The 72,089-nt window shown below is 34.9% G+C and overlaps 1 protein-coding gene across 1 annotated transcript; it reads left to right on the plus strand.

The window, feature by feature from the left end:
• Window positions 1-24,911: 24,911 nt before the first annotated feature.
• LOC145104592 (uncharacterized) lies at window positions 24,912-25,598 on the plus strand. The gene has a single exon (XM_079041812.1). The coding sequence runs from the start codon at window positions 24,912-24,914 to the stop codon at window positions 25,596-25,598; it is 687 nt and encodes a 228-aa protein (XP_078897938.1).
• Window positions 25,599-72,089: the final 46,491 nt, after the last annotated feature.

Genomic DNA, 72,089 nt, shown 5'->3' on the forward strand with positions numbered 1-72,089 from the left:
GACGAGTGTAGTGTAGGGAGTGGATTGTAGTGATAATTTATTATAGAGCGTGAGAGATTGTTGTAGCGATGTTTTGTGTTGTAAGTTCTTAAAAACCAACTGATTCTTCGTTCATAATAAAAGAATTGTTGATATTGTAAAATTCTTTGCATGTTTTAGACCTTCTGTAATTTTTAATTTATGTTTTCTGTTTTCTACAATGTATATTGGTATGAAATGTATAGGTAGGACTTCGAATGTTTATTGGTATGAGATGCATAGATATGACTTTGAATGTGTATTGGTATGAAATGCGTATGTACATAGAGAATTTTGTATGAATTGATTTATCCAAAGTTAGACTCAAAAGTGTGGGAAAAACATTCCTTATATAGATAATTAGAATTTCTTTGAAGGCAACAAACATCTACAGCATAACATGCCGATGTTCACACTAGATCCATCTCTATCGATCTCGCAGTTGTGATCGTATCCACACCAAGTTGAGAATAATCAAAAGACCATGGACACTTTTTGTATTTTCATGTAATACTCAGTGCTCACAATCAAATATTACAGAAAATTAGATTTACTAGAAAATTTTAAAATATGCAACAAAAATAAAAGGCATTTTGTCTAACGTGTTTTTGGCTTTTCCCACTTTGTATCTAACATTGTTAATATAATCTTTCAAAGATGTTTAATTTCTATTTTATAAAAATAAAAGTTGATTTGATATGGCTATCCAATATAGAATATAGACATCGATTAAGCCATATTTACCAATTAATATTTCAATTTTGACGATATAAATTCCATAACGTGCTTGAATTTATTTTTAATTAATTTGTTTATTTGATTCTTTGTGATAAACACATCCCCATACAAAATTTTAGAAATGCTCCGTTTTTTTGCTCCTTCTAAGGCCTAAGCCAATGATAGTAGAAAATATATAAAAAAAACTATTATTTATATACAAAATTGTCGTCTTAAGTTACATCTTTCAAACGACGAGACTCATCATGACCTGTAAAAGCTTTAAGTTTGACATTGCCGTCAAAGTTACGTCTAACGTTATCTATAACCTTGGTTGCAAATGTTTTTAATAAATTTGTCACATAATCATTTTTATGGTGTAACGTAAAGTAAAAAAAAACTATTAACGAGTTTGGATGACTTCAAAACTCTCGGCTAGCTGTTACTTGATGTTTGCTTTTGGCTAGCTTCTTGCTAATATATTTTTCTTTTCAATAAAATCCATCGTTCTAGATAAAAAACATTTGATTTCGGAATTTAACGGTTAGATAACAAAATGATTCCAAGTATTTTGTTTATCAAATATCAAAACAAACAAGATTGACATGAATAAAAAATATTTAAAAAGATAACATTTTTATTTACACGATCACTTCCATCAACGTTATGAATATCCTCAACTAATAAGTAGGAATTTCCATAAATTTGTCTCTTAAATCACAATGGAGTGAAATGTAGGATCGGACCAAACATATTTTTGACAATCGGTGAGAGGAATAAATGGGACCTTTCAAGATATAAATATAGCCAAACAATTTATAAAAATCTACTAATTTAATATATATATATATATATATATATATATATATATATATATATATATATATATATATATATATATATATATATATATATATATATATATATATATATATATTCTAGCATTAGCATTTATAGATGCAAAATCAAGAATAAAAGACTCAAATACACAAATATAGTCAAATAATTTATAAAAATTGATTAATTTAAAGAAAAAAAAATTTTGTACCTTTTTTAGACACAAAATAATTAATAAGAGTATCGAGATCAATTTTATCAAGCATATCTTTATATCTTTATATATACATAAAGTAGTCAAACCATTTAAATTTTCTTATGACATTAATAACCTTAAATAACTCTTTGATAGCTTAAATTATGAAAATCTTTTTTCTACGAATGCTAGAGTAGGAAGAATGGCAAATAAGATTTCATATGCAACGCAATTATAACCATTAAGACTTATGAGTTGATACGACCTAATCGACTAATCCATTGTATCATTGCTTGATTGCTTTATAGTTCGTCAGTTTGTATAATTTGTCGATTCGATATCCTATATTTTTTGTTACACCAACTCATCTTCTTTATGAACAACAATAAATAAATGCATATTGTTGTTTCATCCCGTTTCCAGCAATATATCAAATTTTGGCCTTTGAATTTGGCTTATTTGCACTTCACGTAATTTATCTTAATTTTTTTTTCTTAAAAATAAACTGATGATTACATAAACTATGAAATTTTTGGACTCTTCAAATAATAAGCCCTTGACAGTCGTCCCTATGTCCCACCGTCTAGACCGGGACCGGTGAGATGCCATACTAATTAAATTTGTGGAATGTATCATGTATGACTTATTTGTGTATTGTTTGTAATGTGGGAGTCTAAAAGTGGATTGGGCATAAACAGGGGTATAAGTGGGATTTACTAAATTATATGCACATGAAGTCCTATATGCCGTAAATTAATCAAAGCTTAGCACTAAATGTTAGAGTTTTTGACCAAGATGGTGTTTTTGAAAAAAATATTTACCAAATAGGTGTATTTTTAAATTTTTTTATTTTTCTTAAAATTTCAGTTTTTTTAATCATTTTGCTGATTTTTTTATCATATATTTTTTATTTTATTTTTTACTTTTTGCTATAAAAAAGGTGTTTCTTTTGTTTATATACATCAAACAAGAGAAAAAAATGGTTTGTACACTGCTCAACGGTTTAGAAAACAAAAAAATGAGAATGTTTTTTTTTCTAATTTATTATTATTATAGTATCTACATAAGAAATAAAAATCATTTTCTTATTGTTTTGTATTATTCGTTGAGTTTTTTTTTTCTTGTTGCATCTAAATTCTAGATATACAAAAAGAAAAGAATTGTGTATTTTTTGCTAATATATACCAAATCAATTGAAAAAAAAATTGTTTGCTGGTCTTGTTGGTTTAAATTAAAAAAATTATTGGTACAATGTTTTAAGTACAAACCAACAAAAATTTTAACAAATACAAAACAAAATAAAAAAATATCTGAAATAGCTTGGTTCGATAACCATTATTTGAAAAAAAATTAAAAGAATAAGACATAAAGTCGAATAAACCAAACAAAATATACGAAAACATATTCAATATTTTTTTGTTTGGTTCATTCGACCCTTTTTTTCTTTTCAGATAGTGGTTATCGAAATAAGCTATTTCGAAATTATTTATTTTGTAAGAAGCAATTGTTGGTTTTGTAAACATTATACCAACACTTTTTTAATCTAAACCAACAAAGACTTTTTATAAAAACTAACAAACAATTTTTTTTTTTCAATATGAACCGATAAATATCATTTTAAGTAAAAACCATCTGAATAATTAATATACTAATAAACTGGAACATGGGAAAACAATTCTAAAATTAAACAATTGATTTGGTATATATTATTTTTAAATATATACATGTCGTAACAAAAAAATAAGAAAAAAAAAACCATTCACTTTTTTTTGTGTTCTAATCCTTGGAGCAATGTACAAACCATTTTTTTTTCTTTTTTCTCTTATTTGATGTATATAAATAAAAGAAACACATTTTTTATTGCAAAAAGTAAAAAAGAAAATAAAAAAAAGTATGCTAAAAAACAGCAAAATGATTAAAAAAACTGAAATTTTAAGAAAAAATAAAAAAATTTAAAAATACACCTATTTGATAAATATTTTTAAAACTACACCTATTTGATAAATATTTTTTTCAAAAACACCATTTTAGTCAAAAACTCCTAAATGTTAAGTACCTACCCCTATATAGTAAGGCTGTGAGGGTACTACTTTTAAATGCATGTGGCACTCTTTAATACATGAGAGCAGCTTAGAAACTATAAACTTTAATCACACAACTTTCAAATTAGTACAACCATTATTACCTCAAGTACATCATCACCAATAGCTATCTATACATCCTTTATTGTTGGTAATTAAGTAGAACTTAAATCATTCCACAAAAGAGTTATGACCTTTCAAAAAATCAAAAGAGTATTTATGTAAATATCTTTCGTATATTGTTTTAATATTAAGATCAACGTGTTAATATTTTGTCATAATGCATTCATAATTGGGTCGTAAAATACTCAACTAACAGTTTCGATATCTGAATCTTCCTATTTTCCATAACATAATCTGACTTAGTTAAAATTATATATATAATTGGTAAGAAGGTAAGAAAGTTTTTTTTTATATATTCTTTTGACGAACCAAAATGATAAATAATTAGATGAATAAAAAAATAACACGATTCACAAAAAAGTTCCCGAAAAAAACATCTCGATAAATCATTTTTACGATGATTTTGTTGTTATTAATTAAAATCGTCATAAAAATGATTTTTTGCTTAATTACATAAAAATGAAACATGAACGTGTTTTTTTTGAGAAATGTTTATGTCAATCATCTTACTTTTGATTCACCTAATGATAAATTTGTTGATTCGCAATAAAAATATGTATATAAAAAATTTCTTACATTCCTACAAAAAATTAATTCTTATATTGATCTTGATTATATATATATATATATATATATATATATATATATATATATATATATATATATATATATATATATATATAAAGAGAGAGAGAGGGGTAAATTATTTTGATAACCAATATTTGTGTGAGAACTTAAGAACTCTTAATTCATTCAACCTTTTTTTTTCTGAATCCAACACCACCATTGGATTCCAAATATTGTATCTAAGCTATATCAAGGCTAAAAAAAAATCGATCATCTTAATGTGCATACATGCATCTTTTTTATTTTATTTTTTTTCATTTTTTTTTTCAAAACGAACACAACCACCGGACTTTAAGGCCATCGTTTAAAACAATTACATCTTGAAAACGCCAAAAAAAAAAACTATAAATGTGCAAATATGCACATTTGATGCATATTTAGATGTGCATATATGTACATTTCAACAAATAAAAAGTTCATCAAACATTTTTTAGCCTAGATCTTGCTTAGACACAACATTAGAATCCAATAGCGGTGTTGGTTTCAAAAAGTATTGATCAAATTAGGAATTCTTAAGTTTGGAGGCAAATATTGGTTCTCAAAATTATATATATATATATATATATATATATATATATATATATATATATATATATATATATATATATATGCACACACACACTAGGTTAAAGGCCCATGTATTACATGAATTGACACAAAGAAAATTAAACTATATATAAAATTTAAGAGATTCAATCATCAGAGATGTTGATTTGTTTTATTTTTTGCTTTTCAACTAATTTGTGTACTTCAAGGTAAATTTGAAAGAATTATAGTCTATCATCACCCCAGGTAAAGTATACATGTTTTATAAGTTTATATTTATTGACAATTCAGTTTTTAAGTCCTTAATTATTTTTGTTGATTTTCTAACAATTTATTTGAGTTGTAGATTGAATATCCCTAAAACAAAAATTCTAATAGGTAGATTTGTGTTGGTTTTATATAGTGTTACGAGTAATAAATTGATTCGTGTTGACTAGTTATTTTATGTTTAATTTAGTAGGTAGAATGATGTTGATTTTTTTTATTTAGATTTAAATGTTTGTAAATCTTCCCGTAATTGTAATAATATATCAAATTGGTAATAAAAAAGGAAATTCACAAGAAATAGCATCATACTTTATTCAGTTGACCAATATTAGCAATGTACTAATACAACTTAGTGTATTGTCTAAACTATAACACACGAATAAAGAAACTTTTGTAAGTGTAATGTTTTGTTTGGTGTTTTAGAAAAAGTAAGATGATAAAAAGTATAAATTTTTAAAAAGTAGGATGCTAAAGTTTGATTTACGTAACATAAAGAAACACAAATAGAAAGCTATAATAAATTATGAATTACAATTAGTTGTTATTCCTTGTATTTGCAATAAAAGTTACAAAATTGTCCCTGTTAAAAGTATTTCAGAAATTGTCAGCGTATGTACTATAAAAAGGTAAGAAAAAACATCATAAATGGTCCCTGTGGATTCCCAAAATCTGAAGTTTAGTCCCCATGGTTTAAAAACGTCATAGATGGTCCCTATGCTTTCAAAACTTTTGACGATGGGTCCTTATTGCTAACTCCGTTAACTTTTGTCCGTTAACTAAAGGACATTTTCGTCATTTCACTACCACAGGGACCATTTATGATGCTTTTTCTTATTTAAAAAAAAGAAAATTTTTCTTATTTAAAAAAAAGAAAATAATTAAATAAAAGGTCTCTCTCTCTCATCGTGCTCTTCCTAAAAAAACACACTGAGATTACTCCTCCAACCCCATCCTTGCGAGCCTTCTTTCATGTTTCATGCTGGTAAAACATTTGATGATCAAAGGAACTCGATTTCTACTTTCTGCTGCATGTGTTTGTGTTTATATTGGAGGAGGTATCTCGATTTCTCTTCTCTGCTGCATAATAACTTGAAATGGGTGGTGTTACCCAATTCGTGAGCTACCGGGTCTGATGTTTTCTTTCAACTTTGAATGCATCAGGTGTGAAATTAGACACTTTCAGTTTTGTGAAGGTACTTTTCTTTCAGGTGTTTCATTGAGCACTTGGAGTGCATTGTTCTCCTCCTTCATTTTCTGATTTATTTGTTAAGATTTATCACCATTGGAAGCATACACTTCCAATTTTATTTCCAGAGACATCCAATTCAGCAAATAGATAAACATGTATAGAGATAGGAATATGAAATTAAGGAGTTGGAATTAAAATAAGCGAAAATTGTAAGAGATATGGATATAGACATAAGGAATCGGAAGTGCTCTGCCTATCCATTATTGTTCCCTTTACCTGATTCCACTCCTTACATTTTTGTGTGTCTAAGTCCTCTACCTATCCTCCCACGATCCTTCCAGAAAAGGTGATTTTACATTGTAAATCGATTGAAGACATTGCTAATTATAAGTGTATTCTAACTTCTCTCGATATTTCTATATCTACCATTGATTTTACACTTCAGATTTAGCTCCGTTCAGTGGATTCACAACACGTTCATTGAAGATTTTAATCAGAAACATTTCCTCTCAAAGTTTGATAAGGTGAATTATGTTTTCTCTGTAAAGTAGAATCAATTGACAGGGGATTTCTTGAGATCGAAAAGAAGGATGTATTGGTGATCCGAAGCATGAGGAACTTGCAACAACAAGAAGGAGGACATCGTCTCCATCAGAAATTCGGACAAGGAGGACACCAAAACCCATATCAGTGAGGGAAGCCTAGATGAAGAAAAACATCGATATGGGTTTTCCATCGATCCATTGTGGTGCTTCCGGTGGTTGTTTATCCGACGATAAAACAAAGATGAGGGCAGTGATCGGTGATTATCAAGCTTCGTTGATTGGAGCTTTGAAGTGAAATTTTTTGTGGTGGGTGTTCTTTAAGTGCAGGTTTGATGAAAGAGAGAGAGAGAGAGAGAGACATTTTATTTAATTATTTTTTTTTAAATAATAAAAAGTATCATAAATGGTCCCTATGGTAGTGAAATGACGAAAATGCCATGCAGTTAACGGACAAAAGTTAACGGAGTTAGCAATAAGGACCAATCGTCAAAAGTTTTGAAAGCATAAGGACCATCTATGACGTTTTTAAACCACAGGGACTAAACTTCATATTTTAGGAATCCACAGGGACCATTTATGATGTTTTTTCAAAAGGTAATAATAATTTTACATGACTAGTTCATGTTAAAAAAAAATTATAGAGTTTGACCCTCAATGGTCCTTGCATGCTAAGTTTTAATTGATACGTTCATATCTATTAAAAGTAATATAGTTAAAGTACATTGCTCTTTAAACCATTTTTTATAAACTACATTGCTATTAAAATCATCTTAAATTAAAATAATACAAATTTAATATATATTGACTAAAAATCTAGATTTTTAATTTTTTAAATGAAAATTAAATACTTTTCTTTAGTCATTTGAATATGAAAAAAATAGAGGATCATAATCAATCATTAAAGGATTATCGACTATTTAAATTGAACACATGAATGAACTTATTTGAAATTTAAAATTAAATAGATAACTAAAAAAATATTCAGATTCTAAAAAGTTGGATCTTAATCAATCAATAAAAGGATTACCGACTATTTAAATGGAATATGTTAGTTAACTTATTTGAATTTTAAAAGTTAATAGATAAATTTTTGATTTAAAAAGAATATTATTTAAAAAATTTAAAATTTAAAAAACAAAATTATTAGAATACACTACTATTGATTATTAGAGCAATAACTAATTTAAAATAATAAAAAATTAAATGTATATTGTCTAAAACTGGATTTTTAATGATTTTTAAATGAAATTTGAAGGCTTTCTTTAGTCATTTGAATATGAAAAAAATAAAAAACAAGATTCTAAAAAATTGGAGAAAAATCAATAGAAGGATTATCGACTATTTAAATAGAATGTATCAATTAATTTATTTAAAATTTAAAATTTAATAGATGATTAAAATACTAGATCACAAAAAGTGGGATCCTACCAAATGGTCTTTGGCCTATCCGTAAGGAGTGAATCTTTTATAATATATTAGAATTTTAACCGAATTAATAGATTACATTATTATAGATTATTATATAATTTCCTTAAATTAAAATAATACAAAATTTAATGTATATTGACAAAAAATTAGGATAATGAAAAACGACTTATTTTTTAGCCATTTGAATATGAAAAAATGACATTTGACACGTGTGTGTATATATAGGAGGGTACAATTGAAAAAAAAAAGGTTGACAATGAGAGAATCATTATCAACCACACATTTGTTTTGCCGCAAAAAGCTTAGGCATACCGACGGAAATTGATAATGGATTCACATGCGTTTCCAACGAAAGATGTTTCCTAAAACTATAATAATCATTACCTTAATATACACAAAACATATATATTTTTTATTAATTTTTTTATTATTTTTTTATTTTTAGAAAGCTATTTTTATCAAAAATTTATTTTAAATATATCAAAATTCATAATTCTTTATTTTCTATAAATAGACATTCATATTGATATAGTTTTAAGATAGAATAAAAAATTTATTTTTTTTAAAGTTTCAGCTCCCGTTATTCATAAGTGAATAAAAATCGATCAGATTTTATTACAGTATATTTGTTATTCATTTATGAAAAAAAACGTATGCTTAACTTTTTTACAGTTTAAGTATCATTCATATATAAATATAACACGTAATAAAACTTTTTTTAGCTAAAATATATTTTTTACATCATCTTTCGTCATACGTTATATTTATATATGAATAAAATGTGTATTAATGATCGTCATATGTTATATTCATATATAAATAAAAAATTTATCAGATTTTTGTTATAGTTCATTTGTTATTCGAATATGAACAAGTAGTATGCTAATAAAAGACAACATATTTTAAAATTTTAAACTACTTATTCATATATGATTAACAAATGAACGGTAACAAAATTATGATAAATGTGTTTTTCATATATGAATATATACCTTGTGAGGAAGACTAATACACGTTTTATTCATATGTGATTATAGCATGTGACGAAAGCTGATGTAAACTGTAAAGAGTTTATATATGTTATATTTATATATGAATGATATTTAAACTCTAAAAAAATAAATCATATTTTTTATTCATAAGTGAATAACAAATTATAGTAGTAAAAATCTGATGCATTTTTTATTTACTTATGAATAACAAGAGCTGAAACTATAAAAAGAAAATTATCTTAAAACTATATCAATATGGATGTCTATTTATAGAGAATGAAAAATTATGAATTTTGTTGTATTTAAAATCATTTTTCGATAAAAATAGTTCCTTAAAAATAAAAAAAACAATGGTTTTGTATATATTAAGATAATGATTAGCATAGTTTAAGGAAACATGTTTTGTTGGAAAACACATGTGTATTCCTTTTCTATTTGCGCTAGTACTTTTGAGCTTTTGCGGCAAAAATAAATGAGTGACTGAGAATGATCCCCTAATTGTCAACCTTTTTTATTCTCTCAATTGAATTTACTTATATATATATATATATATATATATATATATATATATATATATATATATATATATATATATATATATATAGAGGGAGAGAGAGAGAGAGAGAGAGAGTAACCATTATTAATTAAGAAACCAAAAAACTAATCCAAAGTGTCAAAATATAGAACGATCCACAACCAATAGAAAAATTGTAGATTTATACACCGGACGATCATGCTCAAAATTATACCAAAAACCTAATTTCATTTTTTAGTTTTACCTTTTAAGGTCATGTTTTTTATCGAAAAAAACCCGAATATACCACTGTTCATATTTTTTCGTCATCTTTAAATAGAGATCCATATTTATATATAAAAATGAACTATTTTTTGAAAAAAAAAAACACTTTGTTTTATTTGGGTTTTTTTTGAAAAGTTAAGTTTTATTTTTTATCAAAAAAAATTAATAAATATATCAAAATTCATATTTTTGATACTTTTTTAATATATATTCATATTGATGTAAAGGACATTTTTTTTTGAAATTATAGTTAAAATTCACGTCGTGAATGTTGAAAACTGAATTATATACAATTTAGATTACAATGTGAATAATAGTATGTCAGATTAATATTGTGAATCCTGAAATTGAATTATATATAGTTCTTATTCACAATGTGAATTAATTTACTAGTGAATTTTACCAAACTATTTTTTCAAAAAACTCACTTTGTTTTGTTGTATTTTTTAATATTCAGGTTTATTTTTTTGTATAAAAAAAATAAAATAAATATCTTAAAATTCATAGTTTTTTTGTACTCATTAAAAAACATTCATATTAATGTATAAAAACAATTTTTTTCTCAAAATTTTAGCTCATATTCACGTTTTAAATTCTGAAAACTGAATTATATTCGGTTTACATTTACAATGTGAATAATAGTAAGTCAAATTCACGTTGTGAATTTTGACAACAAAATTTTACACCGTTCAGCTTCACAATGTGAATAAATTCACTTGTGAATTTTACAAAACTAATTTGTAATCAATCAAGACGTTTAAATATTATAAAATTAAATGAAAATATATTTCGATATACATTGAAATTTCACTAAATTAATTTGTGAATGATCAAAAAGTTGAAATGGTAATGGGTTGTTTGATTTGCCTTCTAACTGGGTCCAAAACCGGGTCTTGGTCCTATCTACCCAATCTATGAGTTACTTTTTGGTTGTTGACTTTCTGATTTCGGTCCTTACTTTGGACCGAGTCTTTCACTTTGCTTTGGACCGGATCCTCATTTCAAAGCCATTAGACCCAATTTATTCTTCATAAAGCATCTGATCAGCCCTTCCCTTGGACTCGGTCCTTAGTCCACACATTTGGTGTTCTGTTTTGCTTCTAACCCGGTCCAAACCTTTAACCTAGTCAGTTCTAATCCAGCTAGCAATTATCAAACACCCCTAAGTCAAATTTGATAGGTTTTCTAGGTTACATTAAACTTAATTGTACAACGAAAAACATCATAAAATCTAATTATGGGCACATGCAACTTAGAGATTTATGTATTTTCTCATTATGACAACATACTATTAAAACAATCATAAACCCTAGGTATAATCGAAATTGATAGACTGGAATACATACCTTTGTGTTACAATCATATATAAAACTCTTGAATCCTAAGGTCTACTTCAGAAAGCTAGCACCGAAGGTATGTCTGCCTCTAATGACTCACATATAAAACCCTAGAATACTAGAAATCAAGAGAAAGAAGAGAGATGATAAGAAAATCGTATTTCACATTGTGTAAAGTGAGAACCACTAAGTTTAGGAGCCAAGGGGTCATATTTATAGCCACGAGATCTCTACAATAAACCCTGATTTGACTAATAAAATAATCATATTTTATATATTCAAGTCAGTTATCCTTATCAACTATAGGAGACTTCCACCCCCTAAAACCGTCCATACCATGGATGATTCTAGAATTGCATTTCCCTGCTCAATTATGAACAATTACAATTCAGTCATGGCACATTTAATTAATTCCAATTAATCTCGAATTAATTCTAGATTAATTCTGATTAATAATTAATTAATTCCAATAATTTTTATTTAATCTATTAATCATATAATAAATTAAAAAAATCATTTTATCTCTCTCCTAAAGTCATTTATAGTTATTTCTTGCTTTTGAGGGCAACCCCAAAAGGACTTACTTTTATTCGATAAAGTTATACCAATTTAGTTCTGACTTTGACCAATTTAGTTATGACCTTGGACAAATCATTAACTAATATTGCTAATATAGACTTTCAATAACAAGTAAAGTGTGTTTTCCAAAGCCACTGACATACTATGATATATATATATATAAGGGATAATATTCCTTTGTTCTACAAGATATCGTTTAGACACAAGACACGAATATAAATCAATCTCATAGTCCAAGATTCTGTTTCTTGATTTCAGATTTTTGATAACTAAATTCAAAATACAAATCAAACTCATCAATTTAGTCCGGGCTAGGGCTAGCACATGAATGTTAACATCAAATCGCCGAGGGACCCAAAGATATCACTTTTCCTTTAATGGGAAAAAGGAACGAATAAAATTCGACTACATAATTAAAACCTTTACTCTACATTCAATACATGGAACTATGTTTTATAACATCAAGTGATGGATGCATTTACATAGAACCAATGCACAACAGACTTGCAAACTATAACTTATGCATCTCCGCTTGAAGAATAGAAGATATTATCGTCTTAGAATTACTCGTGATTGAATCCATGAAGTAATCTCTAAACGCGAGTTTAACTAATACTTAAAATCTCGATTTAAGCACTCATGAGTATAGTAGCAATCTATATGCCATGTCCAATCACTATGAATAATCTGTAACGCCCGGTTCCTGGTATGTATTTAATTAAAGTTTATTTGTTTTTGTATAGAAACGCGACGAATTGAAGGCCCCAAACTCGTCGAGTTGGGATGAAAATTGGACGCGGGCTTGGAAGTCTACTTGGCGATTTGAAAGACTCAACTCGACGAGTAGGACTGGCAGAATGAAACCCTAATTTTCAGGGTTTTGCACCCTATTTAAACACCTTAACCTCCAAAGTCTGGCCTCATTTGAAGCCTCCATCGTCCCAAGCCCTAGCCACGAAACCCTATTACAATTTTGTGATTTTGTGAGCCATCCTTGAGAGAGTTTTGTGTGTTTAAAGCTTATGGAAGAAGAAGAAGCTTGAGGACTCAAGGAGCTTGTAGATCCAGAAACTTCACCTTATCCTCGCCACTTTTTGGTAAGCAAGTCTCAAACTTGCTAAATGATTGCTTAGATCTCCTTCTTAACACTTTTATTGGGTTTTTGGTCCAAATATCTTGATCCTTGGGGAATGGACGTCCCAAGTGAATTCCATTTCAGATCTAAGGTCTTGAAGGGCTTTCATGGCATAAAGGTGCAAACTTTATGGCCATATAAACCCCATGCAACCTTTAGACTACCATTTTGGCCTTTTGAGCTCCAAAGGGCCATGCATGAAGAGAAAGTTGAAGGCTTTACGTGTTCATCTAGTCTCTAAGGTCTAGATCACTGTTTGTACACCCTATCTTGAAGTATTGATGACTTTTGGATCAAGATCTAGATCTTTTAGAGTTAGGGTTTGAGCTAAATACCTTGAGGAAGGGTATTAACGGGTAAAGTTGGAAAGTTTACCCTTCTAAGGACATTTCCAGTCTATATATGTAAGTATGGAGCTTAGATCTGAGGATTAGTGACTTAATCCAATAAGAAAGCCTAACAGACTGAAGAACTCGACGAGTTGGGTCAGAGTATCCTGATTCTGTAAAAGAAGGACTCGACGAGTTCAAGGATGGACTCGACAAGCTGAATGAAGAAGTCCCGATTCTATTGATAGGAAGAACTCGATGAGTTCGTGAAAGAACTCGACGAGTTGGATCGTGATTTCAGGGTTTTATGATTTATGAAACTTGGCGAGTTGATGAGCCAACTCAGCGAGTTAAGTCAACCCAGAATGTTGACTTTGACCAGGATGTTGACTTTGACTTTGACTTTGAACAAAGTTGACCCTTAAGGGGTCATGAGTATGAAAGGATAACTAAGGAAATCTTTTATGTATAGGAGCTTGAGTTTGGTGGATTGTCGGAGCCGAGGAGTTTCAGCTACTTTCTGATATTCGAGGTGAGTTACCTTTCTAGTAGCAGTGGGTCTAAGGCACTAAGGCCGACCCACTAGTAGGAGTTGTAGTCAGATGATTGTCTTTGTGATAATTATCTGGTATGCCACTATCTGTTATGATTTATGTGCTAGTATGCTATGATATAGTGGTAGGGGTGAAATAGTCCCCGTATCCGGTCGATAAGACCGAAGGGGTAGGTCGGGCACCCAAATATGCCTGGCAGTATGATTATGTATGCTATTATGTGGTAGTGGTAGGGGTGAAATAGTCCCCATTTATCGGTTGAAAGAGACCGAAGGGGTAGGCCAGCACCCTGATATGCTAGGCAGTTACCGGTTAAAAGAGACCGAAGGGGTAGGCCAGCACCCTGATATGCTAGGCAGTTACTGGTTGAAAGAGACCGAAGGGGTAGGCCAGCACTCAGATATGATAGGCGGTATGTTATTGTATGGTATGTGGTATGATGGGGGAACTCACTAAGCTTTCTGCTTACGGTTTTTAGTTTTGGTTTCAGGTACTTCTTCAAAAGGAAAGGAGCAGGCATGATTGCAGCGCATCACACCATGATTTCCACACATGAGATTCTCGGGAGTTATACTCTGATGTTGTTTTATCATTACATGATTTGACTATTGATACATTGGTTTTGGATATGAGTTGTTTCTATAATATTTTCAGACAAATGGTTTATAATTATTAAATTAAAAATGAAATTTTTGGTCTTGAATTTTTGGATGTTACAAGTTGGTATCAGAGCCTTGGTTTGAGGGATTCGGACACACCTTCGGGGGTGTCTGAACTCAAATCGAGGGTTTGAAGGATTTTTGCAAGAAAAAAATAATTTTTTCTAAAATTTAAAATAAGGGTTTTGAATAAAGAACAAGGTGTGTGATGCGTGCAATCGGCCGAGCTCAAGTAAGTTTTCCCCAAGATACCCATACATATATGTTATGTTATATGATATGATTACGAGAACTGCATGCTAGATTAGGGCTGAGGATCTAGGAAGGATGCCTTATATGCCTATTGTATGTGTATGAGAACTGCATACTAGATTAGGGCTGAGGATCTAGGAAGATGCCTTATGTGCCTGTTGTATGTGCTTATGGAACTGCATGATAGTAATGACTAGTCAGTGGTATGATGGCCTGATTAGGATATACTTGGTTTTGGTTACTCAATGCTCGAATGCTGCTTGCTTTGTGCTTTTAGGAGTTCTAGTTATCTTTAATTAACTAGTAAACGAATACGTTAAGTTACATATTACGATGACTAAATAATTTCAGAAGTTTATGTCTAGCCCTATTTCGCAGCTCTTGTCTGAGGCCAACCGTTGTAGGGTAGGACCTCTCATTCAAAGAATTATATGGTCTTAGTAATATGCAGACACGAGCTAGTTAGGGAAAGGTAGCAGGGACTTCTTATGCAACTGATGGCGGAGAGTGGGTCAGAGATTGCCCTAGGGTAAGTCTAGGATGAGATTATCATGGAGAGAAAAAGTAGTAGAAGGGACTTGGTGAAGTCAAGGAAATCCTTGAGGAAAGTGCGAATAGACATGGAAGGTAGTATGTGCCCGTACTACTGAAAGCAGAAGATCCGTACTCGAGTCAAAGAGGGCTGAGATAGAACTGGGGAACTTGCAGTGTGTGTGAGACCTCTCGAGGTTATGTATGACCCTGACGATTATGTGTTTTGTTTCAGAATGGTGGTGACACGTCACAGAGCAGGAGGTTCAGGGTCTGGGTCAGGTTCGGGTATAGGTGATGATCCAGTTGATGACGGATTGCGCGAGTTTATTGCATCTGAGATTACGAGAAGCGTCCTTGAGGCGACCCCGGTGATTTTCGAGTCGATCAAGGAAGGTATCATTGAGCTGATGGAGGATCACCTTAGGTCATTCAGGAGAGACATGTCACTGCGCCAGTCAGCGACTCACATGCTCTCCTTCAAGGATTTGAGGGGATGTGGTGCGCCAGACTTCAGCGGGGTGAAGGACCCCATTGTGGCTAGGAGATGGATTACAGATATCGAGTCTGCACAGTTGACGAGCTTCTGCCCTGAGGGGTTGAAGGTCAGGTATGCTACTGGTTTTTTGAGAGAGAGAGCTAGAGACCAGTCGGAGGCAGTCAGTGACACGTTGGGAGCCCCAGCCATTGAGGCTATGACCTGGTCGGACTTTGTGACTAGATTCCGAGCTGATTCCGCGCCGGCTGTGGAGATTCAGTAGCTGTCCAGAGAGTTCTTGGATATGAGACAAACTACTGAGTCAGTGGCGGAGATTACCTCCAAGTTCTGGGAGATGGCCTTATTGGTGCCTGAGTATGCGGGTGATGAGGAGATGAAGAAAACTCGGTACCATGACATGCTGAGATCTGACATTCGGATACATGTCAGCTACTCGGCATGCCCGACTTTGGATGAAATGATAGCCAGGGCGTGAGAGAAGGAGAATCATATAGAGCACATCAGGAAGAGGAAGGCGGAGACTGGGCATACGACTGGTGTTTCTGAGAAGAAACTCAAGAGATTTGACTCGAGGTCGAAGGGACAGCAGGGCCGGAGCCGACGTGGGAAATGCGGAAAGACGCATGAGGGAGTTTGCAGATTAGGGGCATCGGGCTGCTATAAGTGTGACAAACTTGGGCACTTTGGCAGGGATTATATTGCCCCTACCCCCACCATTCATACATCAGACCTGATTTGCTTCCATTGCAATCAGAAGGGCCATAAAAATGTCAACTGCCCGAGATTGGCATCAGGTGCGCTAGTGGCGGGGCCAACTCCAGCGACCCTGCGGATCACAGATGGCCGATAGGGCAAGTCACATGCTCCAGTGGTGAGGAGTCGATCCTTCCAATTGACCGCCGAGGAGGTGCGTGCCACACCGGATGTGGTGATGGGTATGTTTTCTTCTCCCTAACTCTTATTACATGTCAGTTTTGATATTTATATTCTATATGTTTTATTTAGGATCGTTCCATGTGAACGGCATCCCAATACAGGTGTTATTTGACTTGGGGGCTACCCGATCATTCGTATCTCTTGCACTTAGCAAGAGGTTTGCTGAGTCTTCAGGCATGTTGGATTGTCCTCTAGAGGTCGAGATTGTTGATGACCGATCCGTCTAGGCATCTGAGGTTTACATAGATTGTGTCTTGAGGATGTATGACGAGCATTACCTAGTGGATTTGCTTCCTATTCCTTTGCGTTGGAACAAAGTTATCATAGGCATGGACTAGTTGAGCTCTAATGGGGTGGTGATCGACTGCGAGCAGCAGTTGGTTCGGGTCAGGACCCCAAGTGGGGGAGAGTTGGTGATTCAGGGCGAGATGTCGCAGCATGGGCCGACCTTGTGTTCAGCAGTGAGAGCTAGGCGCTACCTTCAACATGTTTACGTAGGTTATGTTGCGTACGTTATGGATACCCGGGAGGAGTGTAGGGCGACCGTGAGCGATGTTTCAGTTATGCGGGAATTCCGTATGTGTTCCCGGAGGAGTTGCCTGGGATACCGCCGGAGAGACAGGTGGAGTTCAAGATTGACCTAATTCCTGGTGCGGCTCCGATAGCCAAGGCACCATATCGGTTGGCTCGTCCCGAGATGCATGAGTTGTCTGCACAGCTGCATGAGCTGTTAGACAAGGGATTTATCAACTTGAGCAGTTTGCCTTGGGGATCCCCGATTCTGTTTGTGAAGAAGAAGGACGGGTTGCATCGGATGTGTATAGACTACCGGGAGTTGAACAAGGTAAAAGTGAAGAACCGTTACCCATTCCTGAGGATTGACGACCTCTTCGACCAGCTTTAGGGGACATCTTGGTTTTCCAAGATTGATTTGTGTTCAGGATATCACCAGATGATATTCAGAGATGAGGATGTACAGAAGACTGCATTTCGGACTCGCTACAGTCATTACGAGTTCGTGTTGATGCCCTTTGGGCTCACCAATGCTCCTGCCACGTTCATGGACCTCATGAACCGCGTATGCAGAACGACGCTGGATCGTTCTGTGATAGTCTTTATTTATGACATCTTAGTTTACTCCAAGACGCAGGAGCAGCATGAGGAGCACTTGCGAGAGGTGTTGGATACCCTGACGAGGGAGAGCTTCTACGCCAAGTTCTCCAAGTGTGAGTTCTAGTTGTGCGAGGTGCAGTTTCTGGGGCACCTAATGAGATGGGAGGTTCCGAAGTCTCCATCTAAGATTCATAGCTTCCTCGGTTTAGCAGGCTATTATCGGACATTCATTCCAGATTTCTCCAAGATAGCGCTACCCCTTACCCGACTGACGAAGAAGACTGTTGTATTTCGCTGGGGACCTGAGCGGCAGGTAGCGTTCGAGACCTTGAGGTAGAGGTTGTTCGAGGCACTGATATTAGCCCTACCAGATGGCGTCAAGGATTTTGTAGTATACTTCGATGCGTCCATCTCATGTTTGGGCGCAGTGTTGATGCAGAGAAGGCACGTTATCGCCTACGCCTCGAGGCAGTTGGAGCCTGATGAGGCGAATTACCCGACGCACGACCTGGAGTTGGGGGCAGTTGTTTTTGCCCTCAAGATTTGGCGACACTACCTCTATGGGGTCCGTTGCACCATTTACACGGATCACAAGAGCCTGAGGTAGCTGATGGACCATCCAAATTTGAACATGAGGCAGCGAAATGGTTGGACGTGGTGAAGGACTATGACTGTGAGATCCTTTATCACCCGGGAAAGGCCAATGTTGTGGCCGATGCACTTAGCCGCAAGGCATTCGCGACCCCGATCAGAGACATCTGTCTAAGGATGACAGTGGTGACTCCTTTATTGGAGCAGATTCGGGAGGCTCAGCAGGAGGCTATGAAGGAGGAACATCAGAAGAGCGAGCATATTGTGGGTCATATTTCCTTCTTCGACTATGATAGTCGCAGGCTATTGACACTCCATCGTAGAGTGTGGGTTCCATATCATGGAGGTGTGCGCCAGCATCTGATGGAGGAAGCGCACAAATCCAGGTTTTCTATCCATCCCGGGGCGATGAAGATGTATAGAGATCTTCATCCTGATTACTGGTGGCCTTGCATGAAGCGGGATATAGCCTGGTACGTTGAGAGGTGCTTGAACTGCTGGAAGGTCAAGGCTGAACACCAGAGATCTCACGGAAAGACGCAGCCGTTGGATATCCCTATGTGGAAATGGGAGGATATTATTATGGATTTCATCACGAAGCTTCCCAGGACCGCACGGGGAGTGGATTCGATTTGGGTCATCGTGGATCGGTTGACCAAGATTTCCTATTTCATTCCGATTCAGGAGAGCATTTCGGCCAAAAAGCTGGCCGAAATCTACATCAGAGAGGTAGTAACTCGTCACGGGGTGCCGGTTTTCGTGATTTCTGACCGAGATGTACGGTTCACTTCCAGATTCTGGAAGAAATTTCATGATGAGTTGCGTACTCGTCTGCACTTTAGCACGACTTTTCACCCACAGATGGATGGTTAGAACAAGTGGACCATCCAGACCTTGGAGGATATGCTGTAGGCGTTCGTTTTAGACTTTGGTGGTAGTTGGGATACCTACCTTCCCTTGGCAGAGTTTTCCTACAATAATAACTACCATGCCAACATCGACCGTCCTCCCTTCGAGATGCTTTATGGGAGGAAGTGCAGAACCCCGATATGCTGGGGTGAGGTTGGACAGAGGGTCATGGGGAGTACCGAAGTAGTAATCAAGACGACATAGAAGATCCAGCAGGTCCGGAGTACACTCCAGACGACCCAGAGTCGGCAGAAGAGCTACGCCGACAGACGTCAATCAGAGGTGGAGTTTCAGGTAGGAGATATAGTCCTTCTGAAGGTGTCACCTTGGAAAGGTGTCATCCAGTTCAGGAACCGGGGCAAGTTAGGCCCCATATACATTGGTCCGTTCAGGGTATTGGCTCGGGTGGGCCGGGTTGCGTATCGACTGGATCTGTCGGCCGAGCTTAGTCAGATCCACAACATCGTTCATGTCTCCCAGCTGCGGAAGTGCTTGGTAGATGACTCCGCAGTGGTGCCCTTAGAGGATATCCATGTGGATGATAGCTTGAACTACATCGAGCGACCAGTAGCCACCCCTAACAGGAAGATGAAGGATCTGAGGAACAAGAGGTTAGAGTTGGTGAAGGTGTAGTGGCAGCATCGCAAGGGCTCGGAATGGAAATGGGAGCCGGAGGATGAGATGAGGGAGCACTACCCAGAGCTATTTCCAGACGTAGCAGACTTTGAGGATGAAGTCTGAAATAAGTAGGGGAGATTTGTAACGCCCGATTCCGTGTATGTATTTAATTAAAGTTTATTCGTTTTTGTATAGAAACTCGACGAGTTGGAGGCCCCAAACTCGTCGAGTAGGGATGGAAATTGGATTTGGGATTGGAAGTCTACTTGGAAAGTTGAGAGCCTCAACTCGACGAGTAGGACTGATAGAATGAAACACTAATTTTCAGGGTTTTGCACCCTATTTAAACACCTTAAACTCCAAAGGCTGGCCTCATTTGCAGCCTCCATGATCCCAAACCCTAGCCACAAAACCCTATTACACTTTTGTGAGTTTGTGAGCCATCCTTGAGAGAGTTTTGTGTGTTTAAACTTCACCTTATCCTCGCCACTTTTTGGTAAGCAAGTCTCAAACTTGCCAAATGATTGCTTAGATCTCCTTCTTAACACTTTTATTGGGTTTTTGGTCCAAATATCTTGATCCTTGGGGAATGGACATCCCATGTGAATACCCTTTCAGATCTAGGGTCTTGAAGGGCTTTCATGGCATAAAGTTGCAAACTTTATGGCCATAGAAACCCCATGCAACCTTTAGACTACCATTTTGGACTTTTGAGCTCCAAAGGGCCATTCATGAAGAGAAAGTTGAAGGCTTTACGTGTTCATCTAGTCTATACCTTGAGGAAGGATATAACGGGTAAAGTTGGAAACTTTAACCTTCTAAGGACATTTCCAGTCTATATCTGAAGCATCGAGCTTAGATCTTAGGATTAGTGACTTAATCCAGTAAGAAAGCCTAACAGACTCAAGAACTCAACGATTTGGGTCGGAGTATCCCGATTCTGTAAATGAAGGACTCGACGAGTTCAAGGACGGACTCGACGAGCTGAATGGAGAAGTTCCAATTCTATTGATAGGAAGAACTCGACGATTTCATTAAAGAACTTGATGAGTTGGATCACGATTTCAAGGTTTAATGATTTATGGAACTCGGCGAGTTGATGAGCCAACTCGGCGAGTTGAGTCAACCCAGAATGTTGACTTTGACTAGGATGTTGACTTTGACTTTGACTTTGACCAAAGTTGACCCTTAAGGGGTCATGAGTATGAAAGGGTAACTAAGGAAATATTTTATGTATAGGAGCTTGAGTTGGGTGGATTGTCGGAGCCGAGGTTTTTCAGCTACTTTCTGATATTCGAGGTGAGTTACCTTTCTGGTAGCAGTGGGTCTAAGGCACCAAGGTCGGCCCACTAGTAGGAGTTGTAGTTAGATTATTGTCTTTGTGATAATTATCTGGTATGACACTATCTTTTATGATTTATGTGCTAGTAAGCTATGATATAGTGGTTGGGGTGAAATAGTCTCCGTATCCGGTTGATAAGACCAAAGGGGTAGGTTGGGCACCCAGATATGCCTGGCAGTATGATTATGTGGTAGTGGTAAGGGGTAAAATAGTCCCCGATTATCGGTTGAAAGAGACCGAAGGGGTAGGCCAGCACCCTGACATGCTAGGCAGTTACCGGTTGAAAGTGACCGAAAGGGTAGGCCAGCACTCGGATATGCTAGGCAGTATGTTATTGTATGGTATGTGGTATGATGGGGGAACTCACTAAGCTTTGTGCTTATAGTTTTCAGTTTTGGTTTCAGGTGCTTCTTCGAAAGGAAAGGAGTCGGCACGATTGCAGCGCATCACACCATGATGTCTGGACATGAGATTCTTGGGAGTTATACTCTGATGTTGTTTTATCATTACATGATTTGACTATTGATACATTGGTTTTGGATATGAGTTGTTTCTATAATGTTTTCAGACAAATGGTTTTATAATTATTAAATTAAAAATGAAATTTTTGGTCTTGAATTTTGGGATGTTACACAATCTATTAAATCTCCATGACAGTCTAAAATCATTACTTACTTCCCAAAATTATGGACGATTGTGCCATTTCGAGTAAAGTAATTACTCCGGAAGAGACACGCAAAATAAAACACAACAATAAACTAATTGTCTATGGTATAATACTCATGAATATAAATAAATCCCTATTATCTAATCACCATACAATTACAGATTTATTAATTGTATACATGTTTCGGGGTAATCGACTTAAAAACTAAACTTTTCAACATTTCTCATGCCAATGCCCTATGCATGCATATCATGTTTCCTTTGGTCATCACTATTATGAACGAATCATTGTAAACATATTCATTTCACAACTTGATCTCTGTCCTCAACTATATCTTGGATCTAATGGAATTTCCTCATTCTATGCATTGGCCTATAGTGATTTGAAGGATCATAGTCAACACGATTGCACCTTCACATAATACTACTAACGACAATTTGTTACTCAAAACAACTCAAGATCAACTATAAAGTTTTCTAGTCCATGTACGTTCCTTTGATACTTCACTTGCAACAAATTAATTCGACTCATATTTTTTTAGTCTACCACCATCTATAACATGAAGACTTTCATGTTACCGCACTACAATTCAAAATCCATTTTGAATATAACTCATAGTCATCTCTAAAAATTGTTTCACTACAAATCTTCTAAAAAATGTTCTCCACTGTCTACAAGCAACTAGTCCTTGACAGATGTCTAGCGATTCAGTTAAGCAAATTTTTGATGTAATCTCACGATGCTCAAGACATCTGAGACATCAGAACAAGCACTAGTTATAACATACATGATCAATCTTTCATCTGAAACATATGAGACTCGACTCATCCTATCATTTTCATGACTAGAACAAAAAGACTTTGATATTCACTCAAGTCCTTTCCATGATACATATGAACAATCCCTTTTTTGGAATTGTGTGCCTTGAATGAATCATATTAAACATTTTGATTTATACTTTTATTCTGAAGTCCAAGTCTCAGTATCGCTTCCACTAATTCTATCATTGTGAAATAATTCTTGAAGTTTTACACTTTGCAGCCTAGGGATATTGTTTCCAGTGAGTAGTATTATCATCAATATACAACATAAGGAAGATAATGACCCTCCTATTAGCTTTGACATGTACTCAAGACTCATTTGGACTTCTAGAAAGACAATATTGTTTGACTCTTCTCATAAAAGCTGAGATCCTTGCTATGTGATGCTTGTCTAAATCTATAAATAGACTTTTCGATCTTACACACCTTGTTTGGATACTTTATATGTTTAAATTCTTTCAGAATTTGTTATTCATTGTTAGAAAGTCTCCTGTTAAGGAAAGTCACTTAAAAATCCATTTTACCATATCATAAAATGAAGGCAACAATGGTAACAAATAACCAAATAGTTGTTTTCTCTACTACTGGTGAGAATGTTTTCTCATAATCCATTTATTGAGTCTGAGTGAAACCCTTCTCCCCATATAGCCTTGAATCTGTGTACATTTCTATCCATGTTAGTCTTTATATTGAAGATCTAATTGCAACCCACTACCATAAGACTAGGCTTTGGATCAACTAATTTCAAACATGGTTATCCTTCATGACTTGAATTTCGCTATCCTTAGACCCTTAGCATTGGCAGCACGAGGGCCAGTCATTGCTTCCTAGTGGTTATTAGTAAGTGTTTTATCACTAACCAATGTGTCACCTTATACAGTTAGATGAAAATTATAAAACTCACACTATGCATCAACTCTACTAGGAAGATGATATTTGATTCAGGCCCTTGTAGCCATAAAGGATCGAGTCCGACCAATATGAATCTACGAAGTGACTTACTTGGTTCAGGGAACCATGCCTTGTGTAGTGATCGACTTTAGTCAAAGGATTGGAGAAGGGGATGATATAGGTGATCAAAAAAAGGTTGCATTCTTCATTAGGACTGAAGGTCAATCGATGAGTGTAAAGTCTGTATTAGTTGTGAGATGTCGAACTTTAGTTATTGTCTTAAATTGGGAGTCATTTGTAAATTGCGAAGGTCCTCCTGACTTTGTTGTCCAATATATTTACTAGGCATCTAAGGTTTTCATACTTTGAAGTTTAGTCCTAGTATATTTTGATTCTGTGAGTACCCTATAAATAGGGTAAGTACTTATAGGGTAGAGTAACTTTTCGTAATAGCCTTCTCATACTTGTACTCAAACACTCTCTTTGTACTTTTCAGGAATATACATGTTGAAACCATATCTTATTTAGATCATCGTGTTCTTACTTCATTTTTCTAATCAGCTTATCATTTGGTATCAGAGCAGGAATCATTTCATTGATTGAAGAGTCATTTCATGTTTTTCATCTTATTGAGTTGATCTTTCCGATTCAATATTTCTGCTAGATAGAAACGTAATTCTTCGTCTAATCGATTGTGATTATTCGATTCTACGTCTGTTTTTGTCAGTCGATTTAGCATCCAATTCATTTCTTTTCAAAAAATTCCTCTTTTCAATCCATCTAATGGAAAATCTCAACGTTAAAACCATTATGAATTTCATGAACTTGGTTGGATCTACAACCAAGGTTCTGATGTTGATCCATGAGTACTACGATCAGTGGGTTGATCGTATGGAAGGCTATCTGAATGGTATCAATGAGGATCTTTGGAGATCTATCGAGACTGGACCTTATCGTGCTGATTTGGTTCAAGTTGTTGGTAACGCTGGAGAAGCTGAGTATATGATCACACAAGGAAATAAGAAGAAAGAAAACAATAAAAGATGCCTCCATGAACTACGAGCAGCTCTTCCATCTGTTGATTACAATTACGTTCGTGGTTGCAAGAAAAGGAAGGAGATATGGGATACCTTGAAGGATAAGTATCATGTAATTGAAAGAGCCAAAAAGATCTCTATGTCCCAATTTCTCCTAGAATTGGCTGACTTGAAGCAGAAAGAGAATGAGATTATTGAGGCATACTATGATAGGTTGAATGAGATTATCTTCAAATGCAACAAATATGGGGTGATTCGTACTACATTAGAGTTCAATCTAACTTTCGTGTTAGGACTGAGAAACGAATGGAGAAATATCTGCCTTATGATCAAAACTCAAGAAAATTTTGACACCTACTCGTTGTCAAATCTCTACAACATACTAAAGGCACACGAATCGGAAGTGAAGGAGATATCAGAGAAGATAAAATGAAAATTTGGAGATCCGATGGCACTAGTCTGCAATACAACTGCAAAAGAGGTTAAGTCTGATGAAGAAGCGAAAAAAGGTGAAGAAGGCTTTCTTCTCAATTCTGGTGATCTAGCTGTTGCCTTTATTCAAATAATGTGGCGAAAAAGTTCTACAAGAAACCGATAAGTAGGAATTTCAATAACAGTTCAGAGAAGAAGGAAATTACGAACACTAGTGCAGGTCAGAAAGGAGTTGCAAAAATGGATAAGAAAGAAGAAGAGAAGAAGATGGAGAGGCAGTTGAAGGGTGATTTGGGGTACAACTATAACTACTGTAATGGTTACAATCATCTTGAGAAAGATTGCATTTTAAGGAAAAAGGAAGAGAAAAAGGAGAAACTAAAGGATGAAGCGTACCACTCAATGAAACTGGAAGAACTTTTCACAAAGTCCAAGAAGCTTTCTTTGATGGAAAAGGGTGAAGATGAAAATGAAGGAACATATCAAATATGGTCTTCTGGATCCGATGACGAGGAGATACGTTATCCAACCCATGAAGTTCTATTTGTAAAACTTGAAGAAGGTCAATCTAGAGGGAAAAGCTTGTTTGAGAATTATGAGGGAGACAGTGATGGTGATGAGATGGAGAATGATAAAGGAGATGAGAGTGAAGAAGAGAATGAAAAGTTGACTCGTAGATGCTTCGTTACCAATGCCCCAAAGTCACCAATGACTACAAAGGTATGTGATCTTCTTGTTTCTCTTAATATTCCTTTAAATTCTTATCATGTTATTTTATCTGACTTTGATGAAACTTGTTCTTATCTGAACGATATATTAATATCTATAAGTAGTGAAAAAGAAAAATATAAGACCTTACTTTACGAAGCTCGTAATAAGTTGGAGGAGAAGAATAGTAAGATAGAGGACTTATAGCTAAAAATTATGAACATTATGTGTGATAGGGACTCAATTCGTATGAACAACTGTATGCTAGTAAAACAAAGAAACATTTATTGTAATACAACCTAACGTCATTGTTAGGATCAGGATCCTCAAATCATTCAGGATCCTCAGACTTCATCAGATATTCAGGATCCTCAACTATCTCAGGATCCCGACTATTACCGTTATTATTATTTACTAACATTTATAATGGTTATATTTTGTTCTTAATTAACACATGTGCAGAAATAGTGAATAAAAGACTTATTCTCAACATAGAGTCATCTCAACTATGCTAAAGACCCGGAATACCAAGTCAAAAAACGTTCATAAAGCTAGTCATATAGGATCCCGGGAATATATGACATCTTGTTAGCTAGTTTAGACTATAAATTGACACATGTATCTCGCACATGACACACTCTACTTACTCTTAGCTGACTCTATGAACTTTTTCACTTGTTCTTACTGAAATACTCTCTGTAATCATCATTTTATATTAATAAAATCATCAAGGCGGGTGATCATTATCACCTCCCAAGGTTTTGTGTCGGAGATCCTAGCAAGGATCAAGGGCTTTCCCTGTAAACAAGCGTGCCATTCTCTTCACCTTTTCTCTATTGCACAATTCGAACATCACAACTGCTCACTCAATTTGGTTGATTTATACTTGTGTAATTTTTGACCAAAACAATTTGGCGCCTACTGTGGGACCGTGGTGTTCAAAATCCTCGAAAGATCATGTCTACACAACCGATCCTTTCTTCATCCTCCGGTCCTTCCATTCCAACCAAAAACCTACCACCTCTTCCGAGTGGACCCCCTGGTCAGAGGAAAGCACCTGATACTTCCAAGAGAAACACCCCTCCAGTAACTAACCAAGGAAGTTTGGGATCTTCAGGACTCTAGTATTCGACTGCTCCGGTCGCTACTGCTGAACTCTTTGCTATGATGAGGAAAATGACACAACAGATGACTCAGCAGCAAGACAAAAATAGAACACTACTTAGAGAAGTAGAGAGGATAAAGGCGGAATTTCAGAGATCCCAGGAAATGATGCCCATAGTTTTACAACCAAGGATCCTGAACTTCGACAATGCAGGATCCTCAGGAAATCAACAGGGGAACACAACTCCTGCCACTGCTGCATAACCCAGGGGGACAACTATGAACAATCGAGCATCTATGATCAATGATCTCGATGAGCCTCTTAATACTCCTAGAAACCTTGATTCTAGTAACTTCTTAAACTGTAATACTATCAATACTAACTCCATGAACGTTGATGCAGGAATAAGTCCAAACACGGCTAGGGAACTTCAGCAATTGAGACAGATGATCTCAAGCGTACCTGGGGTAGTTCAACCCATACCAGAAGCATCTCCAACAAGTCACAGGATCTCAAGATTTTCTCCTGCGATAGCCGATACCGAAGTTCCTAAGTGCTTCCAGACTCCTAGCATGAAGCCTTATGATGGACCTACGGATCCTGAAGAGCACGTAGCACAATACCGAGAAAGGATGGATATCATTCCCATCCCAGTATACTTGAATGAAGCTTGCCTATGCAAAGGCTTTGGTTCAAACCTGACGAGATCAGCTCTTTAATGGGTGCTAAACGTTCCTCCCTATTTTATTACTTCATTTGCACATTTATAAATATTTTCAATAACCAGTTTTCTTGTAGCAGAACCTTCGAGAAGATCACTAGTGATCTCTATCGGGTGGTTCAGGACCCTAAGGAACGACTTAGGTATTTTGTTAACAGGTTTGGCAGGGAAGATCTGAGCATCCCCAACATTGACATGACAACTGTTGTGGAGGCCTTCAAGATGGATCTAAGGAAGGATTCACCCTTTTATGAATATCTCGTGATGACTCCATGCAAGAGATTGGACGAAGTTATTTGTCGAGCATTGAGGTTGATAAGGCTTGAAGAGGTTAAATAAGTCCAGAAGAGGAGCAACCCTTGAATTCAATACGAGAATCCCAACAGGAAAGACGAGTCCTCGGCTCCAAGATCCTACAAATCGAAGCCCTATTCCAAACCAGATCATCACAGGGTTAATGCCCTCGAAGATGAAAGAGAGGAAGAATAGCCACCTAAGATCACTGGATATTGTTTTTCTATGGATGTTTCAGGTTTAATCCATGCTATGCGAGATCTCGGAGACAAATCAAGGTGGACAAAGAAGGATAACAAGTCCACCAGTTGGAAAGACAAGTCCAAATGGTGTGCTTACCATGAAGATTTCGGTCACATGACGGAGGATTGCATAACCCTAAGAAAGGAGATCAGCTACCTCCTTAGCAAAGGGCATCTTAAAGAGATCCTCGGAAGAACGAAAGAAAAGTCCAAGGAGAACAACCAAGATGGTTACAAGATCCCAGAGAAACCAGGATCTCCACCCCCAAACGCCAATATAATTAACGTTATCTCAAGCGGATCTAACATTTGTGGTACTTCTTATTCTCAGGCTAAAAGACACGCGAAGGTCTCTAAAACAGAAAAGGAGGATAGGCCACAAAAGAATACCTCGGTTAGCAATAAAAAGGAAATCACGTTTGACGAAACGGACAGGGAAGAGATCCAGGATCCTCACCATGATGGACTCGTGATAACACTGTATATTGTCAACTACTTCATTAGAAGGATCCTTGTTGATGTAGGATCCTCGATCAACATCATACTCTTGGATGCACTGAAGAGGATGAACATCCCGGAATCGGAGATAATCAAAAGATCCTCAGTCCTCTTAAGATTTAGCAGAGAAACGAAACACACCATCGGGGAGATAAAGTTACCAATATACATAGAGGGGGTAAACTCTATGAAATTTTTTTGTGTTATTGACACCTTATCTTCTTATAATGTGATATTAGGTAGATCGTGGAACCACGAGATGAAAGTGGTTCCATCAACATATCATGAGTGTGTAAAGATGCCTACTCCATGGGGAACAGTGAAGATCATGGGAGATCAACAAGAGTCAGAGGAATGTTATAAAAACACTATGAACCCTACAATGAAACCCTAACAAGAGTAGCAATTAAAGAAGGGGCACGACATCTTTTGTAACATCCCGTTATTTTTCTATCTTGTAAAGCCAATCAATTCAATCAAAAGTCAGACTTGTTTCTGTTAACTTTTAGCTTTGTTAAGGGTCTGTTTGAGAGTTCTAAGCCTAGTACACTCAAGGATTGTGTGTTAGGAAGTATTAAATTGAGATCATTGAGTTGCAATTGAGCCGGAAACACCTTCACAAGGAGTTCACGGCCGCAAACTAGGGCTCACGGTCGTGAACCCATGTTGGTCGTGAACCCCTCATCATATGTATGGTGTTCCTTCATTATTTCTTCATTTCTCACATATTCAAGTCAAAAACTCTCAAAACTCCCTCAAGTATCATCAATAACACTCTTCTTTCTCTTCAAAATCGTAAGTGATTCATCCCTTGTTACTTGATATCCTTCTTATTCACAAGAAACTCTTTGATTTCATCCATAAATTCATCACTTTTGGTTTAGATCTTCAAATCATCATCCTTTACACCAAGAACACCAAGAACACACACTTGTTCATGGGCCGTAAACTCCCTAAAGACTTCCAAAACATGAGTATATCTTCTATCATCTTGTTATACATTATAAACACTTGATTCCAACCATGAAACAAACACCCGAATGCATGATCTTTTAGAGTTCACGGCCGTGAACCCTTCATCCATGGCCGTGAACCCTTCATAAGATCTTGATGTGGCTGTAAACCCTTCATGAGATCAAGTCCTAGTCGTAAACCCTTCATAAGATCAATCCATGGGCCGTAAACACTTCATGTGTGTGGTCGTAAACTCTTCTATGGCCGTAAACACTTATAGTGTGGCCGTGAACACCCTCCCATCAATCACATGTGATTGTAACACTTCATTTCAAGTGTTTCCTAGTGCCTAAGGTTGTTTACCTTACATGATTAGTTGTTATAGACACTAATTATACACATAGATGTGTCATTATATGCTTAATAGGATCCGTTTGTGCTCAATACTTCACTTGGCATTCTTAGAATCCTATATCGATCTTTCATTCAAATCACTCACTACAGGTGAGTTCATACCCCCGTATTTTCATAGTTTTTACTGTTTTAAGGGGTGGGGGAATACAAGTCTAACACAAAGATTTTGTGTTACAAACAAATGATTTCAAAATATATTATCAAAATGGATTTCAGTTATCATCAAATCAAATGGTTTCAAAGATTGTGTTAAAATGACATCAAGTCACTAAAAGTATTTCAAAATATTAAACTTTTTAAATGATTTTGTAAACTTATATTTTCCCCAGAAATCATATATATATATATATATATATATATATATATATATATATATATATATATATATATATATATATATATGATTTCTGAGGAAAATATAAGTTTATAAAATCATTTAAAAAGTTTAATATTTTGAAATAATTTTAGTGACTTGATGTCATTTAAAAAGTTTAATATATATATATATATATATATATATATATATATATATATATATATATATATATATATAAAAGGTTTAAAAGGCTTATGACTGATAACTCACTTTGGTACCTTTTCCTTGTTTGGATGTGGGCTTATAGTATCGGTTATTTGTCTGAATGTCATTTAAACTTTACTTATATATATATATATATATATATATATATATATATATATATATATATATATATATATATATATATATTATACACAAATATATATATATATATATATATATATAAAAGTCATTTCATTCAGTTCAAATATCATTTGTAACATGTTGAGCAAAGGGTTGCATTCATGATCATTTAGTATCAATTCAGAAAGTACATATAAATTATAATAGGTATAATTTATGATTCATAGAACATTAATTCACGATTCAAGTATATTAAAGTACATTGTTTTACAAGAACAAGGGTTTGATTCAAAACTAATCAAGAGTATACATCTTTCATATACTAATTCAGAGGCATAGTATCAATCATTCATTTCAGAATGATTGGGTTTTCATAACTATTATACATGTAACGTCTATATGCTTTTTATGAGTCAATTGATTCAGGTTGTTTAGTTCATTTAAACAACATAGTTAAAGTCCTGACATTATAACCAGAATCTACAGTCGTGGATCTAAACAATGTGTGTATAGATCTATATTGGGATTGACAACCCCGCACTCAGACTGCTAGCTACAGTCAGGCATACACGCCTACGAGTGACAGTTGTTATCAACAGTTTTTGATGCCTTCAAAGCGTTGGGTCGGTCCATCTAGTCTCAATATGGTTATAATAACTCATTAAAAAGATATTAACAATACGTTAGTGTATAATTAACTCAACATAAGTACATTTTCAAAGTACTAGTTTACAAGATACAATTTACGGTATTAGATTACAGTTTACAATAACAGCTGGTGGAACCAGGCACACTCACAGTTACAAGTTTTACATAAAGGAATACAAATACAGAACATTAGTTTACAAACAGAACGATTTTATGAGATTAAAACTACTTTTCATATATAGTAGAATATATAGGATTTTATGGAACAGTTTACATATTCAAACAACAGAAAACATACTTTCAAACATAAATACTTATGCACTCACTCAACTTTATGTTGATACTCTCTTTTTAAATTACTTGTTTTCTCAGGGAATGAGTAGACAGGTACTCTCCGAGCTTTTGAGAAGATGGAGCTATTTTGAGTCATGTCTTCTTCTTTTGTATAACTATTTTGGTTTCAATATACAGTGATTGAACACATGTAAATACTTATACTTTTTAAATACAATGGTTGTTTGTACTTTGATTACTATGATGCATGTGTTGTGATACTACAAATGAAGTCATCCACCCCCGGACGTTTCCGCCGTCTGGTTTGGGGGTGTGACATGTTCTAGAATCAAAGGAGAAAAATGTGAAGGAAGTGTCGCTGAGCAGTGAGGATCCTGAAGCTAAAGTCCTAATATGATTCTCAATACCCGAGCAAATTAAGCCAGACTTGTTAAACTTCCTTCGAACCATAAGCAAGACGTTCGCATGAAAACACGAAGATATGACAGGTATAGAAAAGAGTATTATCACTCACAAACTTAATATTGATCCTTCTTTTAGACCAATACATCAAAAGAGAAGGAAGTTTGCACCTGAAAGAAATCAGATCATCCAAGAAGAAGTGGAAAAGCTTCTCAAGACAGGGATGCTCATGGAAGTGAAGTTCCCGAGATGGCTAGCTAATGTAGTTGTCCTACAGAAGAAGAACGGCAAGTGGCAAGTATGTGTAGACTACACGGATCTTAACAAGGCTTGTCCTAAGGATCATTTTCCTCTACCACACATTGAATCCATGATAGATGCAACGGCTAGCCATGAACTCTTAAACTTCATGGATGCTTCAGCAGGATTCCAACAAATCCAGATGGAACCATCCGATCAAGAAGATACAACCTTTATAACACCAACAGGTGTATATTGTTACACTGCGATGCCTTTTGGTCTTAAAAATATAGGTGCAACATATCAAAGACTGGTGAACCGGATGCTTAAAGAGAGGCTGGGGGACACCATGGAGGTCTGCATTGACGACATGGTGGTAAAGTCCATGAAAGCTGAAGATCATCTCAGGGATCTCAAAGAAGCCTTCGACATTCTAGACGAATACAACATGAAGTTGAATCCGTCTAAATGCCTCTTTGGGATGAAGTTGGGTAGGTTCCTTGGGTATATGGTAACCAAGAGAGGAATAGAAGAAAGCTCGGAGTAGATCAAACCAATCATCGAGCTGAAATCTCAATCTTCAACAAAAGACATCCAAAGGCTAAATGGAAGAGTAGCAGTACTCAACAGTTTCGTTTCAAGATCCTCGGAAAGGTGTAAGCCCTTCTATGATATCTTGAAGAAGAACAAGAAGTTTGAATGGACCGAAGAACACGAAGAAGCTTTTCAGGAACTCAAAAGATACCTAAGTTCTGCGCCACTGCTGGTGAAGCCTATAGATGGAGAACCACTTTTCCTATACCTCTCAGTATCCTCAAGTGCGGTAAGTGTTTTCCTAGACAAGGATCCTAACAGAGACCAACATCTTATCTACTATGTAAGTAAAAGTCTTCTGGATCCCGAGACCATGTATTCTCATCTCGAAAAATTAGTTCTTGCATTAATAACTGCTTCTACTAAGTTAAGACATTATTTCGAGACACATACTATACATGTGAAAACTAATTATCCTATTAAGAATGTGATGAGAAAACCAGAGATGTCAGTAAGGATGGAAAAATGGTCAGTGAAGTTCAGCACGTTTGACATCAAATATGAGCCAAGATCCACCATAAAGGCACAAGCATTAGCAGACTTCGTGGCTGAATTTATTGATGATCTACAAAATAAAGTAGACAATGAAGCTAAAAAACTCCTAGAAGATGAACACTTGGGAAAATAGACACTATTCACGGATGGAGCTTCAAACCAAAAAGGAACCGAGCTAGGGATTATACTAAAATCGCCACAGGAGGACATCCTACCCAAGGCAGTTAGTTGCGAATTCAACGCAACCAACAACGAAGCAGAATATGAAGCACTCATCATGGGACTACAATTAGCCAAGGATCTTCAAATCGAGGATCTTCAGGTTTTTGCTGATTCTTTATTATTAACTAATCACTTCAATGGATCTTATGCAGTGAAAGGTGAAAGAGCATTCAGGACAAGAGTCTCAAGATTCATAATAATCCAAGGTAAACTCTATAAAAAGTCTATGGCAGGTCCATACCTCAGATGCTTGGAAGATCTTGAAGCTGCAGAAGTCTTGAAGGACATACATGAAGGAGACTATGGCAATCACACTGGGGGCAGATCCTTATGCTCCAAGGTATTGAGAACAAGATACTACTGGCCAACCATGAAGAGAGATTCTTTTCTACAGGCTCAAAAGTGTGATGCTTGCCAAAGACATAGCAACATCCTACATCAACCGGTCAAACCTCTACATCCTATTATCTCTCCATGGCCATTCATGAAAATGGAGAATGGATATAGTAGGAAAATTACCAATAGATCCAGGAGGAAAAATCTTCATGTTGGTGATGACTGATTACTTCTCGAAGTGGATCGAAGTTGAAGCCTTCGTTCAGGTTAGAGACAAAGAGGTAGTCTCATTTATTAAACGTAATATCTTGACCAGGATCCCTGCTGAAATGATATGCGACAATGGATCCCAATTCATAAGCAAGAGGACAAGAGACTTTTGCACGAGTTAGGGAATCAAAATGATAATGTCCACTCCAGTTCATCCCCAAGCTAATGGTCAAGCAGACTCTAGCAAAAAGATCATAGTAAACAATTTGAGTAAAAGGCTAGATGAAAAGAAAGGAAGATGGGCTAGAGAACTTCCTTTCGTCCTATGGGCAGATAGGACTACTTCCAAAGTAGCCACAGGTCCGACCCCCTACTCCTTGGTGTTTGGGACAGAAGCAATGATCCCTACCGAAGTAGTGATCCCGACAACAGATACTTGCTCCAAAATCAAGAAAACAATGACATGATCCTAGCCTAGGATCTTGACACTGTTGACGAACTCAGAGATCTTGCCAAGATACGCATTGCTGCTCATCAACAAAGGATCACCAAGGCTTACAACAAGAGCATAAAAGTCAGAAGATTCCAAATAGGAGACTTGGTATTAAGGAAAACATTCCAAAACACCAAGGATCCTAGTGCAGGTAAACTAGCTCCTAAGTGGGAAGGACCATATCTCATAGATCCTGCAGTAGGAAAATGAGCATATTGGCTAGCAACACTCGAAGGAGACATTTTTCCAAGATCCTGGAATGCTATACATCTCAAAGAATACTATATGTAAGTAAGATCAATTGATCTTCAACAAAACTGAGGTGCACATGTTCTTTACCTTAAAATTTTCATCATTACTTATTTTCTCCTCGAATATATTACTAACTTAAGCATCGGAAGGGCATTAGCTAGACTAACGCCCACCCCTAGCTAACGTTTGCTATGTAGAACAACGTAAAGATCCTAACAACTAAGGATATCCATAAGCAATGATCCTGAAACATAAGGATCCTCAAGGTTGAAGATCTCCTGAAACATAAGGATCTTGACACATGAAGATCTCAGCATCTTAACACTTGTACAATTCCATTATATCAACGGTATGATATTTAAACTATCATATACATAAGCTAGAGATTGATCATCTCTCCTACGCTTAAGGGTACTTAATCTCATCTAAGGTTTAAAGAGCTAATTACCTCTTTCACATGAACTAAGGTTTATACACCTCGCTTGAACGCACGATATCTAACTATGTGATATGAATAAGGGGATCATTTCATGATGTAGTGGCTTGGCAACCCTCTTATCTTTGAACATAAGTTAAGATCCTTAAGGTTTATAACATTTTCATGTTATCTAAAGTTGAGATCTTACCCCAAAAATTACATAAGGTTTATAACATCTTCATGTTATCACACGTTGGGATCTTTCCCCAGAAAATACACACGAATCATAACATTTTCATGTTATCATAAGTACGGATCTTTCCCATGAAATATGTCACAAATTGGGATCCTCCCCAGTATATAACATTAACATGTTATCAATTGAACTTATGGTGTTACCTAAGAATTTTGTCAAGGTTTATAACCCAAACAGGTTATCCTAAGAAGGGAATTCCCCTGTATGATCTTATCATTAAGGATCCTCATCATTAAGGATCCTCATCCTTAAGGATCCTCATCATTAAAGATCCTCATCCTTAAGGATCCGCATCATTAAGGATCCTCATCGGTAAGGATCTTCATCAATAAGAATCTTATCATCAGAAGTCAACAACGATCCTAAGTTCTTGCCTAAGTTGAGATTTATCCTCAGTAAATTCTAAGATTGAAGAACTTATAAAGCTTAAGGAAAAACACGAAGACAATCAGATTCCATCTTTCCTTGTTCTTAACTTCGAAAATTTTTAATTAAAATTAAGGATCTAAAACTTTTCAGGATCCTAAACCAATTGCTGATTTATAAACTTTCATCACTTCAGAGTCATTTACTATTTTAAATTGATATCTTTAAAGAAATTTTAAAACACTTAGATTTACCAAAATTAGTTCTTAACAAATTCTTTTATACTTGTTTTATTATAAAAAATTATTTGAAACTCTTGAGGATTACAAGTCAGTCATCAAACTTCTAAAAAAACTTTTAACATTTTAAATTGCTTAACAAAGTCAGTTCTGATTATTTTAAGTTATTACTTTTAGTTGTTTAACTAATTCGATCCTTATCAAATCATTTTATCTATTACTTGCCAAAAGAACTTTATCTAGAAAATTGTTCACTGTTTTTAGGATCCTAACTACGCAAATATCATAGTATCATATTATGCAGGTAAAGGAAACATAGAAAGATAAAGGAAAGATTAACCATTGTATTCAAAATAAAAGGCTTACAGCCCTACAGGAGTCAAATAGTTACATCAAAAAACTACACTACCCTAACCACCTAAAACGTCTAGACCTTAGCCTGGTCATCATCAGCCTTTTTCTCCTCCTTCTCCACTTCTGGCTGTTGTGCAGGATCCTCAGCAGTGGTGACAGGCTTGCCAGTTAGTTTGGCTAGTGCCTCACGCCAACCTACTACATTCCAGGATCCTCAATGCTCAAGATCCTCCGCCAACTTGATCTTAGAATCCAGGATATCCACCGCAACACTCGCCTTTGCATCAACAATCACCTCCTCAAGCTCCACAGAATGCTCCTCCTCCTTCTTAGCTTTCTGTTTGCTCAATGACTCCACCCTCCGGAGAAGAACCCCATTGGTGGTCCTCCAGATTTTCTCATGCTCTTTTAGATTAGACTCATCTTTCTCAGCATGGATCCTGAGATCATTGGTGAACTGAGAAACATGAGTAGAGACCTGAAAGAAACACAAACATCAGCAAAAGAAGAAACATGTATGACAAACTAGCAGAAATAATTCTTATACACAGGAAACTTACAGCCTGGGAAAATGAGGTCAACTTCCCAAGAGCATCCTCGATGCTGAGGGGGAGTTCAATACTATGTCGATTGCCAACTCTTCATCAAAATTCACATTAAGCCTAACAAGCCTATCCACGTATCATTGCATTCTCTGAACGTGGATGCAAATAGATTCTCACTCTTTCATCTTGCTAGCTATGAGGAACTTCACCACCTCGTACTTTTCCTGACGAGCTCGCTTATGGTACTTCTCCATAAGGTCCTTGTTCATCTTGTACGTCCAGTAATCCTAATAGTATCTCTGCAATTCAAGAGTCATTGTGGCCACCAGGATGCAAGCAACTTTTGTCGCATCATTGTAGTGCTTTTTATAGATGACCATTTCTTGAGGAGTGGCTTTCTCTTCGTCGATCTCATCTAATGGTCTCTCAAGGACATACTCCTTGTCCTCAAAACAAAGGGCCATTATTATGTTGCGCATCCAGTCGTTGTAGTTGGTGCCATCCAATTTCACCTTGGAGCAGATATTCAACAAGGAAAAGTTATGTGGGGAGGAGGAGGAGGAACCAGAAGCATCATTTGGATTAGACATTTGTAAAAGAAAGGTAGTTTTAGTCAGATAAGAACAATCCTTAATATAACAACCCAAAAGTGAAATATCAAGGCTAGGATCCAACTAAGTAATTCACAACTTAGAAAATGGATGTCGTAATCTAATTTTAAATTATATAAAGGTAGATAAATGACGATTTACCAATTCCACCATCGAAAAACTAAATTTGAGGGAAATTAAGTTAAGTGAAATTCCTAGATCTTTTGAGACTCATTGAAACTATTCAATGACATGTTTAATCTCATATTATGCTCTTCCATTTGTGACAGGGATACTGAGGATCACAAACAAGATGTGAATAACCATGCAAATTAGCTTGGCACTCTCAATGTCATTTACCATCTCATATTAATGTGTCAGTTAACCACATACACTCCATTAATCAATGATAATTTTCGAGATGCCCATTATTACTCTTTATAATCACTATTAGTGTGTCGGTTAACCACACACGCTCCACTAACTACTATAAAGTATAATGTGCAATTACATGAGTTAGCATACAAATTCACATATTCCTCAAGTAACTGAGATTGGGATTTAAAATAAAAGTGTTTAGTTACTTTTAGTCGCATTATACTTATTAATGAGAATTAATTGTCCTATCAAACCCGTTCGGCTAACGACCCTCCACTAATCAAGGATGCGGTGGGTGAGAGGTGACACTCATTCAACTACCATTTTATAGGCAGTTTCCTTATACCCCCCCCCCCTTATAGATCAGCTTCGTGAATGAGGCGTACTAGCGGTTCGACTGAATTAATCGTATACATATAGTAATAATTAAACATTTAATTCTACATATAGTATAAGGTGTATATTTTAAAACTTTTTCAAAAATACTTGTTTATATTTAAATTTTGAAAATTAAACAATTAATTTAAATTTAAAATAAATCAAATAATATTTGACATTAATTATTAACTTCAATTAATATCTAAATTAATTATTTATACACATAAAAAATCAATCATATTAATCAACAAATAATTAATCAAGTCAAAGACTTATCTCCTAACTTCTAGGCTTTTATTTTATCATTATATATTCAGTAAAATCGGATTTGGAAGTGAATATAGCGGATAATTCACATATAATCAAATTAGGCAGATAAGCTTCAAAAAATCAGATCTGAACCGAGCTCACGTCGTGAGCTACGACTTGGGAAAATTTTAGTTTCTTTTGTTTTGATCAATTCAACAATGTGCAAATACATGAAAGAAATACATACTGATGGAAAACGTATGTTACAAAAATTCTATGTACTAAACGGAAAAACACTTAACAATTAAATGATTAGGGTACATGCAACCTATGAACGATCTATGTCTTTCACGTAAAGGCAACATACTATGAACTATCAAAACTACAAAAATTCATATCTAAATCTGAATTCAAAAGATGCAATACATACCTTATCGATTGTGTAAGCAAACAATCAAGAAACCCTTTTGTTGATCTTTTGGAATCAAGCACCACAAGCGTTGTGCCTCTAGTGGTTCACACCCAACATAAGCAAGAAGAATATTGAGGAGAGAGGGGGGAAGAAGATCAGAATTTTGGCCTATACTCTCTAAGGTATGAGTGGCCGAAAATCATAGCCCTAGGGGCCTTTATATAGTGCATTCAGGAAACCCTAGATAAGCCCAAACTCAATATAATAATATTATCTTGAACTGGGTAATTATCCAGTTTCCTATTTATCCACATGGGATATTCTACAAACCCTAGAATATCCCTTGAAACCGTTCATAGCCTCAAGGAGGATTCTAGAATGCCTCTTGTTCAACTATTAAACAATTGCACTTCAGTCCCTGCACTTTCAGTTAATTCTTTTAATCACCAAATTAATTCCAACTAATTTCTGATTAAATATTACTATTTCTAATTAATATATTATTTCCATAATATATGAACAAATTATTTATTTCAATTTATTAATCAAATAATAAATCTATCTATCTCTCCAAAAATATATTGTCCATTGCTAGGTTTGAGGGCAATCCAAAAGGATTGTGATACTATCAATTCAAGTTTATACCAATTATAGTCATGAGCTTAGACACCTAATCCAACAGTTCTAACAACAGAGAAGTTCTGAGAAATTCCTGAAAATGAGCAAAAATCTTCCAGGAGGAGTTTCTGAATTCAGTTCCATGATCACTATGTAATTTCCTTACGTTATGATCATAGAGAACTTCCCATTGCGTGATGAGGGAAATGATTTCATCAATGACATGACTCTTCTTTCTTAAAAAAGACTACCCAAGTAAATCTTGAAAATTCATCCACAATAATGAGAGTACACTTTTTCCCAGCTCTTGACTTAATAGGGACTGGTCCAAAAAGATCCATGTGGAGAAGATGAAGAGGTTTGATAATAGAAGAGCAGGACTTTGGCTTGAAGGAATACTTGGTTTTCTTTCCCATTCACACGTTGAACACATCTTATCTTTGACAAATTGCATCTTAGGAAGTCCTCTTACAAGCTGATTCCATGAGATCCGTGATATGTTCTTGAAATTCAAATGAGATAACCTCTTGTGCCACAACCAATTGCATCTTAGGAAGTCATTTTGTTGATTTGCAGTCAGAACAATGACATTCTTTTGATCCACCACCTTTCTTTCTCTCTTGTTGAGATGAGATTATGTTGAAGACCTCTCACGTAAGAAACATTCTTGAACACCACAAAATTGCACTTGATTGATCCATGTCCCTTTGTAGCTACTTTGCCATCATCTCCGTATGTGATAGTAGGATCATCCTTCATTACGAAATCTTCCAAAAGAGACTTAAATCTAGCCATGTGTCTTGAGTAGCCACTATCTATATACCAAATATGCTCTTTACCCTGTAACTAAAATATACAATAAGCCCTAAAGCTAAAAAAATATACAATTAATATACACTGACCCATATTACAATGGGTCACTTAAGAAAAGATAATATAAAAATCATCAGGGAGACAATTTAAAGAGTTTCCCTTTTTGATCCACTTATCATTTCGAGTCCTGATGTTGTCAGCATGAATGAAGTTCTTTTTAAAAGTGCACTCTCTGACATGTGTAAGAGCATCACCACATCAATAACAAACTTTGATTCCATGATTCCTTCCTTTAACATTAGTTTTTGATTTATTTTCAACTGTTGAATCTGAAGAACTTTGATTATTTGATTTAAGAGTTCTTGATTTAGTTCTGGAACAAGGAAAGTCATCAATGGTATGCTTAGATGATACCTTGTCATGAGGATCATGATACATTTAAGAGTCATCTGAAATAGAAGACTTTGATTGATCTTCAGATCCAGAGTTGCTAACAGAGCACTGAGGAAAGATGCTAAGAATTTCGTTCACTAAATGAACTTCATTATTACATATAGGAAATTTTAGCAAAATCTTAGTGGAGGGAAGAACATACTCACGATGAGAAGGTTGGTAGGAAGGATCAAGAGCAGATAATTGAGAAACACATATGGTAATACCTTTAGAATCAGTGGAGCAATGAATATCAATTAAAGTTTGATTTATAAAATAAGAACTAACAAATCTATTCTTAAAGTCTTTTTCTAAACAATCAGCTTTATAGAAGGTCTGCTTAGTTTCAACACTTTTGATTTCTCACACACTGAGCTAGAATATGGGCATTAATAAATTTTGTGACATTATAGTGAGAAGAGTCACAGTTTTTTACAACAAGTTTAATGATTCTAGCATGATCAACAACTTTTTCCTTTTCAAAGTGAAGAAAATTATTGGTCAGCGAGATACAAGTATTTTCCTTTTTTAATAAAGAAATATATTTTTCAAGGAATGAGAGTTTTTCTTTGAGATTTTTTAACTCAAAACTGAGAAAAGATTTTTCTTTGTTTGAAATAGATAAATCGAAGTGTAAGTGATCAATCGTGTCATATTTTTCAACATTTTCAATAAAAGAGAGGTTAACATCTTTTACCTGATACGCCGAGGTAGCATCCCATTCTGACTTAATGTTTGTAGCAGCTTGATAGGGATAAGCTTCAAGAGTCCCAACGTTGTCATTTGATGTGTCAGTGTGAGATTCAACGATCTAGGCCATGAGGCACTTACCTTCATCATCTGAGGAGTTTTGCTTTTCAAAAGCGATGAAAGTGTGATCATCATCTCTTGAGCAGTTAAGCAGTTTTGAACCAAACGATAGACAAAATCAGGGAGTGAGTTTCCAATAGCAACTGTTGCCTTTACATCAAGATTAAATACCCTTTTTCTATTCCTTATTATATCCAGGCACATATTTTCCTTTTAGCTTACTATCATAGGTACCATCAATGGATGATTGATGCATAACAGCGGCATCACCTATGTTGATGATGTCGAGCATGTCAAAGTCCATGAACTCGAGAGCTTCCATGGCTTTTGATTTCCAATAAGAGATGTTGAGTTTATCAAATGGAGGGATCTTGTTGCAAGCAGTTGATTTTGGATTGTAATAGGTCGACATAATAACTTGAGTGTATCAAAAAACCACTTTGATACCAATTGAAGGTTTGTGTCGATCGGATACAATTCAAATATAAAGAACAAAAGCACACTAATCTAAGCAAATAAAGAATAGAAAGTAAATAACACAAGGATTTCTCCAAATTGTCTTTCACCAAGAAAGAGTTTGTTTTCACCAAGAAAACAGGTTATCATAAAGACGGTCACCAAGACAAACTCAACATTAGGATTTACCCTAATGTTGATTATATACTAATCTATACAAGTATATCTTTTGATTGAAGGGATTGTATCTTATCTATACTGAGAACCGATCCTTATCACAAGGATATCATATTTGCTATCTATTATATATATATATATATATATATATATATATATATATATCATTACCTAATATATAAAAGATTACATAGAATAACTATACGCTGGCGTTGATGGACCTGATACGCTGGCGTTGATGGTGATGTAGACCCTGACGTTGATAGTTAGTGTGTAGAGTGTTTGAGTCATCAGATCATAAGGTGTGACCTTACAATATCCAAAAAAACTTGTGGGAGCCACATTGATCTTGATAAGACTTAAGAATCAATTAACAAAGAGCCTAAGGAAAAGAACTAGCACTTAATTAGAGGTTAAAACCTATTAAGGAAATGACATCCCTCTACATCATCCATATAGATCTAATAGAAGACGTCATGGACCTCGTTGACTACATGTCACATGGGAATTGAGTCACTAATAGATTGCGATAAGAGTTTATCGGCTTTCGGATGCTATGGAATCCCCTATAAGCAAAAATCGAGGAAGCTATGAGGAATGAGATTATGTCCATGTATGTTTGAAATTTGAATTGATCCAACACTTGGTGTTAAAAGCATATATTGTTTGTATATCTTCAAAATAAGACAATAATGGATTGGTATACGCATAAATTGAAACCCAAACAGGTTGTGAAAGATATATAGGCTTGAAAAGTCCACTGGTGGATTATAAAAAGCATCTCATGTTTGGATCATTTGCTTCGATGAGAAATTCAAAATTTCAATTATGAGAAACAAAAGATATTCCATATAAATATTGAAGGTAGAGGGAGCTATGTTGTCCCTTATATTAACATAGGAAATGATGTCCTAACTTTGCTAAATGTAAATGGTTTACTTGGCTTGGTAATTGTCTCGTTGTGAAACACATGGGATGAAGAATAAAGTATACTTAGAGTCTATGGATAAATATCTAAGTGAATTGTTGATTTAATCTAAAGTACTTGGAATCCCGAGAAAACTCGAGTTGCAGAAGTCTTAAAGAGTTTGCGCCGGTAAAAGTCATAACATGATCTAGATCTAACGACGCATATGCCTTGTGCATGACAAGTCATATAAGATCTTTTTGGCTACAATCAATGATTCAAAAGTAAAGAATATTCTTTGGAATCCTAAAAGGATGAAAGAGATAATCTTGTTAGTATGGAAGAAGCCAATGAATGAGTTACATTGATGGTAAGTTCCTTACTAATAAAGACATTTTCGTTTAGCAGTCGAAGTTGGTGCTCTTAATAAGTAATAAAGTATTGTCTTGGAAGAGTACCAAGTAATACACCTAAGTGGATTTAATAGTAAGATTAGAGCATATTATATTGCAAAGACAAACTATGTGACTAAATGAAATTCATCAGTGACCTCACTATTGTACTCAATCATTGATGGTTCTCTTGAAGTTTCTTGTGACTAAAAGGTGTCTTTACCTCGTGTAACGATTCCAAGTCACATAAGACCACATGGTGAATACTCAGTAAGTACCTTCACGATTGTGAGGACCTCATAGTCAATTGAAGAGAATCTTGCCAATCCATTCCTTTAAACTAAAGTCACTAACCATGTTTATTATTCACATAAAGATCTAATGACATTAGTTTACATGTGTATTAACTTGAATACTTTTATTTTAGTTTGTTTTAGGAACTGATGCGGTTTTGCACTCTATTTGATTTGATAATTATTAAGTGGATAACTTAATATTTGATGAAGATCAGTCATCTGATGTAGATTATCATCGTGTTCCATTTGTGCATGTTCAGAACCACTTCCAGAATATTAATTTATACAAACTTCCACAATTAGTTCTACTCCTAAAAGAAAGTAGTGATTTAAGATTGTCATGGAGAATTAGTATATTGTCCATGGGGATGAACATAGCAAAGTTTGTGACCAATACTCATAACTACTTTAAATGGAAATTTCAAGGTATTGGAGCAACCCGCACTTAGAAATTACTTCATGAATTCTATCACAAGTATTTATAAGATGGTAATATCATATATTCTTCAAATGGAGATGCATGTGATTTTGTCCTACAAGTTGTTATGTCTTGGTTTTTGTCACACCCCCAAACCAAGGATGGCGGAAATGTCCGGGGGTGGAGGACTTCATGTATAGTATCACAACAACGAGTATAATAGTGCTCAAAGTAAATACAACCATCATAAATATAATTGAAAAGGTTACACCATAGTATATGTTTACATGTTTCAAAATCAATTACATTATGATGACAAAATAATCTATTTGACGATTTAACGTCCCATCCTCAAAATGCTGATGTTTTCCTGTTTCACTGATTTCCTGAGAATACAAGTAGTTTTGAAAAGTGTCAACAATTAAGTTTGTGAGTTCATAAGAGTTTTGTTTGAGGAAGAAACCGTTTTCCTTGTCAAAACGATAGAGTATGATTTCCAGAAAATCCAATATTTTCTTAGTTAAGTGTGAAATGAATGCTCCTATGTTATGCGATAATGAACCCTAGAAAGACCCGTAGATTCCTTCTATAATCACCCAGTGTATATAATGATGGGTTTTAGGTAAAACAAATAAACTAGAAAAACAATTCCTAATTTCACATGCAACCTACTTTGGATCTATGTTTTAACTATTGAACATACAACTTTGAATTGCAATACAAGAACCCTAGAGGAGAGAGGCTATTATCGAAAATAGTAAACTAGGGTTTAGGGTTTACATACCTTTCAATTGTTATAGCAAACAATTGATAATCCCTTGATCTTGATCTTGATCTTCTTGGAAGCTTTAGCACCACAAGTGTAATGCCTCTAATGGAATCACACCCAAACTAGCAAGAAGGAAAGTAGAAGAGAGAGAGAGAGGAGAGGGAGTATGCAAAATCTCGGCCTTAGGGTTTCTTCAAAAGAAAGAGTGACCAAAAACATGAACCAGGAGGCTCCTTATATAGCTGAGGGATCTAGGGTTTAAGGGAAACCCTAGTTATCCTTTGCTTAGGGCCTAAGCAAACCCAAGGGCCTTATCCAAGCCCCTATGGACGAAATTATTAGGGTTTACCCTAAAGATTTCGTCCACCCTCTTCCAAGGGGGTTCTAGAGCCTTCCACTCAACTATTAGATAATTGCAAACTAGTCCCTGTACCTTATAATTAATTCTTTTAACCCCAAAATCAATTCTGATTAATTTCTGGCTAACAATTAATTAAACATAATGATTTCTAATTAATATATTAATCCATTAACATATTAATAAATCATTTATATTAATTTATTAATCTTATAAATTAATATCTCTCCTTTCACAATTTCCTTGTCCAGTTGCTAGGTTGAGGGCAACCCAAAAGGACTGTGCTGCTATCAATTCAAGTACATACCAATTATAGTTATGGGCTTAGACACCTAATCCAACAGTCTCCCACTTGGATAAGTCTGTAACTATAATTGCTAGTATGCCTTCTAAATTTGACCAGCAAATTGTAGCTTCCAAAAGCTGCTGCCGAACTCTGACCCAGTCAGTTACGTGTCCTAAGATAAGTGATCATATAACCCTTCGTTCTGCTTGATATCCCCAGACAAAAGACATGGAATGTAATCAATCTGTTTGTCCAGAATCTATGTTTCCCGATTCCTGATTTGTGATGATGTAGGATTTCTAATCGAACACATCAATTTAGTCCTGGCTGGGCCCAGCACATAAGTCAACACCAAATCATCGAGGGGCCCACAGATATCGCTTTTCCTGTTAGGGCAAAAGGAACGAATAAACGTTGACTCATATGCTTGTATCTTTTACTCATCAAATTATGCATGACAATACGTTTTATAACACCAAGTTACTGATGCGTTTTCGTATCACCAATGCACAACCGACTTGTAAATTACAGCTCATATATCTTCGTTTCAAGATTATAAGATATTATCGTCTCAGTATTACTCGTGATGAATTCCATGAAGTAATACTCTGAGCGTGGGTTTATCCAATACTCAAATCTCAATTTCTGAGTACTCATGAACATTGCAGCAATTCTATTGCCATGTCTATCCTTAGACAATCTGCAATCCAATTCATGACAGTCTTAATTCACTACTTACTTCCAAGAGTACGAGCGACTGTGGAGTTTGAATAATCTCATTATTCAGGAAGTAAAACATGCAAAATATGAAACACAGTAATAAACAATTGACAAAAGGTAGTAGCCAAACTTATAAATAATACTTTATTATTTAATCACCAAAAGTCAATTACATTTACTTTGTTACAAGTTTCAAAAACTAATCTAACTACTAAAACTAATATCATCTTTCAGTCTTATGCTCCGAGCATGCTGAATATGCTTAGCCCTACTCAGACCCTTTGTGAGGGGATCTGCTGGGTTATCTTCAGATGACACCCTCTTTACTATAAGATGGCCTTCTTCAACTCTATGTCTAATGAAATGGTACTTTCTGTCGATATGTCTGGTCTTACCATGATCTCTCGGTTCCTTTGTCAAGGCAACCGCTCCTTCATTATCGCAGAAGAGTTCCATAGGCTCCTGGATGGTTGGAACAACTCCGAGATCCCCGATGAAGTTCCTCAACCAAGCTGCTTCTTTCGACGCTTCACTTGCTGCAATGTACTCTGATTCACAAGTAGAATCAGCCACCGTATTTTGCTTGGAACTCTTCCAAGTAACTGCTCCTCCATTCAGTAAAAATACCCAGCCCGACTGAGAACGGAAGTTATCTCTATCCGTCTGAAAGCTGGCATCACTGTAACCATCTACTCTCAAAGTATCACTGCCACCAAGCACAAGAACCCAGTCCTTTGTCCTTCGCAAATACTTGAGTATATTCTTAACTGCTATCCAATGAGCTCTACCTGGGTTTCCCTGATAGCGACTGACCATGCTCAAAGCAAATGCCACATCAGGGCGAGTACATGTCATAGCGTACATGATCGATCCGACAGCGGAAGCATAAGGTACACGACTCATGTCATCTATTTCAACATCTGTACTCGGGCATTGAGTCTTACTCAATTTGGTATTGCTCTGGATAGGTAGCTCTCCCTTCTTGGAATTTTCCATACTAAACCTCTTTAGTACCTTATCCAAGTATGTGCTCTGACTAAGTCCAATTAGTCTCTTCTTTCTATCTCTCAATATTCTAATCCCAAGAATATAGGCAGCTTCTCCAAGGTCTTTCATTGCAAAACACTTTCCAAGCCAAGACTTAACCTCTTTCAAGGTTGGAACGTCGTTACCAATGAGTAATATGTCATCGACATATAACACCAGAAAAGTTACTATACTCCCACTAGCCTTGATATACACACAAAACTCATCTTCACTTCTAGAGAAACCAAACTCTTTGACTTTCTCATGGAAGCAAAGATTCCAACTGCGAGATGCTTGTTTCAATCCATAAATGGATTTCTCAAGCTTGCACACTCTATTGGGAAACTTTGCATCAACAAAACCCTCTGGCTGACTCATGTAAACATCTTCAGCCAACTTCCCATTAAGGAAAGCAGTTTTGACATCCATCTGCCAGATTTCATAATCATGAAAGGCAGCTATGGCGAGCAATATCCTAATAGATTTAATCTTAGCCACTGGCGAAAAAGTCTCATCATAGTCAACCCCTGGGGTTTGAGTAAAACCTTTTGCAACCAGTCGAGCCTTGAATGTATGCACATTCCCATCCATGTCTGTCTTCTTCTTGAAGATCCATTTGCACCCAACTGTCTTGCGACCTGGTGCACTATCAACCAAATTCCAAACTTGGTTGTCATACATGGACTTAATCTCGCTGTCCATTGCCTCTTTCCACTTGGAAGCCTCTGGGCCTGCCATTGCTTCCTTATAAGTGACTGGTTCATCTAAGTTTACCAGTGTTCTGTCACTTATGAATGTGTCACCATCTGAAGTAATATGAAAACCATACAACTCAGGTGGCACACTTACCCTAGTGGATCTTCTAAGAGGTAATGAGTTATCAATTGGTTCAACAGGAACTGTTTCCTCTGGTTGAGTGCTAGTGTCATCTAAGGTTCCTTCATTGGCTGACTCTTGAATTTCTTCAAGGTCAATAGTGCTCCCACTGTCCTCTTTGAATATGAGCTCTCTTTCAAGAAAGACTCCTCTTCGTGCTACAAAGACCACGTTCTCACTAGGCCTGTAGAACAAATATCCAAAAGACTGCTTTGGGTAACCAATGAAAACACATTTCTCACTTCTAGCTGCTAGCTTGTCGTGAGTCTCTCGTCTTACGAAAGCTTCACAACCCCAGACTTTAATATGTGCTAACGAGGGAACTTTCCCTGTCCACATTTCGTGAGGTGTTTTGGCAACCTTCTTTGTAGGGACAAGATTGAGGATGTGGGCGGCTGTCTCTAAGGCATACCCCCAGAAGTGAATAGGAAGCGAAGCCCGACTCATCATAGAACGAACCATGTCTAACAAGGTTCGATTGCGCCTCTCAGCTACACCATTTAACTGTGGTGTCCTAGGAGGAGTCAATTGTGAGACTATCCCACATTCTTTCAGATAGTCGTTAAACTCGATACTAAGATACTCCCCGCCTCTATCGGATCTAAGTATCTTTATCTTTCTGCCCAATTGATTTTCGACTTCATGCTTAAACTCTTTGAACTTTTCAAAAGTTTCTGACTTATGCTTGATCAAGTAGATATATCCATATCTGCTATAATCGTCAGTGAAGGTCACATAGAATCGATTAGCATCTCTTGTAGTTGATCTGAAGGGTCCACACACATCCGTGTGTATGAGATCCAACAGACCTTCACCTCTTTCACAAGACCCTGTGAATGGTGATTTTGTCATCTTTCCCAAAAGACAAGACTCACACATATCATCTGACTTTAGGTCAAATGATTCCAACACTCCATCCTTTTGGAGTTGGGCTATGCGTTTCTTGTTAATGTGTCCAAGACGACAATGCCACAAGCATGCCTTGTCTACACTATTAGACAAGTCAATATTAAGTACACTATTTCCTAGGCTATCAACACAAGTCACTGTTTCATACACACCATTACAAGGCAAAGCTTCAAACATAAAAACACCATTCTTATAAACAGAAATTGAACCATTCAAATCATTAAAAGAATATGTAAAACCTTGTCTGAACAATGCATGAAATGAAATAATGTTTCTCGTCATCTCAGACGAATAGCAACAATTTATTAAATCTAATCTAACATCATTACTAAGCAGAAGCTGATAAACTCCGATCTTGGTTACTGGTGAAGACTTTCTGTTTCCCATGATCAGGTTTATCCTTCCTCGCTCTATCTCCTCACTTTCCTTTAGACCCTGCAAATCAGAACAGATATGAAAACCACATCCTGTATCAAGGACCCATGAACGAGAAGATAATGAGTTATTAGCAGAAATAGTGTAAATACCTGCCGAAGATGGCTTCACTTTGCCATCCTTGATATCTTGCAGATATTGTGGGCAAGATCTCTTCCAATGCCCTTTTTGGTTGCAGTAAAAGCAAACTGCCTCTTTTGGATCAGAAACATGGGGAGTGGAACCATTGGGCTTAGCCTTTGGGCCATTACTAGATGACCCAGCTTGAGCCTTGCTCTTCCAGTTTTGCTTGGGAGGACCTTTCCTCTTTTTCCCCTTTCCCTGTCCAATAGCCAAAACAGGGGCACTCGTAGGTGTGGAGGGTATACTTTTACCCTTCATCCCTGCCTCAGCTGTCTGCAACAAGTTGTGCAATTGGGCCAAGGTCTGCTCAGTATTGTTCAAATGGTAAGTTAGAATAAACTGACCATAACATTCAGGAAGTGAGTTCAAGACCATGTCAATGGCCAATTCCTCATCAAAGTGAATATTGAGCTTGACCAAACGCTCTATGTAGCGTTGCATTCTTTGCACATGTGACACTACCGACTCCCCATCCTTCATCTTGCAAGCCATGAGTGACTTGACTACTTCGAACTTTTCTTGACGAGCTCGCTTATGGTACTTTTCCATAAGGTCCTTGTTCATCTCGAAAGGCCAGTAGTCCTCATAGTACCTCTGCAGTTCTGGGGACATAGTTGCCACCATGATGCATGCCACTTTGGTAGCATCATCGTAATGTTTCTTGTAGGCAGCAAGATCTTCAGGAGTAGCTTCATTCTCATCAAGCTCTTTGAGCTCCTTTTCAAGAACATATTCTTTGTTCTCGAAGCGAAGAGCCATCTTGATGTTGCGCATCCAATCGTTATAGTTTGAGCCATCCATAACGACTTTGGAGCATATATTGAGCAAAGAGAAGTTTTGGTTGGAGGAGGACGAAGCAGAAGTGTTTCCAGGAGTAGACATCTGAAAAGAAAGAAAGTTTTAGTTAGATTTCAAGATACCTTAATAGAATAACCCAAAGATATAGTATCAAGGTTAGGATCCAACTATGAAGATTCACAACTTAGAAATGGGATGCCGAGATCCAAATGCAAATTTCATAAAGGTAGGTGAATGACGATTCACCAATTCCACCATTAGACGAAACAAACGAAGTGAAATTCCTAATTCTTTTGAGATACATTGAAACTATTCAATGGCATGTTTTATTCTCAGATTATGCTCTTCTATTTGTGACTGGGATGCCGAGGATCACAAACAAGATGTGAATAACCATGCAAATGTGCTTGGTAACCTCATTGTCTTTATCATTAACTATTGATGTGCTGGTAAACCACACACGCTCCATCAAAATGACAATTATGAGATACTCATTGCTACTCTTTATTAGTGCCTTTTAGTGTGCTGGTTAACCACACACGCTCCACTAACGACCAATAAAGCATAATGTGCAATTTCATGGATTAGCATACTTTTCACATTTTTCCTAAAGTAACTAGAGTTGGGATTTTGAAAATAATGTTCTAGTACTTTCTTTAATATCATTATACTTTTAATGAGAAGTAGTTGTCCTATCAAATCCGTTCTGCTAACGACCCTCCACTAATCAAGGAAGCGGTGGGTGAGAGTGGACACCCATTCAACTACCATTTTATAGGCAGTTTCCTTATACCCCCCTTATAGATTAGCTTCGTGAATGAGGCATACTAGCGATTTGACTGACCATATTCTTATACATATAATATTAAACCTTTAATTATAATATATATATATAAGGTGTGTTTTAAAACTTTTTAAAACTTCAAGGGTTTATATAAATTTCGAAATTTAAGCTGTTAAATTCAAATTTAAATAAACCAATTCACTAGATTTAATATTTATCTATTAATTAACTATTAATCAAATTATTAAATCTTGTAAGGATTATCTAATTTAAATTAATCAATTAATTTAATCCTAATCCTTATCCCTCTAATTTCGAAAAATAGGGTAAGGATAATTATCCAATTAATCTAATTAAGTAACAATTATCCAAAAAACAAGAAACCCTAGTTATCCTCTAGCATATTTCGAAATTTACAAGGGAGGAGGCTAGGGTTTTCAAAACCCTAACCCTAATTTCGATTAGGGTTCTTTGGAGGCTAGGGTTTTTGAAAAAACCCTTTGATCCAAAACCCTAGAAATCGAAAATTTGGCCTTTAGGGTTTAATAGCTATAAACCCTAATTTGCAATTCAACAATTGTAGCAATTCAATTTAAAACAACAATGGCTCTGATACCACTGATGGGTTTTAGGTAAAACAAATAAACTAGAAAAACAATTCCTAATTTCACATGCAACCTACTTTGGATCTATGTTTTAACTATTGAACATACAACTTTGAATTGCAATACAAGAACCCTAGAGGAGAGAGGCTATTATCGAAAATAGTAAACTAGGGTTTAGGGTTTACATACCTTTCAATTGTTATAGCAAACAATTGATAATCCCTTGATCTTGATCTTGATCTTCTTGGAAGCTTTAGCACCACAAGTGTAATGCCTCTAATGGAATCACACCCAAACTAGCAAGAAGGAAAGTAGAAGAGAGAGAGAGAGGAGAGGGAGTATGCAAAATCTCGGCCTTAGGGTTTCTTCAAAAGAAAGAGTGACCAAAAACATGAACCAGGAGGCTCCTTATATAGCTGAGGGATCTAGGGTTTAAGGGAAACCCTAGTTATCCTTTGCTTAGGGCCTAAGCAAACCCAAGGGCCTTATCCAAGCCCCTATGGACGAAATTATTAGGGTTTACCCTAAAGATTTCGTCCACCCTCTTCCAAGGGGGTTCTAGAGCCTTCCACTCAACTATTAGATAATTGCAAACTAGTCCCTGTACCTTATAATTAATTCTTTTAACCCCAAAATCAATTCTGATTAATTTCTGGCTAACAATTAATTAAACATAATGATTTCTAATTAATATATTAATCCATTAACATATTAATAAATCATTTATATTAATTTATTAATCTTATAAATTAATATCTCTCCTTTCACAATTTCCTTGTCCAGTTGCTAGGTTGAGGGCAACCCAAAAGGACTGTGCTGCTATCAATTCAAGTACATACCAATTATAGTTATGGGCTTAGACACCTAATCCAACATATAAGTTATATAAAATTTAAGTTAAATAAACCGTCGAATATAATGGGTCTGCCCTAGGTCCACAACCAAACAAGGAACAGGAAGTAAGGCGGGCCCACCAATTCTAAGTCGATTGTGACTAGATTCTTATATAACTCTAGCATATACACTTAGCAATTATAGCTGAAGTCTAACAATTCTAGATGAAGTGTAGTTTTAAGAGAAATATGTTTCCAAAGAAAATCCATTATTTTCCTTATAAAAGTTATGTAGTCTTAAATGTCCAGACCGTAATGTACAAGTATTTTTCCATACTTAAAGTAATTCATGCAAGTTTAAATCGACATAAACTCGTTTAATTTAAAAGTAAAACCCGTAAATCTTATGTTTTGTTAATACCCCATGTGAGTTATTATAACCATACTATGACTCAGACGGCCTTGTAATACGACGTTCTTCAGGCGTCGCAACGTTAAATGACACTTGTCACCACAGCCCTACCGGTCTAGTTGTTGCATGCAACTCAGGTGTGGGTTTGTCAGACCCAATATAGATCTATACACAACTATCATGCTCTCCCTACAAGAGACTCTGGTTACAATTACAGGACTTTTGATTTTGTTACTTGGAAGTAACGCGAAGCTAATGTCTCACAAATTTATTCATTAACAGATTTACGTGAACTGAACTGAAAACCTTTGGTAAATGAGTTTGAAATGTAAATGAAACATAAACTATACTTATTATAGTTTATCCAGAACGTTTGTAATGTAAAAGAACCCTTTTATGCACATACATTGGTGCTATGAATCCATAAACTATTACTATTATGTAGTATATGAAAAACCCATTTGTTTTGAGAGTAAAACCTTTCTCATGTAGTAAAAGTCCATAAACTATGCTTATTATAGTTTATTATATGTGTTCGAAATGAATGAAGAATCCTTATCATGAATGACTAAATTTCAGTTTATGATGATAAAATAACAAGAAAGTACATTCAATATTTAGAACTTATTGTTATACACTTTGCTCAACATAATACAAAGTGTTATGAAAGTTATAAGCTGTTAACTAGTTTTTAACCTTTCAGCACTGTTTTAGAGAAATCATATAAAAATCATACGAAGTCGAAAACTGAATCCGTAAATTCTGAGAGTTCATAAAATGTTTCTAGTTTATTCATAATTTTTATTATGATTTTTAGAAGTCTTTATCTTGTGTTAAAATGTTCATATTCACAGACTGATCTGAATTCGTTTCTGAAATGATAGACAGTTTTGTAAAAATCACCATAAATCGTAGAACAATCGTATGGAGATGTGCAAGTAGTCATTTTAAAATTATGAACCTGAACTATTTGCATATTATACAGTTTTGAAATATATTAAGTTTAAGATAGTCAAAACAGTCCGTGAATAAGACTCAACTTTTCTGATGAAAGCTGTGGTTTGAGTTTAGTTAAGTTTTTGGTGTTCTAACTTGTATTGCCCCCCTAAAACTTGAAGAAAACATGAAAATGTAGGGGTATGAACTCACCTTGAGTGGTTTCAGAAGATGTATGGTGAAGAAAAGAAGTTTTCAACTCAAGAACACGTGGGAGATGCTTGAAGATTTGAAGATCTAACAACAAATATGACGATATTTGTGTAAGGAACTCATGATTTGAGTGAAGAAATGTAAGGAAATAAAGTGTAGGATGAAGGTGCTTACTAAAAGTAGATGAAGAACTTGAAAATCAGCCTTGAAATCTCGAAATTTAGAGAGAGAAGTGAGAGAGAATGGAGATTGTTCTTTGGTGGAGAATGAGAGAAATGAGAGAAATGTGAGGAGGGATAAGGGTTTCCAGCCTTTGACCGAGAGTGTGGCTGGAAAAACAGTGGGAAATGACAATGAAATGACCAGGGTTTGGAGGAAGGACAAGGGCTGGTCATTGAGTGGGTATGGGGTGGTTGCTTGTGTCATACACTAAGGCAAAGTCAACACTCCACCCATAAATCTTACCTACTAGATTTTATTCTTAGGCAAGGATTTTCCCCAAAATATAATTAAAATATGAATATTTAGGGTTTATTATGTTAAAATACGAGTTTGGGTGAAAATCCCACGTTAAAATCACGAAAAACGGGCTCAAAACGCTAAAAATATTGAAAACCGGGTAGAAATTGCTAAAATCCGAAATTCAGGGCCGAAGGTGCGAAGGTTCGGCTCCTTAGGAGCATAGAACCGAAGGTAGGGTTCGGTTGTGTGTTGGAACCGAGAGTAGGGTTCGGTCTCAGCTTCGCCTCTCGGAACCGAAGGTTGCATTCTCGGACCGAAGGTCATTCTTGTCATAACCGAATCTTGTCAGAAGCGAATGTGAAGTTCGGTCCAGGAGGCTTCTTAGGGTTTCGGCTCTAAGAGATTTCGGTTCCTTAAGGGAGGTTCGGTTCTTAAGAGGGTTCGGCTCCTTAAGAGGGTTCGTCAAATTCGAGGGTCGGGATGCCCCGAGTGATTATAAAAAGTTGAGAGAGATTTTGAGAGAGATTTGGGAGAGATTTCACACACTTGGAGAGATTTCTCATACATAGAGAGATTTGGGAGAGATTTCACACACTTGGAGAGATTTCTCATACATAGAGAGATTTGGGAGAGATTTCACACACTTGGAGAGATTTCTCATACAGAGAGAGATTTGGGAGAGATTTCACATTCTTGGAGAGATTTGGGAGAGATTTCACATTCTTGGAGAGATTTCTCATACAGAGAGGGATTTGGGAGAGATTTCACATTCTTGGAGTGATTTGGGAGAGATTTCACATTCTTGGAGAGATTTCTCATACAGAGAGATATTTGGGAGAGGTTTCACATTCTTGGAGAGATTTGGGAGAGATTTCACATACTTAGGGAGATTTGGGAGAGATTTGAGAGAGATCTCGTTTGCGACCTTTTTAAGTGTTTGGCTTTATAACGCAAGGTTTGTACATTCCCGTTAAGTCTCATTATGGTTGTTATATGCCCCCGAGGGTTAAGGAATAATGTTTTATCGATTAGTTTTATCACTTGCCCTGATTAGGGTTTAGAATTTCCGAACACGTGAAAACTCTAAGTGATACTTTGTATTAAGATTGTGAGTTGTACAATAAGAAATATAATGGAAACCCTAATACAAGGGTTAGATAAGTCGACCGGTTTGACTTGTTGACTTTGACTTGGCCAAAAAAATTGACGGTTGTCACAGTTTCTCCCTAAAGTTGTTCGTAAATGGAAATCATATAGGGTTTGACTAGATATGACATGATGAATAGGCGGAATCCATGTAGTCAAATTTTATTTGTTCACTTCTTCTTTAAATAGGTGGACTCGATATCTTTGGGCCCCTCGATGATTTGGTGTTGACATTAAAAATAATGGCCATGCTCAGACTAAATTGATAGATCAATTATCCAGTTTGTTTTTTGATTGACACAAGTCAATATCGGGAGACAAATTCTTGAACGTTTGAGATTGACTATATCCATGTTTCACGCTCATATAGATATCTTGAAGAACAAAGGAATATTTGATCAATTATATAAGGGTTATATCACGATTCTATGTATTGAGTATGGAAGATACATTTGATTGTTTACTGTCTACTAATTACTAGTGAATATTAGACCATATAGTGTTGGTAACTTGTGCAAGTGGGAGTGTTGGATAATGGTGCCCACAGTCACAACAATTGGTAATACTACTGTTAATAGTATGGTCCTTTTGGGTTACATGCAAAGACAGAAATAAGTAATAAATGACATAGGAATATTATAGGAACTTGATTTGTTAATTAATTAATCTTTAATTAATTAAATGAAATCTAGAAGTTATGGAATATTCCAAAGGATTAAACAAGAGAATTAAGCAGTCAGATAATTACCAATTATATGGATAATTATTAGGTGACTAGATAATATCTTTTAAGGGTTTAAATCTTACCCTATAAATAGAGGGGTCTCTGGCTGAATTTAAGAAATGACTTTTCACAAAATCCTAAGAAAAGTTCGACTACATCCTTCTTCTCCTGAAGCCACCAAAATCACAACACCACACCGTGGAGTCTTCATTTCCCCGACGTGACAGCGCTGCTTCAGCAGTTTCGGTTTTTGATGTCCCCATTTAATACGTTCAATGGACCGGTTGCTGTCGAATGTTGTTGTTCTGAGTGTCTTGTGTGCTACTACGAAATAGGAGTTCTATGTTGGACTCTTATCACTCATAAATCAATCAAGGATCTACGAAGGTTTCAACGACTACAAAAGGTATGAATTCTCGTATAATTAAGTTTCAACTGATAGGTTGTTCAAATAATTGTTTTCCAGACCTATTGAGGATTAAAGTTATGTTTCTTCCATTGTCCCTTAATGTTGTCTAGGTATCGTCACAACCCAAAAACACTCTTGTCAAGGACAACATTAAGATTCTCGAGTTTGTCCTTGTAGCTCTCATTGAACATATGCAAAACTATCTCTTTTAGCTTGAATACAAGTAGGAACTTTTAATGATTTTCAAATTACTCTTGCCTTATCTTTTGGTAAAACAATTCACTCAACTGTAAATTCATTTCATATGTTCACTAAAGATACTTTTAGACCATCGAGGACATATAGATAATGATGTAAGATACTTTATTTGACGAATCTACATGTTTAAGGGAATACGAATTTAATTAAAGTTAACTCATTATTGATTTGAGGGATGTGATTATCGAGGACATCTTTCCCATTGAGGAAGATTCCATAACAAATGAGTTATTCCCGATGCAGAACATAGATAAGCTAGAATTCAAAAGTATGTGATGAGGTGGGAAATGATTTACATCTAACCTATGACAGAAAGTTTAAAGAAGTCGACTCAATCCTTAATTATCAACCCAATTTTAAAATAAGGCTAGGATACATATTTTTTATTCGAACTTTGAAGAAGGACGCCTTAATCAAATTGTAAATCTATTTTAGGTAGAAAGACTTTTTACCAATTTCAGTCTCTTAGGAAACTCCTAGATCTTTTAAGATTCATTGAATCTTATCAATGACATGTTTATCTCGGATTATGCTCTCACTTTTGTGACTGGGATGTCAAGGATCATAAACCAGATGTGAATAACCATGCAAACCTGCGTGACACCCTTGATGTCGATTATGATCTCACATTGACGTTCCGATTAATCACACACACTCCATCAACAATCATAAATTTTTGAGTATGTACCATCATTTCAACTCTGTAGTCCCAAATTAGTGTGACGGTTAACCACACACGCTCCACTAACGAACCACATATAAATGATGTGCGTTTTCATGGATTAACATACAATTTTACATTTTATCCTAAGTAACTAGAACAAGATTTTAATGCATGTTCTAGCACTTATATGTTATACTTTTAACGTGATTAATGTCCTATCATATCCCTTTCGGACAACGACAATCCACCACACAAAGAAGCGGTGGATTAAGAGGACACCCATTCAACAATCATTTTATAGTTGTTTCCTTATACCTCTCTTATAGAATGACTTCATGAATGAGGCTTACTTGAGGTTTGAATGATAAATTATTAATCTCATACGTATATTATTATAAACTCTTATAATATATGTAAGGGTGTATTTTAAAACCTTTGAAGAATACAAGGTTTAGATCTAATTAATTGATTTAACTTTTTAATTATTAATATTCAAATAATTAAGATTAATAATATTTTATGGATTATAATTATCTTAATTAAACTATTAGTTAAATGATATTAATTCCATATTCATCTCCCTTGATTTTCGAATTTGGATTTATCTATTACCTAGATTTAATGTTCAGATTTTAATCAATTAAAACAACAAATAATATCTAGTAATTATCCTACAATTCAAAATTAGGCAATTAAATCCGAATCTGGCAGAACCTAAAGTCGCATAACACCAGGCAGAAAGGGCACCCCGCGCCTGACGATCATAAGTTTTTTTTTTTTTTTTGGTTTTTTATCCTAGTTTCAATTAGGCACATATAATAGAAAGAAACATTGGCTCTAATACTATTGGTAGGTTTTCTAGGTTACATTAACCTTAATTGCACATCGGAGAACATCATAAATCTAATTATTGGCACATGCAACCTAAAGATCTATGTATTTTCTCATTATAGCAACATACTACTGAAACAATCATAACCTGCTTCAGAAAGTTAGCAGCAAAAGTATGACTTTCCATAATGGCTCACACCTAAAACCCTAGAATACTAGAAATCAAGAGGAGAGAGGAGTGGGGATAAAAAAATTGTATTCCACCTTGTGGAAAGTGAGAACCACTAAATTTAGGAGCCCAAAGGTCATATTTATAGCTAGTGGATCTCCTGGATAAACCCTGATTTGAATAATAAAATAATCAGATTTTATCTATTCAAGGCAGTTTTCCTTATCAGCTATATAAGGGTTCCAGACACCCTAAAACCGTCCATACCATGGATGATTCTATAATTGTCTTTCATTTCTCAATTATGAACAATTACAATTCAGTAATTGCATCTTTAATTAATTCCAATTAATTTCATATTAACTTTGATTAATAGTTAATTAATTCTAACTATTTGTAATTAATTTATTAATCATATAATATATTAACAAATCATTTTATCTCTTTTCTAAAGTCATTTCTAGATATTTCTAGCTATTGAGGACAACCCAAAAAGGACTTTATTTTTACTTCATAAAGTTATACCAGTTTAAATTTGACTTTGACCAATTTAGTTATGATAATGAACACTTATTCCAACGAAACTCAAATTGTGAATGCTAAAAATGAATTATTTGTAGTTCAGATTCACGGTGTGAATCAGAGAAAATCAAGGTGAATTTTTTTATATCGATGTTGATGTCTATTTATAGAGGACAAAAATTGAGAATTTTGGTACATTTAGTTTTTTTGGATAAAAACTAAACTTAAATATTCGAAAAAAAACAACAAAATAAAGTGAATTTTTTTCCAGAAAAAAAATTATTTTTTATATATCAATATGAATGTTTATGATAAAAGGATAAAACAAATTTTAATTTTGGTATATTCGGTTTTTTTTCAATAGAAATACATGACCTAAAAATTAAACGAAAAAACGAAATGAATTTTTTGGTATAATCTGATGTAGCGCATCCAATGTAAAAATCTACAACTTTTTTCATGGTTATTGATCGTTATAATTTCTGACGCTTACGATTAGTTCATTTGTTCCGTATTAATAATAAATTTATATTGAACCTAAACCTCTATGATAAAACTTATGATTGTCGAATGGAAATGATTAAACAACCTTGTTCAAGAGTGGTTGTTTTTAAAAAATCTAGTGTAATTTATTCAAAATTTCAATATTTAAATTGATCAATGGTTTTTGAATGACAATTCAGATCCAGTAAAAATCAAATCGATCAAATTCGATATTTTATCCAATTATCATCTAGTTGCATATCCAATCAATCTACAATCATCATCAAATAAATATCATCCAATCTTACAGTGAACCGTCCAATTGAGTATCAATAGTACTAAATATTTGAATATCTCCAATGCAATATCCAATTGGTTCAGTTCTATAGTTTTGAACACATTCAATTAGATTGGATCATTTGGTACAACATTTAATAGATAAATTAGATCATATGGTTTCTAAAAAATCATTCGATAACTAATGATGGACACCCCTAACCTCGAGGTAGAAATTATGGTTATGGTGAGCCATATAACATAATTTTGGATACATTCCTGACTATAAATAGTTGAATACTAATTCCATCTATTAAGTATATATAGCTGTGATATGCAATATAGTATGATTTGAAAAGATATTACTCAAATATTTAAATGTCTTATGGTTGTGTCAAGCCATCGGGAAAATACTGCGGCTCTCAAAAGATGTAAATACTTCAACATCGTTGCATTCAAATGCATTTATTAGTATTACAAGTTGAATGATATAACCTATAATTACTTTATGAACCCTAAGGCCTATCGTTCAAAAAAAAAATGAACCCTAAGGCTATATGCCTTATATTCAACTAAGCATACACGACTAACACTTAAGATGGCTATATGCATTTCACGTATACAATCAATGGTCCCAATCAAATACATCTCTAACCTAAAAGACCTTTATCACGCCTATTTAGATGTTACATCTTATTTCACCATTTTTTTTCAAGGAATTGTGTTGCCGTCATTATTGACTAGAAAACACACCGACTATTTGTAGAATATAGGTTGAATGCATAATGGCTCGCTCGCATACTATAAGATCCTTGATTCACTTAAATATTCATGTGAACCTTTAAAGAAAAGTAAGGATACATGCACTCTTTAAAAAAAAGTAATGTTAACTATTAAGAACTTATTTGCATCGTTAAAGGTAAAAATGTAGAACTATGCCAAATACGAGGACAATGAGGCATATATCACAGCATCTGTGTGGATTTTTTTTCAGACTTTCAGACAATATACTTTTAATTTCTATGATATTACCATTAATAGATAAAATAAAAAGTTGTTTATTGCAAAAGAATTTGAAATACAACAATTCGAAAATGACAAATGTACTACAAATTTATGGTAGGGGCTTGGTTCATTCACCTTTATAGAATAGGGTGATCGTGGCAATAGTTAGTACCAAGAGCCAAATCGGGCTTAATTATTTGATATATATATATATATATATATATATATATATATATATATATATATATATATATATATATATATATATATATATATAATCCGTGGAAACCACGGTTATAAACTTAATTAAACTTTTATAGTAAAAACTTAAAATTATTAATCACTTATTTTAAATAAACTATTAATTAAAAGATTTTTTTTAGTTATATAAAATTATAATCATTGATTTAAATAAATATGTAAAATTATATCACTTTATAATTTGTATTAATTTTATTTTAATATTTATTCTAATGTTATTAATTTAATTAATTAGAATGGAAAGTTTAAATTTTGAAATTTGAAATGGAAAATCAATAGGTTGACAAGTGGCATGCATTAATTAGGAGACATAATAAGATGACACATAGCAAAAGAAAAATAAAATATGCATTAATTAGGAGGCCCAATATGATGACAAATGTCAAAAAGAAAATAAAACTATATATATAAAAAAATTGTTATAAAAACAATGCATTCTTACGTACTTATACAACATAAAAAAATAAAAATATTCACAAGAATATTAATACAAAAATTCTTACATAAATCATTCATATTTACCATAAAATTTATAAAAATTCACAGCAAAATGCAGTCAATTCACAACTTAATACAATCAATTACCGTGTAATACATAAAATTCACAACTTAATATAATAAATTAACAGTTTAATATAAAGAATGACATATTCTTAACTTAAAACTAACATTAATACCTTCAGATATAGAGGTTGGTGCTTCTTTTAAAGTTTAACTTACATAAAACTCATAGTTTAAATTTTATATAATTTATTTAAAATTAGAAAAAAAAAATCATATGTATAATGCTTATTATTCTCATATTTCATATTAACACACAAAATAAAAAAAATACGAAGCTTAATATAGTCAATTCACAGTTTAATACACATAATTTACAGTTTAATAAAATAAATTCACAGTTTAATACACAGCAATTATATATCCGTAGTCATATTTTCAACTTAAAACTTACATTTATATGTTCATATCTCGAGGCATTTCTATCTTTTTAAATTGTGAATTTATTATATTAAGTTGTAAATAAAATTCACAGCTTAATACACAAAATTCACAGTTTACTACAATATATTCACAGCTCATTTGTAAGTATAATTGCATATTTCAGTGTATTAAACAGTTCATTCACAATTTAATACATACATATATTATCTCATATTTTATAAGCAAATATTAAAACAAAACATATACATGTATCATAAAAGATGATATAACTTATCTGAAATCAATGAAGAAGATAAGTGAGAAATAGAACAACCATCAACCATGGCCACCACCAACCACCAATGCCAATACCACCAACATCTTTCCCTCAAAAATCAGATATGGATAAAAAAATCAGAATTCAAAGTTTAATACCACATTTAAGACGCTAATTCACAACTTAGAGTAATACTTCAGACACTATTTCACAACTTAGCGCATCAAAAAAACACACATTCATAGCTTAATAAGTTACATATTCACTAATTAATACATAAAAACACATATTCATAGCTTAATGACTTACCAAATTTCTTTAAGGCCTTTCATCAAACAATTTGTGTGCACTACATACATCAAATATATAATCACCATAATTATTTAAGAAAAACACGTATTCACAGCTTAACATACTAGTCCATGTTGGATTAGTGTCTAAGTCCATAACTATTTTGGTATGTACTTGACCCAATTATGAGCATGGTCCTTTTGGGTTGCCTTCACCATAGCAATATGTATGATGAATTAAGGAGAGAAAGGTTTAATTATAATTTATTAATATATTATGAGAATAATATATTAAAGGAGAAATCGTATAGTTTAATTAATATTAGTCAAGAATTAATTAAGAATTAATTTTGTGGCTAAAAGAGATTAATTAAACTTAAGGGGACTGAATTTGTAATTATAAGATAATTGCAATTGGGCTATGGATCACCTAATAATATAGGTTGGACGAATTCTATGGGAAGCCCATAAGGAATTCGTCCAAGGGATATTCTAAAGGGGTCCATGGGATGCTTAGGGCCTAAGTAGTCAAATTAGGGTTTCCTAAGTGCAAAACCCTAATAGCCTAAGTATATAAGGAACCCTTAGGCACCAAAAACGTGGCTAACACTTGGATTAGGGTTTCCAGCCGTTTTTGGTGTCTAGTCTCTCCTCCTTCTTCATCCTTGTTGCTTAGTGGTGTTTGTAACTCCATTAGAGGTGCAACACTTGAGGCACTAAGCTTTCTGAAGCCAATCAAAGCAAGGATTGATTGTTATTGCTATATAACAATCAAAGGTAATTACTAAACCCTTATTTCAGTTCTTATATGATAGATCTAGGGTTTGTAAGTCTTGGAAGTTTATTGCATGTTCAAAGTAGAAAACCTAGATCCAAGCAATTAGGGTTGCATGAACACCATAGGATTGATGTTATGCTCAAAACCCATCACTGGTATCAGATCCAAGGTCGTTTTTCTATTGAATAGACGCAAAATTAGACTGCCAAAGATCAGAAAATCAAAAAAAAAATTGTTGTCTGCACCGCCAACTCAGCGAGTCCATCAGTGGACTCGGCGAGTAGCCCCGACTCGGCGAGTCCATCAGTGGACTCGACGAGTATGCTGAACTCGGCGAGTCCATCAGTGGACTCGGCGAGTCCAGGGTGCTGTTGACGGGATTTTCGATTTTTTGAGCAGATTTTGTTAAGGATAATTACCAAAACTCGTTTTTATTGCCTAAAATCGATTTTTCATGTTTGGAATGTTTATCCTTATCAAAATTGATGGATTTTGTTAAATATGGATAATATAGGATTATTATTAGACAAATATTTGACCTAGTAAGTTTGAAAAAGTTTCAATTTTCACCCTTTAGGTTTTATAGTTTAAATTTGAACTTAAAAGTTTTGTTTTTGAAATTTAAATAGTTAAACCCTAATGTTTTGAAAAGTTTCAAAACTTGTCCTCAAGTTTTGGAATTTAAATTTTTTGATTAAAAGTTAAATTTTGAAATATTAAATTCTAAAACCATAGTATTTTTGAAAAGTTCAAATGACACCCTTATGGTTTTATTAATTAATTAAGGTGTATAATTAAAAGAGATTTAATAAACCCATAAAGTTTTGGTTTGCATTTAATTAAATTAAAAGTATAATTTATTAAATTAAACCACCTAGTATTTTAAAAAATATAAAATACACCCTATACTATATATAACATTAAAAGTCTAATATTATATATATATATATATATATATATATATATATATATATATATATATATATATATATATCTATATGAGTAAAAAGGCAGTTTTACCGTTAGTAGGCCTCATTCACGAAGCTGGTCTATAAGGGGTGTTTAAGGAAATTGCCTATAAAATGGCGATTGAATGGGTATCCACTCTTACCCACCGCACTCTTGACTAGTGGAGGGTCGTTAGCCGAACGGGTAGGATAGGACGAAAACCTTCCATTATAAGTATAATGAAGTACAAAGTAACTACATGCTTTTACAAATTCCTAAATCATAGTTACTTTAGGCAAAATGTGAAATTGTATGCTAATCCATGGAATTACACTTCGTACCCTTGTCGAACGTTAGTGGAGCGTGCGTGGTTAACCGGCACACAAATTTGGAATTGACATTGTTGGCGAAGGGTGGCTCGATGTTTATCATATATCAATGGAGCGTGTGTGGCTAACCGGCACATTGATTAGGTGATAATAGCATTGAGTGCACCACGTAGATTCGCATGGTTATTCACACCTTATTTGTGATCCTCGGCATCCCAGTCACAAATAGAAGGGCATAATCGAGATTAAACATGCCATTGAAAAGTTCAATGAATCTCAGAAGATCTAGGAGTTTCAATTCATTTAAAACTTAAAATTCTTTTTCGTTTTTCATGGTGGAAATTGGTAAATCGTCATTTACCTACCTTCAAATATTCTGCAACTAGATTACGGCATCACTCTTCTAGGTTGTAGAATATTGTGTTGGGTCCTAGCCTTGATGTTTCATTTGGGTGTTACATCAAGGACTCTTATCAACTAACTTGAATTTTCTCCCATTTTGTAGATGTATGAATCTTACAATGGTCTTCCCAAATCCCATGGAACAAGCTTTCCAAATGAAGATGACGTTCCACGATATGATCGAGGAACAAGAGATCTTGCTTCACTTCCTCCACCTCCTCCAATTGTTCTCCCTAACCCACAAGTTCGAAGGCTTGAGAAGTTCAAGCTCACTCAAGCCCTTTTGGCAAGTAAACATGAAGATGGGAAACCTGTGTGTGCACACGTCTTAGAGATGAAGTCACACATTGACAGGTTAAGTATGTTGGGTGTCGAGATTTCAGGTGAGTTGGCTGTTGACTGGGTTCTTCAGTCACTTCCTGAATCATATAGTGACTTCGTAAGAGAGTACTATATGATGGAACACGACGTGACCCTCATTCATCTCACCTATTTGCTTATAGCTGCTGAATCAGCAATGATTTGGCGTGCTGGTCAAGCAAATTTGTCTGGTGAATCACACTCCCAAACTTCAATGGACACTGGCAACATTGGAAGTCCAGAAAGGACTAAGTATGAGATTGTCCCATGTGTTGCGCCAAAGGAGTCCATTTGCTTTTATTGCCAAGAGAAGGGGCATTGGAGACGAAGCTGCCCTATATACCTGAAAGATCTAAGAGATGGGAGATTCAAGATGTATGGCTCTATTTCAGGTAAAATCCACCATCTAACTCTTTTAAGTTCCTATTTTTTGGTTCTTAATACATGATGTGATAAGATTGCATTTTGATTTTTTGTAGGATCGAAGAAAAGAGAGGAAGCTTAAGGGAAGAAGTGAGCTGAATCTGAACGTGAAGAAATGGATTTCGATCACATTGCTTGAAGATTGGATTCTTGAGCTACTACTTGGAGTTAGAATAGATTGCTTAGGAATATGTAATAACATAGCTTTTATTTGAATTGCATTGTAAGGACAAGTTTTTCCGCAATAAAATAAATTTTGAATTTTATTTATTTATTTATCCTTACAATGGCATGTGTGAAAATGGATGTTTGTGTATTTCTAAATTTATCAATGTTGAATTGGATATGATTCTTAGTTTTTGCTATTTGTGGTAATGTCAAAAGTTTACCAAATAGGAAGAGTTTCTCATCGCCCAAGTTTCAGTTGGACAGAAACTTGGAATCATACAACTTGGTTGCATGATGAATGAGAAACTTCATATTTGGAAATTAGACTAATTCTTTGACAAAGTGTCAAGAAAATGACTAGGAGATCGAGTACACTAGGTTGTGCGTTGATCAAGTCCCCCACAAGAGATAAAGATATTCGTCATGATTTACTAAAGTTTAGTAAATATGGTTATACTTATAAGATTAAGTATAATTCTGAGTTAATTGAAAGAGTTTCAATCAATAGCAGAACGAATAAGAAGAATCAAGTAGGCAGAAAGATAAAAGTTTCTATATTCTAAGAAGAAGGGAGAGTACCTTTTATTGTGTTTTATGATAAGTCTTAATGATTAAGAACTATTTCTCAATTGGTCCTCTAAGTGAGTCTTAGTGCATTTGTATGTCTAAGAAGAGGAATCGAGAATTATGGAAATAGTTAAATCAATAAGTCAATCATACTTCGTTCCAATATCAAGTCTTAAGAGTCATACTCCAAGATTATGACTTGAGTGACAAGTCTTAAGTAGGTTTATAACACTCGTCAAATGTGGAATTTGGAAAAGTTTTCTTATTCTTGCACATTTGAAATTGGTAAGTTGTGATGTCTTGGATAAGACAAAGACCAACCAGGACCAATTGTGTGAAGTGTTAAACTTGACAAAAGGCTACACTAACTCTTGAATATTTGTTTGTCAAGAAATGTTTCTTGACAAGAGAATCTTATATGTCAAGGAGTCAGTGGGAGTCTTAATGGTCTTGAAAAGTTTCAAGAACAAATCAAGAGTAAACCTAGTCAATCATCACTAGCGCACGACTTGAGGTTTATAACCTATCGTGTTGACATTATTTTGTTTCTGTGTCATTCCAATTAAGCTAAATATGTATGTGAGTTCTATGAGTTCTCATTTAAATGCATAAAGACAAAGTACATTGATATGTAAGGGTGAGTTGCTAAACCACTTGGAAGACATGGTGGGCACTCGTGTTACCATGAGGCAAGAAATCAAGATTGAACAAGTTCAGTCCATATGGTTTTGGATTTGTCGCAAACCTTCGTTTTGACAAATTCACATGGATAGGAACACATACACCATAAAATCTAAGTGACATAAGGTTTCCCTCCTTCATGAAAATGATTGTGAGGAAATGCTTTCACTAAGAGAGATTTTAAGAAGACAACAATTATGAAAATTGTATTCTCAAATTCGATTATGATTACGGCATCCCTCTTCATAGTTCGAATTGTGAGATTTGGCAATTAGTCTGAACATCTGGGACTTAGTAACATAAATTCTGAATTGTTTAGACACACATGTGAGCTATTTAAGGCAAAGGTGTATGAGCTTAAAAAGCTTAGATAAAGGCTTATCGAAGCATCAAGTATTAGAAATATGAACTTAAGGAATTAAATAAGCATTGTTTTCTGGAAGTTCAGCTGTTTTCTGAATACATGTCGAAGCTAGTGGGAGCATAAGTGTTATGCTGATAAGGAAATAATCATCATGTTAGTGGGAGCATGATTATTATGGTAAGTATTGCAAGTTAGCGATATTAATTATAGAAAACAAAGATTCACTTTGCAAAGTTGCAAGGGTTCAGAAGTTGTTTTACTATAATTAAGGGAGAGAATATTATACTTCGTTTCAAAATTCTAAAGCTTAGATCGAGAAATGTTAATAAATTTAGTCAATGATACATAGTGCATTCTCAAATTTGATTATGATTACGGCATCCCTCTTCATAGTTCGAATTGTGAGAACATGACTAACAAAATATTATGGCAAAAGACTGGTAAAGTATCACGTCTTTATGTAAGACATTATGCATCGTGTTCCATACGTTTCGAGTATAGGATCGATTGCGTATGATATAATATTTGACCATTCTAAAATTTTCCAAATGCCTAGTGCATTAAGAGGGAAAGGGACTAGAATCGGTTTTGACTAAAATAATTAAACAACTATCAAAGGACGATCCAAAGTTCGCTGAGGATTGGTCGCTTATGAATAGTTGGAAGTATAGTACTGGATGGACCATATCGACATTATTATGAATAGATAAGATTCTATTTAGAATGAGTTGTCATGTGGCATATATGGAAATGTTTCCATAATTGGGAGTTGGAAATTAAGAATTTATGTCTAGATTAGAAAATTTTATGCAAAAAGGATGTTCAAAGGAATGTACTTTGAGTGAGAGACATCACATCTATATAATTGTTTTGTAACAATTTCTGATAGAGTACCTTGTGATTTCATTGGCCGAGTCTTTGTGACTTTTGTGTTGTGACTTCACGAAAGGATCGTTGCATAAATGTTAGAATCTGACATATTCTAAAAGTGGCAAGAATTTGGTATTCTTACGCTAATGATAAGGATTGGGGATTGTGAAATGAGTTTCATTGGAAAAGTTTTTCAATTGATCTATTTTTACAAAGTATGGACCATAGGAAACCAAAGTGTGCATGCTTGGAGCATGGGACAATTGTGGTTATAATTCGAGTAATAAAGTTGATTTTTCGAAACATTAAACAATGAATAATGAGTAATCAATATGGTGGCTAAATAAAAGATGTTTTATTTATACTCAAGAGTTTGGGGCCATATAGGATTGAGTATTATCGTTGTGTTTGATTTTGCATGTTTTGACTTCCAGAATAACTGGGTTATTCGAACCTCCACAGTCGGTCATACGTTGGAAGTAGGTATGAAGCAAGACTGTCATGAATTTGTCTGTAGATTGTCTAAAGTGTTTAGACATAGCACAAGTTTGCTGCAGAGTTCATGAGTGCTTTAATAAGATTAAAGTATTGGATTAAACCCACGCTCACTTGAATCACTTCATGGATTTATCACGGGTGATTAGTGAGCGATAACATTGTATATTCTTGAAACCGAGACGTGTGAGTTGTTATTTGCTGGTCGGTTGCACATTGATGATAAGTAAACGCACCAGTAACTTGGTGTTATAAAACCTATTGTTGTGTGTGATTCGATTAGTAGGTGCAAGCGAGCATTTGAGTCGAAGTTTATCCATTCCTTTTACCCAAAGTGGGATAAAAGCGATATCTGTGGGCCCCTCGATGATTTAGTGATGACACCTAAGCGCTTGGCCAAGCCAGGACTAAGTTGATGTGTTCAATTGTAGTCTGTTGTCAATCGTCATAAATCAGAAGTCGGGAAACAGTATAGAGAGAATGATTAAAATTAATGTCTTGTGTCTATACGATATCTTGAGAATGGAGGAATATATGATCCCTTATCTAAATGACACACGTATCTGATAAGATCAGAGTTGACAGCGGCTTTTGAAAGCTACGATTGCTTATTAGGTTCTGAAGTTATACAAAATAGTTATTAGACTTATCCAAGTGGGAGACTGTTGGATTAGTGTCTAAGTCCATAACTATTTTGGTATGTACTTGATCCAATTATGAGCATGGTCCTTTTGGGTTGCCTTCACCATAGCAATATGTAGGATGAATTAAGGAGAGAAAGGTTTAATTATGATTTATTAATATATAATGAGAATAATATATTAAAGGAGAAATCGTATAGTTTAATTAATATTAGTCAAGAATTAATTAAGAATTAATTTTGTGGCTAAAAGAGATTAATTAAACTTAAGGGGACTGGTTGTAATTATAAGATAATTGCAATTGGGCTATGGATCACCTAATAATATAGGTTGGACGAATTCTATGGGAAGCCCATAAGGAATTCGTCCAAGGGATATTCTAAAGGGGTCCATGGGCTGTTTAGGGCCTAAGCAGTCAAATTAGGGTTTCCTAAGTGCAAAACCCTAATAGCCTAAGTATATAAGGAACCCTTAGGCACCAAAAACGTGGCTAACACTTGGATTAGGGTTTCCAGCCGTTTTTGGTGTCTAGTCTCTCCTCCTTCTTCATCCTTGTTGCTTAGTGGTGTTTGTGACTCCATTAGAGGTGCAACACTTGAGGCACTAAGCTTTCTGAAGCCAATCAAAGCAAGGATTGATTGTTATTGCTATATAACAATCAAAGGTAATTACTAAACCCTTATTTCAGTTCTTATATGATAGATCTAGGGTTTGTAAGTCTTGGAAGTTTATTGCATGTTCAAAGTAGAAAACCTAGATCCAAGCAATTAGGGTTGCATGAACACCATAGGATTGATGTTATGCTCAAAACCCATCAGTCCAGACATCCATTCACAACTTAATAAATTAGTTCAAACACTCATTAACATTATTCACAGCTTAAAAACATACCTTCTTTTCATTGAGGCATTTTATCAAAAACCTTCAATGCATCTTGTTTCCACATCTGATATTTTTTCTCTAGCTTCATATCCATGAGCACTGGTGGTAAGGAAACAACAACAGTGGTGTGACTTCGGTGGTGGTGGCAGTAAAGTGATGTCGGAAGTGTTAACAATGGTATGACATTGGCGGTGAAGATTATAAAATCAAAGATCTAAAGGAGATTGGTTGAATAAAGAAGCAGATCTAGAGGTGGTCAGACATCTAGAAGAGAAAAGAGTTATATGCTTCATCAGATCTGTTGTTCCAATGAAGCAAATCAAAGAAGTTTTCTTGTACTTTGTCAGATCTGGACGTTGGTGATCTGAGGACGAAGCAGATCTGAACTTCGGAGTAGAGTGTGATGTTTTTTGGTGTTCCGTCGAAGCACATTAGCTGATGGTAGGCGGTGGTCGGTGGTGGAGATATCGACGACGGTGACATAAGACAGCAACTCGACGGTGATGAGAGATC

The sequence above is a fragment of the Lactuca virosa genome, chromosome 4, assembly GCF_052849685.1.
Source record: "Lactuca virosa cultivar CGN04683 chromosome 4, Lactuca_virosa_CGN04683_v6, whole genome shotgun sequence".
In the NCBI taxonomy this organism is placed as follows: domain Eukaryota; kingdom Viridiplantae; phylum Streptophyta; class Magnoliopsida; order Asterales; family Asteraceae; genus Lactuca; species Lactuca virosa.

Coding starts and splice junctions, on each gene's coding strand:
- LOC145104592 (XM_079041812.1), top strand. CDS start 24,912: ATGGAAAATCTCAACGTTAAAACCATTATGAATTTCATGAACTTGGTT.